Source organism: Neoarius graeffei, chromosome 20 (assembly GCF_027579695.1).
Source record: "Neoarius graeffei isolate fNeoGra1 chromosome 20, fNeoGra1.pri, whole genome shotgun sequence".
Classification (NCBI taxonomy): domain Eukaryota; kingdom Metazoa; phylum Chordata; class Actinopteri; order Siluriformes; family Ariidae; genus Neoarius; species Neoarius graeffei.
Window position 1 is genome coordinate 66424099 of NC_083588.1, and position 72089 is coordinate 66496187.

General features: G+C 44.5%; 3 protein-coding genes across 3 annotated transcripts in view; all 3 read right to left on the bottom strand.

Moving 5' to 3' along the window:
• Window positions 1–15968: 15968 nt before the first annotated feature.
• On the bottom strand, window positions 15969–52798 carry si:dkey-16l2.17 (serine protease 27). The gene is made up of 7 exons (XM_060902309.1): window positions 52733–52798; window positions 52544–52590; window positions 50784–50816; window positions 50485–50650; window positions 18637–18908; window positions 18097–18263; window positions 15969–16554 (listed from the first exon to the last, which is right to left on the bottom strand). Exons 1-7 carry the CDS (start codon window positions 52747–52749, stop codon window positions 16303–16305), a joined length of 954 nt encoding a protein of 317 aa, XP_060758292.1. The 5' UTR covers window positions 52750–52798; the 3' UTR covers window positions 15969–16302.
• Window positions 52799–53660: 862 nt separating this feature from the next.
• On the bottom strand, window positions 53661–67535 carry kat8 (K(lysine) acetyltransferase 8). Its single transcript, XM_060902310.1, has 11 exons — window positions 67156–67535; window positions 66861–66935; window positions 60273–60448; window positions 60089–60142; window positions 59790–59954; window positions 59227–59316; window positions 58002–58142; window positions 57789–57882; window positions 57486–57636; window positions 57235–57389; window positions 53661–53859 (listed from the first exon to the last, which is right to left on the bottom strand). The coding sequence occupies exons 1-11, from the start codon at window positions 67493–67495 to the stop codon at window positions 53795–53797; spliced, it is 1506 nt and encodes a 501-aa protein (XP_060758293.1). The 5' UTR covers window positions 67496–67535; the 3' UTR covers window positions 53661–53794.
• A 1757-nt stretch (window positions 67536–69292) lies between these two features.
• rnf25 (ring finger protein 25) overlaps window positions 69293–72089 on the bottom strand; it is an 8279-nt gene continuing 5482 nt past the window's right edge. The window contains exons 9-10 of the mRNA XM_060902311.1: window positions 70865–71002; window positions 69293–70204 (exon numbers count right to left, since the gene is read on the bottom strand). Of these exons, the coding sequence (XP_060758294.1) occupies window positions 69464–70204; window positions 70865–71002 (879 nt within the window). The 3' untranslated portion in view covers window positions 69293–69463. The remainder of the gene's footprint in view (window positions 70205–70864; window positions 71003–72089) is intronic.

The following is a 72089-nucleotide window of genomic DNA, read 5'->3' on the forward strand; positions in this document are numbered from 1 at the left end:
GAATGGTTGTCTGTGTCTATGTGTCAGCCCTGTGATGACCTGGCGACTTGTCCAGGGTGAACCCCGCCTTTCGCCCGTAGTCAGCTGGGATAGGATCCAGCTCGCCTGCGACCCTGTAGAACAGGATAAAGCGGCTACAGATAATGAGATGAGATGAAATATAACCATAGAAGGGAAAAAAACAAAAGTGTAATTGCAGTTTACCTCCTATAGGGGGCATCCCACCACCTCATTCAGATTTTGGAGCTTTACACTGATTACACTCGTTACGCCATGAGAAGTTCAGATTCCCACACGACGTTCAGAGAGAACACGACGTGAGCGCAACGGTCACACAAACCTGCTGGAACTGAAACCTTCATGCTGCAGAGGCATCGTTTTTATTTTCAGACCCGGTGTGAGTAAATGTATGTTCTGATCCTTGTCAGTACCGATACTGAAATGAAGAACCGACTGGGTATCAATCAGAGACGTGATGGAACATGGTATTTACCTCTGCTGATGTTTCTCTCTCATGTTTGTGCGATTATGCAACTCGACTCCGTCTGTTCGCAGTTAACTTGTGGCCCTTTTCCACTACCCTTTTTCAGCTCACTTCAGCCCGACACGGCTCGCGTTTCGACTACCAAAAACCAGCACGACTCAGCTCGCTTCAGCCCTGCTTAGCCCCTAAAACTCGCACCGTTCTGGAGTGGGGCTGAAGCGAGCCAAGCCGTGCCGAGTGAGGCTGGGGGCGTGAGCAGACACTCCCCTGTGCACTGATTGGTGAGGAGGAGTGTCCTCACATGCCCACACACGCCCCGCGAGCGCGCTGGGATCTGTAAACACCGCAAACCCGGAAGAAGGAGAAGAATTACGAATTACGAGAATTTCTGAAGCCTTATGCGCCTCGCCTCATCTATACGCTCTTGCCAGTATCTGTTGGCGTTGTCGGTGACAACAAGCCACAGCACCAAGACCAGCAACACTAACGACTCCATGTCCTCCATGTTTATTGTTTACTATTCGGGTCGTGAGACTACCGCTTAAAAGCTCACTGATGTCACTGTTTGCGCTGCTTAACGACATCACGTGACGTCCACCCACTTTCGCTAACTCCACCCAATGTGTCCACCCACTTCCAGCCAGCACGGTTCACCGCGGTTGTAGTCGAAATGCAACGCCAACAGCCCCGCTCAGCTCGACTCAGCACCGCACGGCTCAGCCCGACTCAGCCGCGTTTGTAGTGGAAAAGCGGCATTGGATCGAGTCGGATTTTATTCCGCTTCGGAAAAGGGTTTCTGTTCAACGTTTTTGTTCTCCTAGTGTCGAAATCCCGACAGTGTCTGACCATCCTGAACACAACGCTGGGTAAAAGCTGCTATTTTCACTCAGCTACCACCACATGGAGATATTTATTTTAACTCCTCGCTGCTGAGTTCATCTCATCTCATTATCTGTAGCCGCTTTATCCTGTTCTACAGGGTTGCAGGCGAGCTGGATCCTATCCCAGCTGACTACGGGCGAAAGGCGGGGTTCACCCTGGACAAGTCGCCAGGTCATCACAGGGCTGACACATAGACACAGACAACCATTCACACTCACATTCACACCTACGCTCAATTTAGAGTCACCAGTTAACCTAACCTGCATGTCTTTGGACTGTGGGGGAAACCGGAGCACCCGGAGGAAACCCACGCAGACACGGGGAGAACATGCAAACTCCGCACAGAAAGGCCCTCGCCAGCCACGGGGCTCGAACCCAGGACCTTCTTGCTGTGAGGCGACAGCACTAACCACTACACCACCGTGCCGCCCCCGCTGCTGAGTTTTATTTTAAAATGATCATTCACACGGTCGGAAGACACTGGAGTTCCTCCTCTCGATATTCTACATTGATCACTAATTACTCGCGTCATCTGCAGGGGCATAGTTGGGGGGGGGGTGTCCTGGGGTGCCCATGATCCCCCCCCTCCTTGTCGGACCATACATTTTTTCAATAGCTGCAGAAGAATATTAGAAAAGCGCCCACTAATTTTTCAAACTTTTTTTTTTTAAACTAGATTGTCACCTCAGCCTCATTAGAGTTTCTATAACCTTGTATGGACTTCCTGTGGTTTGGGCACGAAAACCCAGCTCTGCGCAAGCACAACACGATCGCACTAGAAAGCAGGGCCAGGCTGCCAGTGGAGCTGCAGGCTTTTTAGTTGCAAATTACGAGTATTTCCTTGTGTTAATGATTCGCCATCTCAAAACAAGCAAAACTTTCCTCCTTTCATCGTGAAGAGAGGTAAGCAATTTTTTTCCATCAAAGTTGCATTTTGTGGCTTCGAAGCTAAGTTTTAGTGCCACTTCTAGAACACAGCATCAAGAAAACGTGGAAGAAACAGCAATAATGGAAGAGCCGGTTTCTACGACCTAAAACCAGCAATGGTAATTTATTTTTTGTTCCATATTTTTTATAGTTCTATTCTTTTTAAGAATAATCAAACTAAGTCAATTTTTTATGATAAAACACTCAAAACAAGATGCATCATCGCCTTCGACAGACCAAGAAACACCGGCCCAAGCAGCAGTTGCCGGTGAGTGAGCTTGGTTTGCTTATGCTATGGTCGCTGTTGTTTGGTTTGATAGAATTATCCCAAAACATTAGTACGGTCAGGAAGCTCAACCGCTCTTTTTGGCCGATGTAGGCGTTCTTGATTTGCCAAATGAAATAATCTTGAAGATTCTGAAGCACCTAGCGCTCTCGGCAGTGTTCCATAGCTTGTCGGGTATCTGCAAAAGGCTGCTGCAGCTAAACATTTTGGCCGATGAGCAGTAAGACAACAAGAATAGAGAGATCTGTATCGGCTGACTCGGGTAAGATGTCAAGCCGCAATCCATACACTGCCGGATAAAGCCGATTTGGCCTAATCATTGTCCGACATCTCAACAGCTCGCAACAGGAGATGAAAGAATGATGCAAAGGCTGCGTTATTTTCTCAAATGTATTCAATATATTTTTTCATTTACAAACCTGTGGGTGTGTACTCAGGCTGACAGTCCGTGTGTGTGGACCCCCCCCGAAAAATCCTAGCTATGCCCCTGATTTGGTCGTTAGCGTGACAGCGTATCGGGTCTTTCTGATCAGAGTGTTCTCATCATTACCAGGGAATGAGTATAGTGTCGGACTGATCCCCAGGATCACTACTCTACATCTACATCTCTACACTTTTACACACACTCACGGGTTTGAACATTTCCAGTCCCCTGCTCTTTGCTGGCCTCCACTGTTACCAGGGAAACCACCATCACTTCCTCTTCCTTCTCCTCCAAACCCAGCTCTTCCCATTGGACCTGAACGCAGATTCAGGAGCACAGTGTTTGCTGTCCGGAGGAGCGTACACACTGTTCAGGATAAATGATGGACCTTTGATGAACAGGATGTGAGGAGTGTTGTTATATTTGCACTGCTACAGCACACTGAACAGCACGTGATGATTCTGAGGATTTCTTTAAAACAGAACTATGATGGGGGGCGGCAGGGTGGTGTAGTGGTTAGCGCTGTCGCCTCACAGCAAGAAGGTCCGGGTTCGAGCCCCGGGGCCGGCGAGGGCCTTTCTGTGCGGAGTTTGCATGTTCTCCCCGTGTCCGTGTGGGTTTCCTCCGGGTGCTCCGGTTTCCCCCACAGTCCAAAGACATGCAGGTTAGGTTAACTGGTGACTCTAAATTGAGCGTAGGTGTGAATGTGAGTGTGAATGGTTGTCTGTGTCTATGTGTCAGCCCTGTGATGACCTGGCGACTTGTCCAGGGTGAACCCCGCCTTTCGCCCGTAGTCAGCTGGGATAGGCTCCAGCTCGCCTGCGACCCTGTAGAAGGATAAAGCGGCTACAGATAATGAGATGATGAGAACTATGATGGAACGCTCACCTCCTCGGCCACGCCCTCCTCTCATACTGCCTCCTCCTCCTCCTCCTCGCCCAAAGTCCATCCGGCGAGTCGTAAACGACACCTTAATGGGGCTGCCGTTAAAATCCTTCCCTGTTAACATCCACAAGAGAAAGAACCCAGGAGAGTTCCCATGAGTCAACGGCACTGAATTCACTCCCTGTGGATCACACAGAACACCGTGTGCCATGTGGTCCGATTTCTCATGGGACATCTCTGAACTCTCCTTACGCACAAGAACACTCGTTCTCAAAATCTGAGCTTAAAAACAATCAACACTAATATTTCTTTCATAAATAACCATCATGCACTGTAAGGCAGGAGTTCATAAAGGTTTTGTTGTCAGGAAATATTGATTTCATGAATGTTTATTTCTTTAAATAATATTTTGCTGATTTATTCGAGCCAGAGAGCTTCCTATTCCAGAACTTTCCACCGACAAACACATAATGCCTCCACTCAGAGTGGGACGATATCACAAACAGAACACATCACGATATTATACGATGATACACCATACACATTATCACAATCTACAAGTTTACTGCCTGAAATTATCTTCGAAAATATTTATAGAATAAATACATATAGTACAACACTGAAAGGAGAAAACATTCATCCTTACATTTTATAATGCGTCAAAGACAAAATTTTACAAGTCAGGTGCTCCAAGAGTTAATTATTTAAAAAACAAAAACTATCAAATATTGTTTCAAAAAGGATGTAAAAGAAAATCTCAGAATGTCCTTAATATCTCAGAAAAGCGTACCGAGCCATCACTGATCATGATATCGATATTATTTCATCGCTCATTAAAAATAAACTGTTACTGCAGCTCACACTCTCTCCAGCAGGGGGCGATGGTGTATCCACAGTGTTTCCGGGTGACTGTGGAAGGAGCTGGATGAAAGGTCAGGTCCCCTGGAGTGTGAAGGTGAAACCAGGTAAAGATGAAAAGTAAAGTGTTGCCAGTGGTCACTTTAAGCCACAATTCTGTTTGAATGTTTAGATGATTTTGCACTTCATGGTCCTGTTTCAGGAGAATCTGAAAAATCCCACAGTTTGAACCTACAGCGCATGAAGTAGGGTGGAGAAAATCTGATTTCACTGCCTGTAAAGGGTGCCTGTTTAGGGAGTAGGATGGGAAAGATGGCGATTTACACTCACCGGCCACTTTATTAGGAACACCCCTACATCCCCCTGCTGTTTCCTGCAGTTCTGCAAAGCAAGCCAAGTTTATTTCTATAGCGCATTTCATACCCAGTGGCAGTTCAGTGTGCTTTACAGAGGAAAAGGCAAAACAGTAAACAATAGAAAATAAAATTATATAAAATAAAGGGGGAAGAAGAGAGAAAAAAAATAAGAATTAAACAATAGTAGAAATAAAATGAAGTAAAAGTTCAGTAAAAAACAGCAGAATAAAATAGAATAAAAGTTAAAGTTTAAAACATGTAAAGATGATATTTATCAGTTAGCAGAAAGCATCTGAGAACAGCTTGGTCTTTAGTCTAGATTTGAAGCTGCCAACAGCAGGAGCATTTTTGATGTCCTCTGGGAGTTGGTTCCATAGCTGTACTGCATAGTAGCTAAAAGCTGCTTCACCACACTTTGTTTTAACAACAGGTTTTAACAGTAAATTTTTCTGCTGCGATCTGGTAGATCTGATTGGGTTAGGCCGCTGCAACATATCAGAGAGGGAATTGGGCCCTGGACCATTTAGAGATTTGTACACCAGCAGCAATGCTTTAAAGTCAATTCTGTAGCTTACTGGAAGCCAGTGAAGGGACCTTAGAATTGGAGTAATGTGCTCTGTTCTTTTTGTTCGTGTGAGAACCCTCGCCGCTGCATTTTGAACCAGATGAAGTCGTTTGATGGTCTTTTTTGGCAGGCCTGTGAAAAGGCCATTGCAGTAATCAACCCTACTAGAGATGAAGGCATGTATCAGTTTTTCCAGATCATGTTTTGACATAAGTCCTCTTAGTTTGGAAATGTTTTTTAGGTGATAAAATGCCGATTTAGTGATTGCTTTCATGTGACTGTCAAAGTTTAGCTCGCTGTCAATGAAAACACCAAGATTTTTAACCATTTCTTTTGTTTTAATCCCCTTTGTGTCAAGAATAGTGGTAATCCTGAGTCTTTCATCTTTTTCCCCAAATAGAATTACTTCTGTTTTATCTGTGTTCAGCTGAAGAAAATTTTGTGACATCCAGTTGTTGATTTGGTCGATACACTGGTAGAGACATTCAAGGGGGGCGTAATCATTAGGTGATAGAGCAAAATAAATCAGCCGATCCCTCGACAGCAGCACGATGCATCAAATCCCACAGATACAAATCAGGAGCTTCAGTTAATGTTCACAATGTTCAAACATCAGAACGGGAAACACTGTGATCTCACAGCGTGACTTTCTCTCACTGTGGTCTGGGTGTTGGTTTGATCCAGATGGGCTGGTTTGAGTATTTCAGAAGCTGCTGATCTCCTGGGGTTTTCACACACAACAGTCTCTAGAGTTTACACAGAATGGCGCAGAAAACAAAAAACACTGAGTGACTGAGCGACAGTTCTGTGGGTGGAAACAAACGCCTTGTTGATCAGAGAGGGTCAGAGGGAAATGGACAGATTGGCTCGATTTTTTGCCAGGAAGGATATAGTAACTCATATAATCACTCTTTACAACCGTGGTGAGCAGAAAAGCATCTCAGCATGAAACAGCAGAAGAACACATTGGGTTCCACTCCTGCAGACAAGAACAGGGATCTTAGAACCAGCAACATGTTCCTATTAAAGTGGCCGGGGAGTGTATTTCACTGTAAATTATCCGGGTCAGCTCCAGTGTTGGAAAAACTCTAAGGTGTGTGTTTTTGTGGTTTCAGGTGGGTAGGAATCATGAGGTAATTTGTAATGTTGATGAAGCAGAGTGAGATGATAATTGAGGAGGCTGACTTTTTAAAAAATAATCCGAGTTTGTTTACGGGGCATTTACAGTTAAACAACAAAAACCCTGCAGCGTACAAACACAAAGCCAGTGAATAAAAACCCACCATCAAACCATTCAATGGCGGCTTTAGCAGACGGAGGATCAGAAGGACACCGTGGCCTCGCCTTTCAGCTTCCCCGTCTCTCTGTTCGTGTACAGGTTTATCATGGCCAAGCCTGTCTTCTTATTCACCTGGGAGGGAGAGAGGGAGGGAGAGAGGGAGAGAGGGAGGGAGGGAGGGAAGAGTCTCACAAAGTGCTGATGTGAAACTATAACAGTAAGCAGTGATTGGTGGGGCCCAAGCACAAAAGGTGCAGCGATATCTAAGTGATGAACCAGTATTAGCGTGTCAGTGTGACCACGCCCCATCACCAAACACACATTATCACTGTGGGCCACACTGCAGGATGTCCTGTGGAATTATCAAGTTTATCAAATCAAGTTTATTTGTATAGCGCTTTTAACAATAAACATTGTCGCAAAGCAGCTTTACAGAATTTGAACGACTTAAAACATGAGCTAATTTTATCCCTAATCTATCCCCAATGAGCAAGCCTGTGGCGACGGTGGCAAGGAAAAACTCCTTCAGACGACATGAGGAAGAAACCTCGAGAGGAACCAGACTCAAAAGGGAACCCATCCTCATTTGGGCAACAACAGACAGCCTGACTATAATATTAACAGTTTTAACAGGTATAACCCTCAACTGTCCTCATGGGGGCGTCCTTCACAGGAGCGGTGCGATAAAACTCCGACCAGACACAGGGCACCAGGATGGATCAAGCAGGTCCGAGGGGCAGAAGAGGCCAGCATCTCAATCCCAGGATCAACATGTAACTCAGAGGGACAGATGGGGGGGGGGGGGGGGGGGGGGGGAGAGAAAGAAAACACGTTGTTAGGTATGCCCTAAAAATGACAAGTATTAAATCTGTGTGGTAGGCTCGCAGAGACGAGAGTCTTTACATCAGGCATAACACACAACAATGGCATGTTAATATGGTAAAATATATCATGACCTGCTGTGGCTGGATGCTTGATTGGGTGATGGGAGCACACTCCTCAGCAATGATGAGATGCAGATGGGACCCTTAGGCCTGGCCAAGACAATTCAGTTACATTTCACCGGGTCTGGGACATGCGACAGAATGTCTGACGGCCGATTCCCTGCAGGCTACGATAGCCAGTTGAGGTCCCCACCGTCTCCACCAAAAGATTTCCTGTTGACTCCATGTAACTCAGAGGGACAGATTTAATTATGATACACTTCCTGTCTGATCATCATGTCAACTGATCACTGCACCAAGACGGTGATTTAAAAGAACAAACCCCTTCACAAGGGTGTCAATCGTCACTATTTCTGATGTTCATGTCATGTTTTGTGAGTTTTTGAACAATAAAAAGAATAAACAGGCCACAAACAGGACAAGACCTCAACCTTTTATATCATCACCACGTTATCGTTTCCATAGTAACGGCTCATTGACAGGGATGTGTACAGCAGGTGCCCCACTAATAAAACAGACTTAAAAAGGTTTTCTGACGTCTTCAGGACAGATTTATTCTTCCTTGAAGTTTCTCAGTAACATGTAATAAGCTTTGTGGGGGGGTTATTATTAATTTCAAGACAGAATAAAGACAGACTGGTGAGAGAACAACCGTTTATAGCTGCTATAATGTAAGTGATGACAGGAACGAACTCGTTTCAGTGAAGCTCCACAATATTAAATGTAACTACAAATGGATAAAAAGGACCATGTGCCATGCTTATTGAATACTGGGCAAACTGGTGTGGTATAAAAGGAATAAACCCGGGGCTGGGTATCGGCACTGGCACAGACGCCCGATTCGAGTCGATTCTGATTCACAAGCGAACGATTCGGTTCAGTCCAATGAAATACTTTACAGCAGGTTTCCATATTTAGATTAGATTAGATTAGATTAGATTAGATAAAACTTTATTGATCCCTTTGGGCGGGTTCCCTCAGGGAAATTACGATTCCAGCAGCATCATTACAGATAAACAGAGAATAGAAATAGAGAAAAACTTCTAGATAAATTAAATTAAGTATTTATATATACAAATATAAAAAAAGAATAAGATATGGGGAAAAAAAAGTCCAGCAGGAGAGGTATTGCACATTATATTGCACATTGTCCAGTACTGCTTTTTGTCAGGCTAGGCTATTTGGAGAGAGGTTCGAAAAGCTGGGACACAAATTCACAACAGATTGTGGAAGCCACTGAAGAAAAGGCCAACGTGAACCTCAAAACCTGTTTACCCACAAAAATTAATATCAGCGTAAAAGATGGATCTGTAAATCTTACAGCTCAATATCAAAGATTAACTGAAAAAACAATATTTTTGCACAACTGTAAATAAACCACTTGGGGACATGCTGGTGGAAGAAATTAATCAGCATCAGGGTGGAAACAGTAGCACTGCTTCATCACGCCACCCCATCCCAGACCCTGCACGAAGATGGTGGTGTTGTCGGAGTTTTCCTGCTCCTGCACTGCAAAAAAGAAAATCAATCAAGTCTCCATGTGTGATAAATAATTTAAGTGATGGTGTGTTTATGAGCCTGAAGACGTTCACTTACTGCTGGAGCCACTGGGTCTGTGATCACGAGGTCCTTTGGGGTAAAACAGTAACCATTAGTGCTGATGACAATCAAACACACACACACACGGATGATATGAACACTATTTGCGAAAAAAAATGATGCGCTCACACACACATTCAGAACCACAATGTTACATGAGATCACATGCAGGTTTAAAGGTTCTGCACATCTGAAAATGAGAAATCTTCTAAAATAATAAAAAAAACCCGACTATTTTGTTCTTTTTGTCCCCTCCAGAACTGTGACTCGTAAGCGTTTCTTGTACCTGAACATCTGAGGTTTCTGTTTGGTCAGCACCATGAGCATCACTGATGTTTCCCAACCAACCATCTGTCTCCATTTACATCATGAACCTCAAACTTCTACCATCATACCAGACACAAAGGGTTCCCTTTTTTCTCTCCTCACTTTTCATATAAACCCAGTTCTTACATCACCACTGGTGTCAGTCTGAGCATCTCTGCTGATATGTGCGTGTCCTTGTTTTCACGAGAACATGAAGTGCGTCACTGTACATCTCTGGCACAGCGTCCTCATCGTCAGGGGACGCTCCACAGTGCCACGTTTAACCATCACCCAACTCTCATTTCATTTACCGTCAGAAATAAGCTTCATCCTCCATCATGGTACCAGGAAACCATGGGAGGTAGGACCCTGTTTGACACAGCACACCCAGGATCCTTGCTGTTTTGCATCATCAATAACCACAAGAGTAAAACCCCACAGAGATTGTGACTGTTATTGTGAGACTCAAGACTCACACCATCCAAAAAACACTCATGTTTAAGCAGAGGACTGAGGATTGGTCCGAGATCGAACAGAAACAGGGTTTTCTTGCAGTGTACCAGCTCTCCGAGAGAAACGCTGGGGTAATACCGTGCTTCTTTTTCCATATTCACACACTTGTATTTTGATTATTCAAGAATGATGGTGGATAAAGTTCAGAATACAGACTGTCCACCAAATAAACCCACGTATGAGTTCATCTCAAACAATTAGAATATCATGAGAGTTCAATATTTTCCATCAGTTGTTTAAGAAAGTGAAAATTTTATATATTCTAGACTTATTACACAAAAACTAAAATATTTCAAGCATTTTTTCCAGTTTAATTTTGATAATTATGGTTTACAGCACAAAAAAACATTTTTTTAAATTTATAAGCGGTAGCCACATGGATCCATAGGGTACCTATTTTTTTTAAGGATACCTTCCTTCATATTCATCATAACTGCTACTGGGTGAGGTTTGTTTTGCCTGGCAACACTTGTTCGTTTTGAGTTTGAGTAAAACAGCATAAATCCCGTGTATCTCTTGGTCTAGTTCAGTCCACGCAAGCACAATCATGGGGAAGACTGCTGACTCAACAGTTGTCCAGAAAACGATCATCGACCCCCTCCACAAGGAGGGTAAGCCACAGAAGGTCACTGCTGAAAATGCTGGCTGGAAAAGGTGCACAAGCAACAGGGCTGAGTGCAGCCTTGAGAGGATCATCAAGAAAAGTTGATTTAAGAACTTGAGAGAGCTTCACAAGGAGTGGACTGAGGCTGGTGTCAGTGCATCAAGAGCCACCATGCACAGACATCTTCAAGAAAGGGGGTACAACTGTCACATTCCTAATATCAAGCCCCTCCTGAACCAGAGACAACGTCAGAAGTGTCTTATCTGGGCTAAGGAGAGAAAGAACTGGACTGTTGCTCAGTGGTCCAAAGTCCTCTTTTCAGATGAAAGTAAATTTTGAATTTCATTTGGAAATCAAGGTTCTAGAGTCTAGAGGAAAAGTGGAGAGGCTCAGAATCCAAGGGGTTTGAAGTTTCTGCAGTCTGTGATGATTTGGGGTGCCGTGTCATCTGCTGGTGTTGGTCCACAAGGTTTTATCAAGTCCAAAGTCAACGCAGCGTCTACCAGGAGATTTTAGAGCACTTCATGCTTCCATCTGCTGACAAGCTTTGTGAAGATGCCGATTTCCTTTTCCAGCAGGACTTAGCACCTACCCACAGTGCCAAAACTACTACCAAACGGTTTATGGACCCTGATATTACTGTGCTTGATTGGCCAGCCAACTCACCTGACCTTGTTCGTTCGTGTAATTTCCTTGGGAATTACACTGAGAGGTCAGCATTCTCCAGCCAGCTGACTGTGTCCACATCCAGTTTGATGAGACCGTCAGGCCCATGGGGTGGCCTGAAGACTGGGCACTCCTTAAGGATGTGGGGGATTGTCTGCGTGCGACTGCACTGGCAGGTGTCATCTTCACTAGCTATCGAGCTGAGAACCTCTACATGGTGATCCCTAGTAACGACCTCGGTCGGCTAATCTCAGCAACTCAATTTCCAGAAGGAAGCAATTTTGATCATCTGACCTGAACCCCAGAGAGAAGCTATGGGCTACTGTCAAGAGAAAGATGAGAAACACCTGACCCAAAAATACAGACGAGCTGAAGGCCACTCTCACAGCAACCCGGGCTTCAATAACATCTCAGCAGTGCCACAGGCTGATGGCCTCCATGCCACGCCCCATTGATGCAGTAATTCGTGATAAAGGAGCCCCAACCAAGTATTGAATGTAAAAGAACAGGCTTTTCAGAAGTGGGACATTTCTGTATTGTAAATCCTTTTTTTAAATTTATCTTAGAAATATTTTAATAAACTGCATCATAAACTGCATTTCTGATTTTCATGAGCTATAAGCTCATCTCATCTCATCTCATCTCATTATCTGTAGCCGCTTTATCCTGTTCTACAGGGTCGCAGGCGAGCTGGATCCTATCCCAGCTGACTACGGGCGAAAGGCGGGGTTCACCCTGGACAAGTCGCCAGGTCATCACAGGGCTGACACATAGACACAGACAACCATTCACACTCACATTCACACCTACGCTCAATTTAGAGTCACCAGTTAACCTAACCTGCATGTCTTTGGACTGTGGGGGAAACCGGAGCACCCGGAGGAAACCCACGCGGACACGGGGAGAACATGCAAACTCCACACAGAAAGGCCCTCGCCGGCCACGGGGCTCGAACCCGGACCTTCTTGCTGTGAGGCGACAGCGCTAACCACTACACCACCGTGCCGCCGAGCTATAAGCTATAATCATCAAAATTAAAACAAAAACTGTCTTGAAATATTTCACTTATGTTATTAAGATAGAATATATTCAAGTTTAGCTTTTTGAATTAAATTATGAAAAAAACTTTCCTGATGTTTGTTTGAGGTGCAAAAACATTTATAAAAAAAAAAAGATTTAATTAACCCGAGAGTGTTTTGTTCACGTTGTCTACTCTCTTTACACACATCATCCAACTCCTGAATGAATCCAATTCCAAAGATCCACTAATTTAAAATCCTTTCACTTCACACGCCCCAGTTTCTGATCAACGCAAAACGAGAAATCGAAACATTTCGAGTCACTGATGGAACGTGGTTCAATATTCCGGACGCTTTCTCTTCCGAAGCGTTTAGTGAGAAAGTGATTTGACTCTGAATCGACTCGCTGCAGGAAGTGAATCAGAGGTGGTGTGTGTTTTGGAGCCCAAGGACTGAGCTGTAGAAGTGTCAGGGGTTCCAGAGACTCTGGATGCAGCGCACACAATGTTATAAACTAGTTATTTAGATCATTATCCAATCGTTTATTTATCACTGCCTTTGTGTTCTCTGTGATCAGGTGGTTTTTTTGTGATTACACGCTTGGTAAAAGTTTGTTCACCTCGTTTCTTCTCCGTATTTCTGTCTCATGAGTGAAATGAGTTTTATGATGATGTTCTCAGCGCCACACACTTTTCGCTTAGTGCAGTGTGAAAGCAAACAATTTCACAAGATACATCCTCACACAACCACGCCTCAAAGCGTGCTTCAGAACACATCCATTCTGTAAAACCCTTCGTAGGGTGTCCTTTTGTCATTTCTGAACCAAACACAAATGACGTGAACCTGAAGGGAAACTCCATGAAGTTCCTAAGAGTTTGTCACTTACCACCAAACTTACTGAATCCTCCACGATCACCCGTTCTGATGGAAAGGGAAAGAGAAGCGAGAAGATGGATGAGGGCAGGGCCCCGTTTCACTCCATCACCCCATATTTAAAAAAAATAAATAAAAATAATAATAATTTAAACCCTTCTAGGACATGTTTAACCCTGCTGTTTCCTCAGGGCGACCTTTCTGTTCACCCATCACACTGCCCATGGGGTTTCTGTGTGTTTGGATTTTATTTCCTCTCATTATTTTATTAACTTGTTGTCTTTCTGTGACAATACACCCAAATTTCACCTTAAACCTCACCATTTTTTCACCAGTGGTCAACATGTGCTAACGAGAACTTTTTTTCCTTAACTGTTCATGTGTATTTCTCTCAAATCTTCTGTTAGCAGGTATAATGTTCACTTCAGGATTTGGAGTTTTCTTTCTTTTCGTTTTGTTTAAAAGCAGTTCAAAGACCAACTGATAACGTTCTCCCAGTCGTGCAGCTTTTTGTTGTTCTTGTTTATAAAGCCTTCTTATTCCTGTTTCTCTCCCATTGTTCAAAACGGAAAAAAAGGAGAACCTTGAACCAAAAGCCCAGGAAGGAGATTTATAGATTTTGTTTAAACATTTTCATCACACAGTCTCTTTCTTCCCCCTGATGGAAAGGATGAAGGACAGGAGTGATGTGGAGAGATCGGGTGAGCCACAAATGTCTTTCAACACGGCAATAATGAGTTTACTGATGAATTTTGTTGTTAAATAAACACTTTAAACAGGCCAATGATGCACACAAATACATTTAATCCATGTTACTTTACTGCTAATGCATCACACCCTATTATTGTAATTATCCATTCATCCATCATCCATAGCCGCTTTATCCTTCTACAGGGTCGCAGGCGAGCTGGATCCTATCCCAGCTGACTACGGGCGAAAGGCGGGGTTCACCCTGGACAAGTCGCCAGGTCATCACAGGGCTGACACATAGACACAGACAACCATTCACACTCACATTCACACCTACGCTCAATTTAGAGTCACCAGTTAACCTAACCTGCATGTCTTTGGACTGTGGGGGAAACCGGAGCACCCGGAGGAAACCCACGCGGACACGGGGAGAACATGCAAACTCCGCACAGAAAGGCCCTCGCCGGCCCCGGGGCTCGAACCCGGACCTTCTCGCTGTGAGGCGACAGTGCTAACCACTACACCACCGTGCCGCCCTGATTCACTTCTATGCCAATAAAAATAATAATAATAAGTGAGAATAAATCCTCCCTCAGCTGATTTGTTTCCATTGTACGGCTCGGCCCAGACAGACCAGCCCCGCCCTCTGTTTATACACCACCATTTCTTCTGTCATAACTGAATTAGTTTTATTTCTCTTAATTTATGGTTTGTTTTGGCTCACTTTATTTTTACATTTTGAATTAATGGCAATAAAATATTTGGTTTTCACTCAGTGTCCTGGATGGTGTTTTTAGTCCCTGATCTAGTGAACTAGCACAAGGATGAGTTTTTGATTGAGACTCTAAAGCTCTTCTAGAAGTCTCTCTGGATCAGGGCATCGGCTAAACGCTGCAAAGCTCCATGGTATATTCCAGACAGGAAAGTGCAGTAATCCATGCAGGTGATATCTGAAGATGATCTGAAGTCGATCAGGTTGAGCGGCACGGTGGTGTAGTGGTTAGCGCTGTCGCCTCACAGCAAGAAGGTTCTGGGTTTGAACCCAGCGGCCAGCGAGGGCCTTTCTGTGCGGAGTTTGCATGTTCTCCCCGTGGGTTTCCCCCACAGTCCAAAGACATGCAGGTTAGGTTAATATGGGACGGCCCCGGGCTGAGGTGCCCTTGAGTGCTGCACCGAACTCCCAACTGCTCCCTGTTAGCATGGCTGCCCACTGCTCTGTGTGTGTGTGTGTGTGTGTTCACTGCTTCAGATGGGTTAAATGCAGAGAGGAAATTCACAAGTGTGTGATGAATAAAGTTGTGCTTTCTTTTCTTTACACTGATTAGGCTTCTTATGTACAAATCTGCACACACTCAGGAGCACGCACAGGGTACGAATGTTTTTCAGAATAAATTTGTTCAGCTTGATAAATGAGCCCCATTATCCATCTATAAAAGTGTGTGTGTGTGTGTGTTAGACATAAATAAACGCGTGTTTGTAAAATATGAAGGTTATGAATGAGTTTTTTTCCCGGCTGTAAGAGAACTGATCATACGGATTATTTCTTGTCCATGTGAATTCAGGTGTCAGAAAATTAATCTGTTTACATTTTTCCTTTTCAATAAACTTCTGAAATGAGTAACTTTAACAGCTCCAGTGAGTAAATTACCAACAAACAAAGCAGCGGAGTCTGACGTCAGCCAGACGCCGTTATATTTCAGCAAATATGTCTCCTATCCATGAAACACAGTGGTGCTTAAAAACACAACGCAGTGCTAAACACTTATTTGAGGTAAATACACACGACACTGAAGTCATGATTTCATTCATTCTTTCAAAGTAAAAAAAATTATGCATTTTTTATTTATAAAAATAAAAGGTGATGATTTGTGTTATTACATAAATATCTGTTGATCTAATCATCTCTAATAGTGACTGACTCATCGAGCATGGCAGTGTAGGATGCTGATTGATGAATTAAATAGATCAGATCAGCTGTTTATCATCAAACATTGATTGTTGATTTGTTTCCAGTTTTAGCATTGCTGTTGCTTTCGGACTGAGAGATGTACAGCGTTCAGCGCGGCTCCAGACTGGGGGAGGGTGTAATTCACCGTGTCCATGCTGCAGGTCAGTGTGACCGCGTGGGTCCACTGGACACGGTCACGACCGACCCAACATCACCACCCCGAGACCCACACTGAGCACCACGAGGCCATGAGCTGCACGCTGACAGGCGTGGTCCAGCAGCTGGACGTCCGGCACCGTGGAGCGGATGAGGTCCGCGAAGCTCGACACTCTGGCGTACACGCCAGGTCTGTTCTTCTGAGCACATCCCAGTCCAAAACTCACAACGCCTGCCTGGATCCATGTATCGTTCCCGATGGAACAGACGAGGGGTCCGCCAGAGTCCCCCTGAGAGAGGAAACATCTTCAGTTTAACACAAGTTCAAAAGTGTCTCCACACCTGGAACAAAGTGGCCAAACTCTATCAGACTGCGTGATAACATTTCCTATTATATGATGAAGACCCTCAAATGATAAACCTTTGATTAAAGAACATGACAGAACATTCCCACCTTCTGCTTACATCAATCAGCGTGATCTGGAGATTCGCTCGTGAAAAAAATAATAATAAAAAAAATAGCAGGCTCACATAAACAAAAGCATTCTGACCGTGAGCTTGAGGTAATGAGAGAGATTTGTTCTGCCTGTTAGTTTCAGCATTGCCACCATCATTCGTGTAGCTGTGCTGAGAGTTCGCAGTCCTCCGATTGGTGGATTTTAGACGAGCATCAGAACAGCGCTCGCACGCTCTCACACGTCAGCCGTCTTTGGTCACAGGGGTATTAAACTGACCACCGGTAATGTCAGCATTATAGTAAAGCACATCACACGTTTGTTCTAAGACCAAACAAATAAGTTTAGGGTTTTTTTGTCTGTGACAGACACACTTTAGAAAATTTGGCGATACATGGGATCACGGGAATTTCTTTATTTTTGCCTTTTGTTCTAAATGTTCTGGTCTTTAAATAAACTCCGCCTCCATTTGAACCACAGCAATTAAGCCCTGTTTTCTTTCAGAAAAGTAAAATACACTCTCCGGCCACTTTAATAGGAACTTGTTGTTGATTCAAAGCCCCCTGGTTCTTGTCTGCAGGAGTGGAACCCAATGTGTTCTTCTGCTGCTTCATGCTGAGATGCTTTTCTGCTCACCACGGTTGTAAAGAGTGATTATATGAGTTACTATATCCTTCCTGGAAAAAAAGAAAATCTCGAGCCAATCTGTCCATTTCCCTCTGACCCTCTCTTATCAACACGGCGTTTGTTTCCACCCACAGAACTGTCGCTCAGTCACTCAGTGTTTTTTGTTTTCTGCACCATTCTGTGTAAACTCTAGAGACTGTTGTGTGTGAAAACCCCAGGAGATCAGCAGCTTCTGAAATACTCAAACCAGTCCATCTGGATCAAACCAACACCCATACCACAGTGAGAGAAAGCCACACTGTGAGATCACAGTGTTTCCCGTTCTGATGTTTGAACATTGTGAACATTAACTGAAGCTCCTGATTTGTATCTGTGGGATTTGATGCATCGTGCTGCTGTGGAGGGATCGGCTGATTACAGAACTGCAGAGAACAGCAGGGGATGTAGGGGTGTTCTAATAAAGTGGCCGGTGAGTTTAGTATGTGTTTACATGCACAGTAATAATGCAGTGAGTTGCTGATTTCTACAGTTACTAATAAAATCAGATCATCAGATTTTTGGGATTTTACCAGTAAAATAATAAATGTTCATCAACCAGTAACCTACAAACAAATGATAAATACACAGTGCTCCCAGTGCACTTGTAATTCTCCTCTCAGGCAGCAGAGGGCTCTGAACATTACCCGGCTCCTCGAACACTTTGTGGTAGTGCAAGTGTTTACAGGTGAGTGTTTGTGGTTCCTGCTATACCTGACACGCGTCCTTGCCCCCCTCTGGGTACCCAGCACAGATCATGTCTGACAGGATGTACACCGTGTCCACGTTATGGAAGCTGCTCTGGTACATGGAGTTGCAGGTTTCTTGGTCAATAATGGGCACGCTGACTTCCCGTAGCTTCCCGACTCCAGCCAGCGAGACTGCAGAGAGAACAGCGCTGTCCTGTCACACTTACAGCACTAAAGAGAATCATTATATTATTTTAGGATCATCGTATTCCTCCAGATCAGTGATATGATTCACGTTGGGCCACCAGAGACTTTTCAGAAGTTAAACACTTCACAGGTCTTTAAATAATCTCTTAAAGCTCTCAAATGACCCAAAACCCCACACCGCTGCGTTGGCGGTCACAGCTCAGTGATGTCTCAGCTAACTGGAGCAATGAGTTCATGTAACCCGACACCACGGATTATTTTTCTCGCTGAGCGGTCACCTTGCTGTGTCATGTCCTTCAGGTGAAGTGAAGTGCACTTCGCTGTACCTGTTCAGTCGAGCTTATATTTCTGCACTCACCTCCGACCTGCGTGTCCCCCCAGCCCGTGACATAGCACATGGTTCCACCGTAGAACAGGAAGTTGGCGTCAGGCAGACACACAGGCTGGATGTGGGTTGTCCAGGTGAGCGGCGAGCTCAGCTCTACGAGTGCCACGTCTCTACCCTCCTGAGGGGTCGTGTACCCTTGTGCCACCACCACCCTCTTCACTTCTCTCAACGTCTCAAACTGGTTAGTGCCGCTGAGCTGATAGCGACCCATGTAGAGACGGTACGAGGACACATTTGACGGGCTGAAGGAGAAAACAGTGGGGAGATAACCAAAGAGTCTAGGAGATGTGGAAAAAATATTGTAAAATGTTTTGACAGACAATGATGCGTGATCAGTATTTATAGCACCTCCTTATGTATCTAACTTTGTTCCAATTAATTGTGATGTCGTAAAATAGGATAATGAGACGCTAAATCAGGGAGCGATTACAGTATCTACAAGTCCACACAAGCAAAGGAAATATGCTGTATTTTATTGAGTATCTAAAAAATCCATCATGTACCTGTAAGGGGGAAAAGGGTACAATAAAACAACTGGTCCAAAGTGGAATTTAAACTCCAGCAAAGGAGCTGTTTAATGTGATAAAGGGACAAAAATACCTGCAATACTCTTTTTTTTCTTAAAAAAAAAAGTGTACTGCAATATAATTTATCACGAGATCAATGCCACACCATACCTACTGTTCTGATCATCTACAGTTCACTCGTTTATTCATCCTTCCTCAGTAAACGCTTTGTTCTTCTCAGGGTCATGGTGGATCCTGAGCCAATCCCAGGAATGCTGGGAGCAAAGTATGCCAGCTCCTCACAGAGCATACCACACACCCATTCACTCCGAGGGGCAATTTACTGTAACTAATCCGCCTACGTGCCTGTTTTGGGAGAGTGGACGGAAACTGAAGAACCTGGAAGAAGGCCACAGAAACATGGGCAGAACCCGTGGAACTCTGCACTGACCTCATGCACAGTTACTAAACCATAACTGTGGTGGCTCTGGTCCTTAGTTTATAAGGTCTTCAGTGTACACGCAACATCACGTCATCAGACATCATTACACACGAGAAAATATTTTCAGACTGTGACTATCATATTTTAAAATACGCAGCACTGTGGTGCAGTGGTCCTCACTGTCGCCTCACAGCAAAAAGGTTCAGAGTCTTTCTGTGTGGAGTTTGCATGTTCTCCCCGTGTCTGTGCTCCGGTTTCCCCCACAGTCCAAAAACGCGCAGATTCAGTAAAATACCCAGCCACTGGGGTTGTACAAGTCAGTGCATACCAAGTGGCAGTCCCAAGCCCAGATAGACTGGGGAGGGTTGCGTCAGGAAGGACATCCAGGGTAAAACCTACACCAAATCAAATATGTGGATCATGATGTGCTGTGGCGACCCCTAACGTACGGGAGCCGCCAAAAGAGGAAGATTGGCGTATTTTAAAATAAAACTGACTAAAAAGCTTAAAAAAAAAGTTTTGGGGGGGCGCTGTTGCGCTGGATGCGATGAGGACGTGAATCTTTTTAGCTCCCAACAGGTGTCCTTTTAATTTCATGAAAAGACCAATAAGCCTGTATATCTACTTTCTTTAATCATTTCGTTACGTTTACTAATCATCTAGAAGTTATCTATTTACGTGTTTGCAATGTCGGGATCAGGGAAAATGTCGAAGCCAAGTAAGCAGCAACGTGCCACTGCTTCCGCTAGTCAAGCCCATGCTGCTGACGAACAGGTAACAGCGACTATGCTACGTGAGATACTGGAATCATTTAAATCCGAAATATGTCATACAATTGAGTCTGCAGTTCAAGGACTTCAAGCAGACATGGTCGCTGTCAGGTCGGAACTGAGTACTACTACGGGGGCTATGCAGCAGACCATCAATCTCCAAGAGGAGAGGCTAGCTGCTGTTGAGGACTCAGCCACTAAAACTAGCGATACACTGGCAGAACTGGAAGCTACCGTGGCCGCTATGAAAGGTGAAATACAAAGGCTGCAAGATAAATGTGAGGATTTGGAAAACAGGTCGAGGAGGAACAATTTGCGAATAATTGGCATTGCTGAGGGAGAGGAGGGTAATACTCCGACAGAGTTCGTCTCCAACCTCCTTACGGACATCCTAGACCTCGATGAAAAGCCACTCATTGATCGAGCCCACCGATTAACCCTGTCCAGGCCGAAGCCCAGCTCACCCAGACCGCTCATTCTGAGGGTTCACTTCTTCCACGTCAAAGAACAAATATTTCGCCGGGTCCGGGAGAAGGGAGCCCTTCTGTACAAGGAACAAACCATATACATATCCGGGGACTTGACCGTTGCCGAAGCGAAAAAGAGGGCTGCGTTCAACAACGTCAGAAAGGTGCTCCAGAACATCCCTGATGCCCAGTTTGGCTTCAGGTATCCTGCTACCTTCAGAGTCACCCTGCGCAACAGAGATGAGCAACGTTTCACGGATCCAGGGAAGGCTATGAAATACGTCCAGTCAGCCTCAGAAACTCAGGTGCCTGGCGTGTGACGGTCATCTAAATACAGGTTGCCTTTTCATCCCTTTTCGTTCTTTCAGGGACGTTCACATATCGAATCAGCTCATCTCAGTCAAGTACAGTTTGATTGACATTAAAACTGACAGACTTCATCTTTAGAACGCAAAGCCAAGGTTAATTCTTAATATAGCCTCTCTTTTTTTCTTTCTTGTGGCTGACACATTATGAATACTTTATGGTTTTAGATAATACACGTAGCCTATTTTGGTGATTGGTTATGCTGCCTGAATTTGAATATTATTTGATGTCTAAACAGGCTAGCTATGCTTTTTGGTCTCGCAATCATTACAGTTATTCATGACACCTGACGGTATTGGTTTTTTTTTCTGCCTCCTCCTTCTTATGGTTTAAATACCGCTGTGGTTCCACGTCTTTGAAGCTGGGGTTAAAGCTTCATGTTGGGGTACAGAGCGAGTCTGCGCCCATGTTGGGGGGGTGCTTGGTTGGGTGGGAATAGTGGGTTGAATGTAGTTCTTTATTCTTGTATTTTCTGTATTGTTTTTATACGTTACTCCAACCCAATTTATGTTTTATGGCCACAATATACATTTGCTATGGAAAATAATCTAGCAGTATATTCGCTCTGGTGATATCATGGCTTGCATTAATTTTGCTAGCTGGAATGTCAAAGGACTAGGTCGACCCACTAAACTCAATAAGGTGTTGGCACATTTAAATACCCTGCATGTACAGATTGCATTTCTCCAAGAAACACATCTGTCTGTTTTTGAGCACATGAAATTGAGAAGGAGGTGGGTCTCACAGAGTTTTCACTCCCTTTTCAATAGTAGGGCCAGGGGGGCTGCCATCATTATACACAGAAATGTTATGTTTACTGCTTCAGATGTTATTGCTGATGGGGGGAGAGAGAGAGATATAATTGTGACTGGAACTTTATTCAATACTCCTGTAGTTCTGGCCAATGTGTATGCACCTAATTATGATGAAGGTTTTTTTGTTAAATTTCTGTCTTCTATCCCTAACCTTGACTCTCATCATCTGATAATTGGAGGCGACTTCAACACATGCTTAGACCCCATGCTGGACAGGTCATCCAATAGACAAATAACTACATCTAGGTCAGTAAAGATGATAAATAGTTTTCTCACAGATTATGCAGTTGTGGATGTGTGGCGCTCTCTTAACCCAACTATCAGGGCTTACTCTTTTTTTTCTAATGTTCACCAAACATTCTCCCGTATTGACTATTTTCTTTTAGACAAGAAGCTTCTCCCATTAGTCAGGGCTTGTACATATGAAGCAATTGTCATTTCGGATCACTCACCTCTCTTTCTTAAATTGAAATTTGATGATGTACCTATAACTCATCCATGCTGGAGATTTGATACGAGTATGCTTTCAGATAAATATATGGCCAGGGTTATTGCTGCTAACATTGAGATATACATACATACAAACTCTACTCCAGATGTGTCCCATAGCACAATCTGGGAAGCTCTTAAAGCCTTCATGAGGGGCCGGTTGATATCTACTGTATATCATCATTCCAGAAAAAAACAATGTACAGAGATAATAACTCGCCTGACTCATCAAATTCGTCAGATTGATAATCAGATAGCCAGTGACCCATCACCTGAACTTATTAAGGACCGTCTTCTTCTCAAGGCAGAATTTGACACGCTTACCGCAAAGGATATTGAAAAAATGCTACTTAAATCTAGGCATTCATACTATGAGTTTGGTGAGAGAGCGCATAGGCTTCTTGCTCACCAGCTCAGACAATCCTCTGCTTCTAATATTATTTCTGAACTTAAGACACTAGATGGGCTTACACGGGACTATTTAGAAATAAACAATGCTTTTAGAGACCATTACATATCATTATATTCTTCTGAACAAAATTGCACCCTCCTGGAGATGGAGCAGTTTTTTACAGATATTACTATTCCCCAGATTGATGAAGCCACTGTAGAATCCTTAGACAGTCCAATATCTCTTGAAGAGGTTAAGGCGGCTATATCTGCTTTACAAACCAACAAAAGTCCTGGACCTGACGGGTTCCCAGTGGAATTTTATAAAGCATTCTCTACTCAGTTGGAACCACTGTTATTAGATATGTATAACGAGTCATCTGAATTGGGACATCTGCCCCAAACATTATGTGAGGCATCTATCACATTGTTATTAAAGAAAAATAAAGACCCCCATCTCTGTGGCTCATATCGCCCTGTATCCCTCTTGCCAGTAGATTTTAAGATTTTAGCAAAGGTCCTGGCCACACGTCTAGAGTCCATACTTCCACATATTATCTCTCCAGACCAAACTGGATTTGTTAAAAACAGGTTCTCCTTTTTCAACATTATCTATCACCCGTCACAGTCTACTACACCTGAGGTGGTAATTTCATTAGATGCTGAAACTGCGTTTGACAGAATCGAATGGCGGTATTTGCTTTATACATTAGAAAGATTTGGGTTTGGACAAAACTTTATTTCATGGGTCAAATTATTGTATGCAGTTCCTATGTCTTCAATGAGGACAAATGGTGTTTCGTCTGAACTTTTCTCTGTGTCGCGTGGTACTCGACAGGGGTGTCCTTTGTCACCCCTGTTGTTTGCTATTGCAATTGAGCCATTAGCCTTGTCTTTACGCCAGACAACTCAACTCACAGGGATTTTCAGAGAGGGTCAAGAACATAGGGTCTCCCTCTATGCAGATGACCTATTATTATACCTCTCTGATTACTCTCATTCCCTTCCATCTGCATTAAATATAGTGGAAAGATTTGGTAAGCTCTCAGGATATAAAATGAACCTGTCCAAGAGTGAACTTTTCCCAGTAAATAATGTAGCATGTTCAATGTCATTCAACACATCCCCTTTCAAAGTAACTTCTAAATTTACGTACCTTGGAATCAATGTGCCAGACAAATTTTCCAAACTTTTTAAAGAGAATTTCCCCCCTCTTATGACAAAAGTTGAACAGCTCTTAAAACGTTGGACTCAACTCCCCCTGTCAGTAGCAGGATGAATTAATTCAATAAAAATGTCTATACTCCCCAAATTTACATATTTGTTTCAGAATATTCCTGTTTTTATTCCAAAGTCCTTTTTTCATAAATTTGATAGCATCCTCTCATCTTTCATCTGGAACTACAAATCTGCTAGAGCTAGAAAAAGTCTTCTGACACAGCCAAAGCGTTTGGGTGGTATGTCTCTTCCAGATTTTCAATCCTACTATTGGGCATGTAATATAAGACCTATGTTGCATTGGCTATATGAGGACCCTGGTGCTGATGCACTTTCTTGGCAGTATATTGAATCACAGTCATGTAAACCATCATCATTGGCAGCTCTTGTATATGCACCTCTTTCATCAAACACAAATCACACGACTAATTTGCTAGTGAAAACATCTCTGAAAATATGGGCGCAGATTAGGAGGCATTTTGGTTGGCACTCCATTTCATTTAGATCACCTGTTTATAGCAATCATTGTTTTAAACCATCTGTTATGGATAAGGCTTTCCTTGTATGGTACAATGCAGGCATTAAGCAGTTTCAGGATTTATATCACAATGGTACTTTTGTCTCTTTCCAGTATCTTCGTGACACGTATAATATCCCTAAACCTCATTTTTTTCGCTTTCTTCAAATCCGTAACTTCATTAGGAATACATCCCCAATATTTCCAATACAACCTCCTTGTGCTCCCTATGACCATGTATTAGGTAAGCCTGTGTCATTCAAGGGTATCATATCAACCTGTTATGGTAGGCTGATGGCACTTTCATCCTCCAACACCTCCGAGTTAAAATCTCAACGGGAAGGTGAATTTGGGAAATCAATTTGCGGAGAAACGTGGGAGGCAGCCCTGGACAGGGTTCATAGTTCGTCAATTTGTGCCAGACATGGGTTCCTACAATTCAAAGTTTTACACCGTTCCCACTGGACTAAACTGAGACTGTCTAAACGGTTTCCTAATGTTGACCCTTTATGTGATCGTTCTAAGTGTACTCCAGCATCACATACCCACATGTTCTGGTCCTGTACAAAACTAGCACAGTATTGGTCATCCATCTTTGACATAATATCAGGCTTCCTGGGACAACCAGTCTTGCCATGTCCTGTGGTTGGGATATTTGGGGTGGTACCTGATCACTTAGGTCTAACTAGAGCACAATCCCATAGTATTGCATTCCTAACACTTCTGGCCAGACGGTTGATTTTGATGAAATGGAAAGACTGCAAACCCCCAACAGTAACACATTGGGTCAAGGATGTTCTGTATTTCCTCAAGCTGGAAAAAATAAAATATTCTCTGAAGGCTTCAGCAAAGGGTTCAGCAAAAAACACTTACAAGAAAATATGGGGACCTTTTCTGGACTATATCAAGACACACACCACACTGACCATAGAATAGGCTAGAGCATAAGTATATTCTATAGCAAAGATTGTGATTAGTCATAACATATTTTGATGTGGCCTCTCTGTAATGTGTTTTCCTTTTTTTTTTTTTGTATTGTCTTTGTTGTAATTGTTTTTGCCCTGTATCTGATCTTTAAATTGTCCTTGGTCTTTTTTTTTTGTATTATTATTATTGTTGTTGTTGTTATTATTTTAAATTTTGTTGTTGTCATTATTATCTTGTTGGGGTTTTTGTAATTGTCAGTTACTACATTTAATGTTAAAACTCATTCAGATATGTTCATGATGTAATGTCCAAACTGAATTGAAATAAAAAGAATGTTAAAAAAAAAAGTTTCCTCATTCACTTTTTGAAGTTTCGCTGCTTGCCAGAGTTGTTGCCACGGTTACACAAAAAAAAAAAAAAAAGACACCCCCCCCTTACCTATGATGTGAAAAAAAAAAAAACACAAAGAACTGAAGTGTATTCACAATGGTTTTTGCTTTCTGCCTTGAAAAGAAAACTACTTGTGTACTAGAAAAAAATACCAATTCTTCTCAGAAAACAATAGTATTTATATTTATGTAAAGTCTTTATTTTCTTCACTTTTAAGTTGGGTATATGGAGATTTTGGGTTTGAAAGGTGAATGGAGGCCCAGATGGGTTTTTTTGGAGGATGGGAAAGAGTTCTGAGCGGGAAAGGAAGGAAGGGAGACGCAGTTGGAGAGCGGAGAACCAAACATGAGGAAAGAAGACTCTTCACGAGAAAAGATAACAGATTCTAAACACAGAGTATGAATGTTTATCTTCTTGTACCATTTTTTCCGGTTCATCACAAGATTTGTCCTTCAGTATCGTGTTTCCTCTCCTGCTAATAAAATGAGCTCCAACGGGCACCAGCGGAGGGTAGCTCCCTCGACTCCATGAAACCTGGGGATTTTTGGTTTTTTGACTGTATTTTTTTGGTGTAAGCTGTTAAATCTCATGAAAAATGAGTTGAGTTGAAATATGATTGAACTCTGGTGTTATAATCTGGTCCAATTGTGTTTAAAAACAAACCTGAGAAAAGATTAAAAAAAGGAGTATTAAGGGAAGAAGTGCTGGTGTCTCCAGTGTTGTGTATTAAATTGCTGTTGTTTTAACTTGTGCATTCAAGACTACAGTATGCTCGTCACTCAGTGGTGAAGGTGACATTTTTTTCCCTTTCTTTTCCCCACTTTAGAAGAGCGCTGTAGATGAGTGAACAGTGACGTGGAGGAAAATTACAGCAAGGTACTGGTGCGTGGAAGTCAGTAGCAGCTCATAGTGTGGAGCTGCTCTCTTTTACTGTAACCCTGAAGAGCCACTCCAGATACAGTCTGTGTTAAGTGCTTTCTTTCATTTTAAGATCCTACTGATGCTCCTCCCATACCAAATGGTCAAGAGGATAAACTAAGGCCCTGTCCACACGGCAACGGATTCAGGTGAATCCGACAAAATTGTTTATCGTTTCGGCCTGGCGTCCACACGGCACCGGCGTTTTGGGTGCCCCAAAACGAAATCTTTTGAGAACGGGTTCCAGAGTGGAAAGATCTGGCAATGGGGCCGTTGTGAAGTCGTCTGGATGAGTAGAACGGATTTGTTTACGATGACGTCACAACCACATGACTGTCAGTGCTTCATGCCGGGTAGAAGTGTAACGAACTCGATGCGAGTTGTCAACAAATCCTATAACTTGGTTCATGAAACGCGCTTACAAAATATTTTCACTGTGAATATTTATTGTGTAATGGTGCAAAGAGAGAGAGAGACTCTGCCTTAACCCGCCAGCAAAAATAGAGAAAAAAAGGAGCGATCTCACCTCTTCAGATGTTGGTTTATGTCCTACAACACATTCCTCAAAAAGGGCGTAGAAGAACAAATTAATCCATCAACGTGTAGCATTCAATTTATTCCGGACCATTAAAGACGCCGCCTTCCGCGTAGAATCATACGTCATCCTCGCCGCCATATTGGATGGGTCAAAGTGGAGAATAAAGATGCCTCATTCATGTGCTGCGTTTAACTGTACCAACAGGTTTACCGTCCAAACGAGATCACATGGGATTACCTTTCACAGGTGAGACTGGAAAAATACTTTTCATTGTATTTGGTCATTATAACGTAATTTTACGAACAGATTTTTCTGACTTTGTGGCTAATATGAAGTCTCGCGCATAATAGTTTATGCGCATGCGTCCTTACTTCTTCTATTGTTCTGGTGTCTCCGAAGGGACCGTCTTACAACGCCCCTAGAGGTGTGGCATGTGTATTGCATAGTTTTCAGCAAGCGTTGCGTTGCCATATGGACCTGATATTTTACTGATCCGTTGCCCATGTGGACGCGATTTTTTTTTAATAACATCTCGTTGCCATGTGGATGTAGCCTAAGTTGCAAGTACACCCCAGTAGCTTAGCAGAGTTCCCAGATGGAGAGCTACATGTGCACATCATCTAATACTATTACAGGACAAGAGAATACCTAATAATCTCCTCTCTCTCGCTCTCTCTGCTGCTCCTGAGAGATCAGTGATCCTGATGCATTCTGCTCTCCAGACCTGCCTGATGGCCTACTTCTGGTTGGACTTCTCCTGGAAATCACCCACTGTCACTGAAGATGGCCCTGCATGGACAGCCTGAAGCTCACCGTGAGATTCCTGTGGATGGTTTCACGAAGGATGGTTTCACTCTTGAAGTGGACTAATAGAAAAGTGATTGTTCTTTTTGTGTTTATATTGTGAGCTCATTTGACAGATGATTCAGTTCTCTTCCAGGTCCACTTCAGCTCTGATGGGGCTTCAGTCCACACTAAAGTTCCTCTGGAGCTCTCAGATCTTTACTCCTTTGGGTTATTGGTAACTTTCACTGGGAACGAGTGCAATAGCATGTGATCTCTCTATTAGAGATGAAAGTGGAGCAAAGAAAAAAAAAGAAACCCTGAACTTTTGAAAGTCAAACTGGGGGGGGACGTCCCCCGAAAATATTTTAATAACATAACACGCAAAACCCTGCATTCTAGTGCTTATTTTCACTAAAACAAGTTATAACTTTTAAGCCTTTTTCTTTCATGTACATTAATGATTAACATGTCAAAAATATCTAATTTAATTCCCCGAGTTAATGAGTAATTTTCAGGAGTGCGTTTAGAAAACGCGGTGATTTTCCTGCTACACAGTTCATTACTTTGAAAAAAAATCAGACAGTTGAAGGTAAACTTAGCAAAATCCCAAAACAGTGCTGTTAAACAGTAAAGGTCTGTTAGAGTTTCTAAAGCTTTCAGGTTTCAATGTTGGGGACGTTGAGCCTCGTTTATCAATGTTTTAGTAGAGTTGTGCGTTTGCAGAAGCTAAAGTGAACTAAACATTTCCAATTCAGATTTATGTGAGTTGAAGCCAATTGTTTACATTAGTTCGTATTGTCTGTAAATTTAAACACGCCAATGAATACCAAATTTCTCATCAGGGTGTCTATAGGTTTGTCCAAGTTAAATTTAAGACTTTTTAAGACCATGTTCCAAAAAAAATTAAGACCAAATCTAAAGTCACGCAAAAACGTACTCTTTTGAAAAAAAAAAAACTATATAAATTTAATGTAACTTATTGTTCTTGTAAACATTCACCAGAAAACACTATTCTAGTAGAAGTACTTCATTTCTTTTCCTTGACAGGCGTTCACACACTCAGAACACAATATAAGGATAAACTTGTAACTATGTGACAATCAGAATGCAGTCACAACGTTTGAATCCAAGGCCATTCTTAAAAAAAAAAAAAATCCGTTTCCTGTCCACCGGGTGAGCAAAAAAAATTTCAGTAGGGAGGGAGGGATTTTTTTTTAATGGATGGATAAGAAATCGTAATGCTGTGTTGGCTTTTTCTTTCAGTACTTTTTTATTACAAAAGCAGACACATTTAATAAAATGACAGTTTAATCAACTGAAACTTGTACAAAAACTTTAAGTTAGCATTTTAAATGCTGACTGCAACATTTGCAAAACTTTTACAAAAGGTACTTAAAATGTTCGACACACGGACTTTTTGTAGTTCTAAATCGAGCGTTAGGCCGAGTTCGGATGAAATTACACTATTAAAATGATCACTGAATGATTTGTTTTTCTGAATCTTTACTATTTTGTTGTTCGCTAGAATACCATTTTGTGATTTCACACTTAAGCAAATGTTTGAAAACTCCGGATCTCCTTCCTTCATGGTGGCTGCCATTTTTTTGTGCCGCACGGCGCATGCGCAGAGCTGATTCGACAGGGCTTTCCACAAGCGCCGGCTGCCGGCCATACAGCCGACTACACAATCAAGTCCAGCCGGCTACTTTAATGACTGTTATTTTTGTAGCCCACAGGCTCGAAATATTAATTTTCGATTTTAATAAAATTAAATGTTTATCTAACGGACTGACAATAATGTCAAACTGAACGGCACTCATTTAAGTTGTGATTCGCGCTGTTTGTACCGATAATAACCACAAAGTCCCTGCCAACTTCATTGATCAAGGGAGAGTAACTCATCCGCGGCCCCGACATGCGGTGTGCGCGTGCACACTCGGCGGAGGCAGTAGTGTGTCGGGGCCGTCGGAGGGAACAGAAGCAGAGATGACGCTTATTTTGTCTCCGGTAAACCAGTCTTCTCTCGTTCAATTACGTGCTGGCATCAAAAGACACCGTTGGTTGTAAATGAAACCAAACGGAGTGGTTGGAGTGTATTTTCATACACAAATGGAGAAATGTTGGCTGAGTGTGTAATTGTGTCGCCCCACTGCAGACCGTTGTCGTTGTTAATTCATAGCATGCTCAGCTGCGTGAATGTGTCATGCACCGAAAATAAGAGATTTACAAGCCAGGAACGCCTCATGATGCAATACGCAAGAAAAGAAAGATGATTTACTGCCATTTTACTTTGTATTTGAGTAAAGTGAACAAATAAATGGTCTGTGGAAAATACATTTAATCCTGGGAACTGCGTGCACAGGAGCTTATTATTAGTGATGCAGTGCTATGTATTGCAAACTACTGACTCCCATATAGGGAGCAAAGCACAGCAAACTCTTGTTCTTCCGTTTTTCATCTTCTGTACAAATTTCGATTTCGAATAACCCAATAACCGTACATCGCACACAGACAAACAATGCATCAAAACGTGCGGCTCGATCAGACTCACTATGCTATTACTTTGTTCAGCAGTCTATGATTTTTTTCGCGACATAGTCGCGAAAAAAAAAAATCACACAAAATTTCCCATTCATTTTCTATGGAATTAATTGAAAAAAATCGCACATTTTCAATGTTTTTCAAACATCCGCTGCTCTGGCATGCTTTCACCTAGAGACATGATTCAAACTTTAAAACGGAGACAAACTTCTCCTGTGTGGATCTGCCATTCAACTTTTTTGCTAGGTTCTATACTTTTTGATCAGTCACAGATCAAACACCATGAGCAAATCTAGAGAAATTCAAACTTTATAATGGGTGTCTATTGCGTTACACACCAGTGGAGCTCAGGAGTTTAGAGAGTTTGAAATAAAAGCTCTAACTTTCTCATTTAAACTGTGTTTTCAGCCACAATTTTCACTCTACACACATAATTTTCTCAAAAGTTGTAGTCACACTTGTCTTGATTCACACAATGTGTCTCCCTGAGCGATAGGATTTACAGTTTTTGAATGAGAAGCCTGAAAGTAAGGACAGGACAGCCGCGCTGCCCCATAGACTCGCATTATAAACCTGGCAGCGCTTTTACTGCAAAATCAGAAAAGTCACTTGTTTTTAACTCGCTCTAGTGGCCACATTTTTTACACTAGGGACAAAAAAACTTACATCAATGTGTTCATGGGAGCCTTGTAGCGCTCAATGTGAAAGAATTTTGTGAATAGCTCCTTTCGTTTCCGTGTAAATCAGTGTTGTTCGAGGAGAGGGAACTCTGAGAGAAAAAGCGCTCTTTGCTGGTCATATTGTGTCTCTTCCCTGCACCTGCACCGTTACCAAGGCGACGAGCTCCACTCAGGGAGCAGAGAGGGGAGGGGCTCCACTCAGGGAGCAGAGAGGGGCGGGGCTGCTCTCTCTCTCACACGATAGGACTTACACAACAGATCAGGCACTGAGTGGTTGTCAAGCGCGCGCGTCTAGCAACCGGTGGATTCGGAGCCTGCGCGGTATAACTGTGAGCATCAAAAATGATTAAACTTTTTCCCCAGCCAAAGTGTACCACATTTTAACGATATGACTGAGTAAAATCTCCATAAATTTAAGATTGAAAATTTAAGACCACGGGGTTTGAAATTTAAGACAATTTAAGACTTTTTAATGGCCTTATTTTAGGAAAATTAAATTTAAGACTTTTTAAGACTTTTCAAGGACCCGCGGCCACCCTGCTCATGTAAATCAGGGGCGTGGCTAGGATTTTTCGGGGGTGTCACACACTGACTGGCAGCCTGAGTGCATTATGGAACAAAAAATAATTACCATTGCTAGTTTTAGGCAGCTTAGAAACCGGCTCTTCCATTATTGCCGTTTCTTCCTCGTTTTCTTGAAAAGGCACTAAAACTTAGCTTCGAAACCACAAAATGCAACTTTGATGGAAAAAAATATACAATAAATTGCTTACCTCTCTTCACATCGAAAGAAGGAGGAAAGTTTTGCTTGTTTTGACATGGTGAATTATTAACACAAGAGAAAATACTTGTAATTTGCAACTAAAAAGATCGCAGCTACACTGGCAGCTTGAACATGCTTTCTAGTGCGATCGTGTTGCGCAGAACGGAGTCAGTCCTGCGTGCCTAACAAGCTCCGGCACGCGCGCCGTTAACAAAGAACACCTGTCTTTAATCAATGAACTATGTTTGGGCTATTTAAGGACCGCGCCCATGCAAGGACGATGCGAAGTATTACACCGCGTCTAGGAACGTGAAAAATCCGAAAAATACATTTCTCCATTCGGAAAACCAGAGATTTTCGAGAGTTTTGTTAAATATCCGGATTTCCGGGTAAATCCGGAAGACTTTCATCCCTGCTCTATGAAAAGCCTAGAGCAGGGTTTCTCAAACTTTTTCAGACCAAGGACCACTTTGTCCCAAAAAAAATTTTCAGGGACCACCTGTCAGCACCCACCCCCGCCCCACACAACACACCATACAGAGATGTGTACTATTAGGTGTTTTTAATTGAAAAAATTATGGTTAACTAAATACATTAAAGGCGGGAGGGAGAGAAGATGGCGGCGTGAGTGGTCACATGGTTAGCCAGCTCCCCCCAGTCAGAAGGAAAAAGACATAAATATACAACTTGATAGCCTAAAGGCAAACTATGAGTAAAGGAACCGTAACAAGAAGTTGCAAGAGTAAAAATCACAAGGAGAAGAAACATGAAACAACCTCTAAAGAAGCCAAAGCGGACTACCCCGAGGACATTAAAATGGCAAATCTCACAGAGGAGCTAAGAGATGGGCTCGCAGACATCAAAAAAGAAATAAAGGAGCTAAAAAGTGAGTTCCACAAAGACCTAACCTCGTTCAAAAGCAAGATAAAGAATGAGATCAGAACCATACGGGAAGAAATGAACCGCAAGCACTCTGAAAACCGACAGGAACTACAAACACAGGGCGCTAGCATTGAAGATGCGCAGGCCCGTATCGCTGAACTTGAAGAGTGGCAGGCGGACTCGTGTGCTCTTATGAGGGAGATGTCCCAACAGACACACCATCTACAAGAGAAGTTAACCGATTTAGAAGGCAGATCACGGAGGAATAATCTACGTATTTATGGAGTACCGGAAGACTCAGAAAGAGACTTTGAATCGGTAAACAAATATGTGGAGCACCTGCTAATCACTGAACTCGGTCTACCAGAAAGAACGGAGCTCCACATCCAACGCTGCCACCGAGCCCTCACGAAAAAACCTGGCCCAGACGTGACGCCCCGGTCTATTGTCGTCAATTTCTTGCAATTCGAGACTAAGGAAATGATCCTGCAAAAGGTATGGGGCAAAGAAAAGAAAGCAATAATTATAGGAAACAAAAAAGTTTTCTTTGACCATGATTACACGACTGAAGTTGTGCAGAAACGGAAAACTTATGCGAGCCTCAAAAAAAGACTGAAACAAGAAGGAATCAGATTTCAAACTCCGCTCGCAAAAATGAGAATATTCTGGGATGATGGCGTGAAAACATACGAAGATGCTAAAGAGGCAGCGCGAGCGATGAGGGCAAAGGGCTACGCGGTAGAAGAACCAGACGAGGAGAGGGACCTGACGGCTGCAGGGGAGAGCAGCAGTGCATCAGCTCCGGAGCGGGGCAGAACTCGGGACCGAGGTGAAGTGGATACAGCGGGATGGCAACGAGCTGGTGACAGGAGGACGCGACAAAAGGCAACACAACGCTTTAAGGAGAGGTTACAAGAATTTAAGAGAATGTGAAACTTACTTCATTTGCAATAGTGAAATCATTGATAACACTTAAAATCTCTTGGAATAGCCTTTACAACGATGTCCGATGGGGGGCGGGGGGTTGACGATGTGAATGGAGTTGGACATGTCTAGACTAAATAGCCATAGTGGTACTAAGTCTAGGGAGAGGCCCTCTAACCAGAGGACTTCCTCTCCACCCAGTAACAGGGGCACTGGGATAAAGAGAAAACCGCCCCGCAGGTTGAAACCCTCTTTGTTTTTGGGTTTTATTTTTGTTAGTGCGTTATATGTACATAGTTACCTAGTTCATATTTGTTGGGGTACACTTGAGAATACAACTGTGACGGTAATATGACTAACAACATCAAGATAATGTCGATGAATGTAAACGGTTTGAGTACGCCAGCAAAAAGAGGGAGGGTTATGACAAAACTAAGAAAGGAAAAGCCAGAAATTGTGTTCTTGCAAGAGACCCATTTATCACAGTTAGAGCATGAAAAACTCAGAACATTTGGCTACAAAACCCTATATTACAGTACATACAGGCAAGGGCGTAAAAGAGGGGTGATAATACTGCTGGTGAACTCAATCCAACTGGAATGTGAAAGAGAATACAAAGATAAAGAGGGGAGATTTGTTATTGTAAGGGGAACGCTAATGAATGAACCAATAACATTGATTAATGTGTATGCACCTCCAGGAAGCAATAAGCATTTTTTAAAGTATCTATTCAATACCATCGCTGTGGAAGCAAAAAAGGTATTATAATCTGTGGGGGTGACATAAATGTAGCATTATGCCATAAAAACGATACAACAAGTCTTAAAAGAAGCAAAAAGCGAATATCAAAATTTGTTAATATGTTATAGACCCCTTTCACTGACGTCACCCGAAACCGGAAGTAAACAGACCCTGCGCCATTTTGGAAGACCAACAAACTCGTGATTAGGGGGAAATAACAGCAGCGGTACGTGAACCCACGAGAATAAAGTGGAGTGGCAAACGACTTAAACAAACAAATCTGAGCTGTTTTATTTATGATTTATTGGCCCAACAGTAGACTTGAAAGAAACCTGTGTGAGACTTGGCAAAAAACTGTGGATATAATGGATAAGTCTGTGCATGATCTGCGGACACTTTGAGGTAAGCAAACACAAGAAATTCAGATTTAAAACATGCTAAAGTGGCCCCAAGTTGATAACTGTATGAGGAGCAAGCCTCCCAGACTTCTACAATTTAATAATAATAATAATAATAATAATAATAATTTAGGATGGTTTGGGGCTTGCTCGCTGCTGCCAGGTTGGTTGTTGAGTAGCCTGACTGTTTTTTTTTTCCTTGCGTGTGGTATCATTGTTGACGCGAGGTTGTTTTTTGAACATGCCAATGCGGACACGATTTCCCCTGATGAGTTATGACTTCAGACGCGATGCGTGTGTGGAGGTGTGGAGTCCGCGTGATGTGCGTAAGATAGGCTTCTCATGTGTTTGGAGATCCGCGCTCCGAGACAAGCGCAAGGCTTCTTATGTGTTTGGAGATCCGCGCTCCGAGACAAGCGCAAGGCTTCTTATGTGTTTGGAGATCCGCGCTCCGAGACAAGCGCAAGCGCCCCCCCCCAAGGGAAAAAAGGGACCCCCCGAAAATATCGGCATAGTTCGAACACTGAGTGTAGGCACTGGGTGTAAACAACAAATAGTTTACAATGTCTGGGTAGCAAACAGATGGCAGAATTGGTGTCCGGTCCTCCTTATGTTTCCATTCTCCCTTGCCGCGAGTCTTATCATATGGGTCAAACCCATCAATCACAGCCAGTTTCTCCACATACCGTGCCCTTTCTGCAGCTGGTAATGTACTCACATAACCCGAATTATCATCCATCGTGTCACTTCACTCTCGCTCGTAGTTTGTTTTATATTATGAGTGCATGTACTTGGTCTTCCAATATGGCGCCTAACAAAATCTCGCGGCGCGGTGACGTCATGTGAAAGGGGTCTATTGGAGGAGATGGGCCTGATCGATGTGTGGAGAATCTTAGGCTACGTTTACATTAGACCGTATCTGTCTCGTTTTCTTCGCGGATGCACTGTCCGTTTACATTAAACCACCTGGAAAAGCTGGGAAACGGGAATCCGCCAGCGTCCACGTATTCAATCTAGATCGTATCTGGTCCGGTGCTGTGTAAACATTGAGATACGCGAATACGCTGTGCTGAGCTCTAGCTGGCGTCCTCATTGGACAACGTCACTGTGACATCCACCTTCCTGATTCGCTGGCGTTGGTCATGTGACGCGACTGCTGAAAAACGGCGCGGACTTCCGCCTTGTATCACCTTTCATTAAAGAGTATAAAAGTATGAAAATACTGCAAATACTGATGCAAATACTGCCCTTTGTGTAGTTATGATTGTCTTTAGGCTTGCCATCCTTCCACTTGCAAGTAGTAAGTGATATGCGCTGGGATCACACACACAGCGGCTCAGTCCCGAATCGTGGCTTGTGCACTTCACTCGCGCGCTGTGTGAGCTGCGCAGGGCCGGAGTGCGCACCCTCCAGAGGGCACTCGCTGTTCAGGGCGGAGTGATTTGGAGCGCAGGATGCCTGCGGAGCCGAGCGTATCCGTGTATTGGTGTTGCTGTGTGCACGGCTAACGGTTTTAGTGTAAACGTGAATCGTTTTAAGAACGTTAATCTGATGATCCACTGATTCGACGTAATGTAAACGTAGCCTTACATCCACTAGGGAGAGAATATACACACTACTCGGCTACCCATAATGTGCATTCAAGGTTAGACTACTTTTTTATGAGTGTTGGGGACTGTCATCTAGTGGAGGAATGCAGTATCGGAGGGGCAGGTGTGTCGGACCACAATCCACTTTATTTAAAAATTGGTTTAAATAAAAGAAAACAACAAACAGTATGGAGACTGAACACAGGTTTGCTGAATAATAAACAGAGACAGGAAAGGATTAAAGGAGAAATCAAAACATATGTTGAGGAAAATAACAAATGGTGAAGTGGACCCAACAGTACTCTGGGATGCCATGAAAGCTGTCATTAGGGGGAAATTAATAGCGGAAGCTGCACTAATCAAAAAGACTAGAACAGAAACATACAAAAAGAGCATGAAGAAATTAAGGGAATTAGAAATAGACTTTCAAAAAACCAAAAAATATACCAAGAAATCAAGAACTTAAAGGCTAAAATAAATGACGTGTTAATGGACGAGGTTGAGAAAAAGCAACAGTATTTGAAACAGAGTTACTATGAAACCGGACCACGAGCTACAAAATTATTGGCAAAGCGCATAAGAAAACAGCAAACAATTAATAATATATACAAAATAAGAGATCCCCACACTCAGATGCAAGCAAGTTCACCAGAGGCTATAGAGAAGGTCTTTCAGCGATATTATAGTGAATTATATGCACAACCAACATCAGCAAGTGAGGAAGAAATGGAGGTGGTCTTGAGTTCCCTGGACCTACCCTCAATTGGCCTTGAACAGAACAAAATACTGACAGCTGAAATAACAATGGAGGAAGTGCTGGATACAATTAATAAGCTAAAAAAATAAAAAGAGCCCAGGCAGTGACGGCTATCCTGCTGAGTGGTATAAGGTATTTAAAGACGAATTGGCACCACTGCTTCTGGCATCCTTTAACTGGACCCTGAAGGAAAATAAAATCCCACCCTCTTGGGATGAAGCAATAATTACTATACTTCCAAAACCTGGCAAGGATAAAGAACAATGTGGAAATTATAGACCAATTTCATTATTAAATGTAGACTATAAGATTTATACATCTATTATTTCGAATAGATTGAACACATTTTTAGAAGACATAATAGACGAGGATCAAACAGGATTCATTAAAAACCGGCAAACGCAAGATAACATCAGGAGAACTTTGCATATAGTAGATAAAGCTCAAAGAGACAAACAGGACACTCTACTAATAAGTGTCGATGCAGAGAAAGCCTTTGATTCGGTTAATTGGAGATTCCTATACAAGTTTTAGAAAGATTTGGGTTCGATAGTGAATCAGTGCAATGTATAAAGACACTATCACCAACCTAATGCCAGAATCAAAGTTAATGGCAGCCTGACAAATAAAATAGACCTTCAAAGATCAACTAGACAAGTCTGCTGCCTGTTGCCAGCACTATTCGCCCTATTTATAGAGCCGTTGGCCCAAACAGTCCGACAGAATGACAAAATTAAAGGCATAATGATGAACGGCACAGAACACAAGATAGGGCTTTTTGCAGATGACATCATAGCCTACCTCACACGGCCAGATGAATCGCTCCCCGAGTTGATAAAAGTGTTTGAAGCATATGGGTATCTCTCAGGATATAAGATAAACATATCAAAAACACAAATACTAACATTGCATTATACCCCTTCAAGGCAGATACAAGAAGCATTTAATTTTAATTGGAAACAAAAAAAAATCAAATATTTGGGGGTCCAAATCACTAAAAAATTGACTAAATTATATAAGGCAAACTATAATAATATGACTCAGGACATCCAAAAAGATATTGAAAGGTGGTCCACACTACCATTAGACTTAAGTTCACGTGTTGAGACTATCAGAATGAATATACTACCCAGGCTCTTGTACATGTTCCAGGCCCTACCTGTAGATATCCCCCGGGCTCAGTTTGTGCACTGGGACAGAATAATTTCAAGATACATCTGGGGGGGTAAAAGGCCTAGGGTGAGATATGAAACTCTCCAGCTACCAAAAGATAGGGGCGGATTGGGCCTTCCAAAACTGAAGGAGTACTACCATGCAGCCCAATTTAGATATATTGTTTGCTGGTGTAAACCAGACTATATAGCAAAATGGAAAACCATGGAAAGAGAATTCAATGGATACCCAACCCTGAGTATCATTGGAGATAAAGAAATTTACAAGAAAATTCAGGACAAAATAGATCCAATTACTGCTTTCACTTTGGAATTATGGTTCAAAGTAGTAAAAACACATAAAACAATTAAAGTGGGTGGCATTTGATGAAAATTTCAAACCAAATACATGTCTGTGAATATTCTCAGTCATCCAGGTCATAGTAACTATGGGTGGTAAAAGAGAGCAACTGGACTTGCTTGAAAATTCTTGAAGACGTTTCACCTCTCATCCGAAAGGCTTCTTCAGTTCTGTCTGACTGGTAGGGAGTATCAGGTATTTATCCTCTCATGGATGAAAAGCTCATCTAAGGTGTCGTTGAGTCATCCTGTTGGCGTGGGTCACTGGGGGCTGAATGTGAATGGCCTCGAGAGTCGTTAGGGTGATCAATGGATTGCCCGTTAAGGTGATCAATGGAATGCTGATTCTCTCTGTCCTCCTGTGAGCCACTGAAAACAGCTGGGTTTTGGTGTGCATTCAGTTGTCTGGGAAGTGTGCCAAGGACTGCATTGTAGGTGGCTGATAAATTATGTCTTAGACCCCCACCTCTGTTCAGTGATGGCCGTTCCAGGTTGACAAAAATGGCTTCTTTAACTCCTCGCTCATACCAACGATCCTCTCTGGCTAAAATGCGTACGTTGGAATCCTGAAATGAGTGTCCTTTGTTGTTAAGATGAAGGTAGACCGCAGAGTCCTGGCCTGAGGAACTGGCTCTCCTGTGTTGAGCCATACGCCTGTGAAGCAAGGGTTAGGGTTAGACCATACGCTTCACAGGCGTATGGCTCAACACAGGAGAGCCAGTTCCTCAGGCCAGGACTCTGCGGTCTACCTTCATCTTAACAACAAAGGACACTCATTTCAGGATTCCAACGTACGCATTTTAGCCAGAGAGGATCGTTGGTATGAGCGAGGAGTTAAAGAAGCCATTTTTGTCAACCTGGAACGGCCATCACTGAACAGAGGTGGGGGTCTAAGACATAATTTATCAGCCACCTACAATGCAGTCCTTGGCACACTTCCCAGACAACTGAATGCACACCAAAACCCAGCTGTTTTCAGTGGCTCACAGGAGGACAGAGAGAATCAGCATTCCATTGATCACCTTAACGGGCAATCCATTGATCACCCTAACGACTCTCGAGGCCATTCACATTCAGCCCCCAGTGACCCACGCCAACAGGATGACTCAACGACACCTTAGATGAGCTTTTCATCCATGAGAGGATAAATACCTGATACTCCCTACCAGTCAGACAGAACTGAAGAAGCCTTTCGGATGAGAGGTGAAACGTCTTCAAGAATTTTCAAGCAAGTCCAGTTGCTCTCTTTTACCACCCATAAACCAAATACATACGATAAAGAGTTCAAGTCATGGATAGATAGGGGAATAACAGCATGGTGCACCTTGGAAGTGAAAGGGGAGCTGGAGAGTTTTCAAAACATGATGAACAGGTATGGCCTGGAGAAATGTGATTTTCATAGATATTTACAACTAAGGGACTATTATAAGAAGGAAATTAAAAGAGACCCCTACATAGAAGTGAGTGGTGTAATTCAAATTTTAAACAAATCATACTCAGGAAAACTAATCAGAAGTGTGTCTGTAATATATCAAGCATTGACAGCAAATACAAATTCAACTGATTATGTAAAAGAGAAATGGAAATCAGAACTTGGCGTAGAAATCACAGATGAAGATTGGCAAAATATGTGGATTACACACCAAACATCCACCAACTCGCGGACATGGAGGGAGTTCTCTTGGAAAAACTTGATAAGATACTTCATCACTCCCATGATAAAGAACGAGGGTTATGTATATAACCGCGGTTCTATGAGTTTCGGATGACCGCCAGAGGCGGTGCTTTCAGCACATGGATATCCATCACACGAACGTGCAGGTCGAGTAATAGTAACAACAAAGTCACGTGTGACCTGGGTGACGTCACCCCGTGACCCCGGCATAAAAGACCGGTAAACCCAGGAAGTGACCTCTTGGCAAATCTTCTCGTGTACACTCCGAGTGACTGCCAAGCTCTGGCGGTCATCCGAAACTCATAGAACCGCGGTTATATACATAACCCTCGTTCTATTTCGTTTCTACTGACCGCCAGAGGCGGTGCTTTCAGCACATGGATGACTAATACCAACCAGGTCATGAGGAGTGCCTACCCGTACCCAGTGCTGCTGCGACGGGCCTGGAATGACAGCCGTCGCCACAGGATTATGTGGGACGACATTAAGACGGTAAAACCTGGTGAAGGTGCAGCTGGAAGCCCAGGAGGCTGCGCTGCATATGTCTGAAAGGGGCACGCCCTTCAGTGATGCCCATGAGGCTACCACGCCCCGTGCAGAGTGCGCCCTGGCAGCCGGAGGAATCGGGAAGCCACTGTGCCTGTAGGCATGTAATATGGCCTCGACTATCCACTTGGATAGCCTCTGCTTAGAGAGCGCCAGACCCCTCGACGGTCCTGTGTGGCACAGAAACAGGGCGTCACTCCTACGGAAGCCCTCTGTACGCGACACGTACACCCTGAGGGCGCGAACTGGGCACAAAAGTTCCGACCTCTCACCATGGCCCGCCTCGAACGCCGCAAGGCTAAGGGGCTGGTTGACGAAGGTAGCAGAGAGGGTCTTTGGGAGGAAAGAGGGGTTAGGCCACAGGGTGACCCCACTGTCGCCGGAGTGCCACTGCAGGCACTCCCCACTGACTGACAGCGCGTGTAGTTCCCCGACGCGCCTCGTCGATGTAATAGCCAGAAGAAAAGCAGTCTTCAGGGAGAGCCATGAAATGTCTGCCGTGAGCAGGGGCTCAGAACGGTGCGTCGCAGAGAGCCTGCAGCACCAATGAAGGTCCCATGTGGGTACCCGGCTCCGTCGGGGGGGGTCTCAACCGGAGAGCACCCTTCAAGAAACGTGCCACCAAGGCGTGGGACCCCACGGTCCTTCCCCCAACTCTGGCATGCTGAGCAGAGATGGCAGCTGCATAGACCTTGATGGTGGCAGGGGTAAGACCCTTATCAAAAGCAGAGACTGGCGGAACAGTCAAATGGTCGGCAGGGGGCAGCATGTAGGCTCCTCCCCCCGAGTTAAGCACCAGTTGGAGAAAAGCCTCCATCTGTTGGCATAGAGGGCATTGGTGGGGGGTGCCCGAGAGCTTGCAATGGTATTGACCACTGCCGGCTCACAAGGACCTCGCAGGGGGTCCGGCCCTTCAGCGGCCATACCCAGAGCTGCAGACGGGCTGGATCCGGGTGCCAGATCTGCCCTCCCAGCTGTGATAGCAGGTCAGTCCTCACTGGCAGGCACCAGGGGTCGCCGTTCAGAAGTTGCAGCAACTTGGGAACCACACTCCGCCCGGCCACCGGGGGGGCGACAAGCAGCAGCCCGTGGTGGTCCATCGCAACCCTGTGTAGGGTTGGCATGATCAGCAGCAGAGGGGGGGAGGCATACAGCAGTTGCCTCGGCCAAGCATGCGCCAGCGCATCCTGGCCCAGGGGACTGGGCCGTGGGGGCTGAACCACAGAGGGCAGTGTGTCGACTCCCGGCAGGCAAAGAGGTCCACCTCTGCCCTGCCAAAATGTTCCCAGATGGCGAGAACCACCGCTGGGTTGAGTCTCCATTCCCCGGGATCGGGGTCCTGGCGGGACAGCAGATCTGCTGCCCTGTTGGCAGTGCCTGGCAAGTACATGGCACGCAGGCTCAAGAGATGTCGATGGGCCCACCGCAGAAGTTGGCCAGCCACTTCCAAGCACTGGAGGGACTTTGTGCCTCCCTGGTGGTTGATGTAGTACACTACCGTAGCGTTGTCCGTCCGCACCAGAACGTGTCTGCCGGTCAGACCTAGGAGGAAGTGCTGTAGGCCGAGGAACAGCCCGTAGCTCCAGCACGTTGATGTGCTGCGCCCGTGCAGCACCGGGTGGAGGTGGAGACCGTTGAACCACCTCTGAAGCGGCATAAGTCCAGAAGTCCCAGCGGGACCAGAGAGGAGGCTGCCGTAAGCATGCCCAGCAGGCGCTGAAAGGTCTTCAGGGCGAGTGACCTACCCCGTCCGAAGAGGCCAAGCAGTAGGCGGATGTTGTGGATCCTTGTCTGGGAGGGAGTTACCATCAACGACCTCGAATCCAGGTGCACGCCCAAGAAAGTCGTCCCCGGCTGGGCACCAGCGAGCTCTTCTTGTAATTCACCCTGAGCCCCAGCTCTACGACATGCGAGAGCATAGTCGCGATGTTGGTGCGGGCCTGAGCTGCTGACCGTGAACAGACAAGCCAGTCGTCCAGGTAGGGCAGGACACGCAAACCCCTTGCCTGAAGTAGTGCCGATGCCGCTGCCGCACACCCGGTGAACACACGGGGTGCCAGCGATATCCCAAAGGGCAGAACATTGAACTCGAAAGCCTGGCCCTCGAAGGCAAACCGCAGGAACTGCCTGTGGTGTGGCACAATGGGAACATGGAAGTAGGCGTCTTTCAGGCCAAGGTGACAACCAGTCGCCCGCCTGGATGTGGTGTAAGACATCCACTGTACGCAGCATGCGGAATCTCATGGTCCTCAAGTGGGAATTGAGGGACCTCAGGTCGAGGATCGGGCGGATACCGCCGTCCTTCGGAACCAGAAAATACCTGGAGTAGAACCCACCTTGCTGTCTCTGCCTGTCGACGGGAGAGACTGCTCCTTTCTCCAGGAGGGTGGCGATTTCCTGCCGGGGGACGAGGGACTTCCCCGGATGGCTCACGGTGGTGTTTGACCCCATGAAACGTGGTGGACGGCGGCAGAACTGGATGCGGTAACCCTCGGTGAGGGTCACCAGCACCCAGGGGTCAACGCTCTCCAGCTTTGGAGCTGTTCGCTGGAAAAGCGGCCGACCGCCGGCGCGCTGATGTCAGCGCCGTCCAGAGCGCCCCCGTCGGTCACCATGGGGGCGACAAGGAGTGGACTGGGTGTAGGGGGCGGCACCGCGGGTCCGGGAGGTGGTGGGGTGGCGAAAGTCATCAACCCGTCTGGTCTCCTGGCGGGTGCGTGGCCGAGACAGAGTCGGTGTGGGCCCCCTGAAGGACTGGGCAGCATTGCCATGGTGGTGGGCCTGGCGGGGGCCAGCGAACTGCTGTTACGCCTAGATGACCTGGGCACTCCGATCCAGGGCTTGCTGAGTGGCTTCGCCAAACGGCTCCCCGGGGACAACAGGGAGAGAGTGCAGCACACGCCGGTCGGGCTCGGCCAGAGGGGACTGTGCCCGCCATATCTGCTGGCGGCCGAGGGTGAGATACGACATCAGCCGGCCCAGTTCCCGCGACGAGTAGGCAAAGGCCTGGAGCCGCGTCACACAGCTCCCGTGATGCCGCGCTCGTCCCCTCCAGCGTCTGGGGGTCTATGACACCTGGCTGGCAGAAGGGAACTTAAATAGGGCGAGAACGCTCCAAGTAAGTAGCCCAAAATAAACTATCAGGCGGAAATAAAAAATAAACGACCGGGCGAACACACCCGTGGTCGGGAATATTAACAAGGATGGCGCCGTGCGCTACAGAACTGATAAACAGCGGCGAGAAACACCGCTTTAATTTAAATGAATGAAGACCGCTTACCTGAGCGACAACAAACCGGCCTCCAGCAGCGAGGACACGCCTCGGAGGGCTAGTCAGCTAACTCCACCGAGCGAGAGCGCTCAGCTTAACGGAGTAACAACCAATACGAATATAACACACAAGACAGCCGGCCCGTGAGCAGGCCGGAGACAAGACTACACAAAACAAGCGGTTGATAATATTAACAAGGATAGGCACTGTGCGCCACAGAACTGATAAACAGCGGTGAGAAACACCGCTTTAATTTAAATGAATGAAGACCGCTTACCTGAGCGACAACAAACCGGCCTCCAGCAGCGAGGACACGCCTCGGAGGGCTAGTCAGCTAACTCCACCGAGCGAGAGCGCTCAGCTTAACGGAGTAACAACCAATACGAATATAACACACAAGACAGCCGGCCCGTGAGCAGGCCGGAGACAAGACTACACAAAACAAGCGGTTGATAATATTAACAAGGATAGGCACTGTGCGCCACAGAACTGATAAACAGCGGTGAGAAACACCGCTTTAATTTAAATGAATGAAAGCCGCTTCTCAATGTTGGGCATCTGCAGGAGGCCATAGGTAGGGGTGTCCTGCATTGCCGCCAGGGCCCTGCAGTCACTAGGGAGGTGGGAAGGCATCTAGGGTCCGCCCAACACCTCTGTAACTCCTCGATGTATGAGGCCGAGGGCGGAACAGACAACGAGGAAGGCTATGTGGGACCTCTGAAGAAAGCGCTCTGATGCTGGGCCACCGGGGCGTGTCCAACCCCAGACGGGCCAATGCAGCCCTCAGCGTTGGCTGGATGCTCAGGCACATGCAGTCTGCGCAGGCCATGTCCGTCAGCCCCTGCCGCAGGTGATCAATACCCAGGCATGAGGGGCACTCGCGGTGGCCGTCCTCCGGTTCGAGGGGGACCGGCAGTTGGCGCAGCGAGAGAAGAGGTCCATGACGCCTGGCTGGCAGAAGGGAACTTAAAAAATAGGGCGAGAACACCCCAAGTAAGCAGCCCAAAATAAACAATCAGGCGGTAATGAAAAACGACCGGGCGAACACACCCGTGGTCGGGAATATTAACAAGGATAGGCGCCGTGCGCCACAGCACTGATAAGCAGCGGCGAGAAACACCGTTTTAATTTAGATGAATGAAAACCGCTTACCTGGGCGACAACAAGCCAGCCTCCAGCGGCGAGGACACCGCCCCGGAGGGCTAGTCAGCTAACTCCACCGAGCGAGAGCGCTCAGCTTAACGGAGTAACAATATGAATACAACCCACAAGACCGCCGGCCTGTGAGCAGGCCGGAGACAAGGCTACACAAAATAAGGCGGTTAATAATATTAACAAAGATAGGCGCAGTGCGCCACAGAACTGATAAACAGCGGCGAGGAACACCGCTTTAAATTAAATAAATGAAAACCGCTTACCTGAATGAGGACAAGCCAGCCTCCAGCGGCGAGGACACCGCCCCGGAGGACTAATCAGCTAACTCCACCGAGCGAGAGCACTCAGCTTAACGGAGTAACAAACAATACAACACAAGACCGCCGGCCTGTGAGCAGGCCGGAGACAAGGCTACACAAAATAAGGCGGTTAATAATATTAACAAAGATAGGCGCAGTGCGCCACAGAACTGATAAACAGCGGCGAGAACCACCGCTTTAAATTAAATAAATGAAAACCGCTTACCTGAATGAGGACAAGCCAGCCTCCAGCGGCGAGGACACCGCCCCGGAGGACTAATCAGCTAACTCCACCGAGCGGGAGCACTCAGCTTAACGGAGTAATAAACAATACAACACAAGACCGCCGGCCTGTGAGCAGGCCGGAGACAAGGCTACACAAAATAAGGCGGTTAATAATATTAACAAAGATAGGCGCAGTGCGCCACAGAACTGATAAACAGCGGCGAGAACCACCGCTTAAAATTAAATGAAATGAAAACCGCTTACCTGAATGAAGACAAGCCGGCCTCCAGCGGTGAGGACACCGCCCCGGAGGACTAATCAGCTAACTCCACCGAGCGAGAGCGCTCAGCTTAACGGAGTAATAAATCAATACGAATACAACACACAAGACAGCCGGCCTGTGAACAGGCCGGCGGCGAGGCTACACAAAACAAGGTGGTTAATAATATTAACAAGGATAGGCGCCGAGCGCCGCAGAACTGATAAACAGCGGCGAGAGGAACGCCGCTTTAATTTAAATAATGAAACCCGCTTACCTGAAGCGAAAACAAGCCGGCCTCCAGCGGTGAGGACACCGCCCCGGAGGGCTAATCAGCTAACTCCACCGAGCGAGAGCGCTCAGCTTACGGAGTAATAAATCAATATAACGACAAGAAGAAAAGAGTTGGTGGACTTAGCGCAGTTTCTTGGAGGGTGCATAAGCACAGCCCCAACCCTACGGGTAACGAAACTACCACAGCGCTTTGTCCAAATTTCAATCCAACTCGCAACCTGCAAACGCGAGAAGATGTAAGAGGTCACTTCCTGGGTTTACCGGTCTTTTATGCCGGGGTCACGGGGTGACGTCACCCAGGTCACACGTGACTTTGTTGTTACTATTACTCGACCTGCACGTTCGTGTGATGGATATCCATGTGCTGAAAGCACCGCCTCTGGCGGTCAGTAGAAACGAAATAGAACAAATACTCCAACACAAATTGCACATGTTGGAGAGAATGTGGTGAATTACAAGCAGACCATGCTCATATCTTTTGGAATTGTCATAAGATATCTGTGTTCTGGGGAATGGTTCATAATACTCTACAAACAATACTGGGATATGATGTTCCTATGAACAGTAAGACACTTTACTTGTGTAATCTAATGGAGGGAAATATCCAAAATGAAGATAAGTATTTAGTTAAAGTTCTGCTAACAGCTAGTAAAAAAGCTATAACCAAAAACTGGTGTAAATACATTAAAGGCCTATCCATTCCATATCCTCCGTGGTTTTTAAAGGCAAAAGTATGGAGGTTTAAAATTCAACAAACAGTTAATCAGAATATTTCATATCAATAGTTCAAAATTAGGAGGAACATGAATGAACTGAAGTGAACAAAACAAATTTTAGATTTAACAGATTACACTTACTTGTCTTCTGCTCAAAACTGACTCTTTTTTCTTAATGGGAGGAGTGGTGCTGATGCATACTAAGCATCAATGATTTAATATCTGGTTCCAAGCTGGACAGCTTTAATCTGAGATCGGGGGCCACATTGACTCGGTTTCGCTTTTTAGTTTTCAACCCAACCAGTGCTGAAAACCCAACCTCGCATCTGTATGTGGATGAAAATGGCAGGAGTGTTTTTAATGCAGACTCAGCAAGTTTGGGGTGTTGTGGCTGCACATGAACCCAGAAATCTGTTAGTGATTTTTCACTAAATGCCATCTTTAGGGAGCCATCTGCTGAAAAATCCCAACTTTAGATATTCATTGTGGTATTTTCTTTTCACCTTTGCCGTTAGTTTAGTCTGCCGAGCTTGTTTTTCTTGTTCTTCCTGTGTTGGGGACTCAGTGCTAACTGAATCTTCTTTTCACAAATTAGAGAGGTATGGTATCAGAGGGGTGGGTTTGGACTGGGTAAGGAGCTACTTAAGCAACAGGCAGCAATTTGTAAAAATTGGAGATCACACATCTGATTATTTGCCCATAACATGTGGAGTACCGCAAGGGTCTGTCTTAGGACCTAAACTGTTTATATTGTACATTAATGATTTATGTAATGCATCATGTATAATGAAATGCATTTTATTTGCCGATGATACAAACATCTTTTACGCCGGGGACAATGTACAACAGCTTATGGAAACAATCACAACCGAAATGAATAAATTAAAAAGGTGGTTTAACGTAAACAAATTGTCATTGAATTTGAGTAAAACAAAGATTATGTTATTTGGAAAATATAAGTCAAACCCTCAAGTTGAATTGAAAATTGATAACATAACCATAGAAAAAGAGTTTATGAAATAAAATTTCTGGGTGTGATTGTTGATCATAAAATCTGCTGGAAACCACATATTAATCATGTTAAAGCAAAAATAGCAAAGATTACTGCAATTTTGGGGAAATCAAGACACATTCTGGACTATAAATCACTACATACTCTGTATAATGCACTCATACTTCCATATCTGAGCTACTGTGTGGAGATATGGGGTAATACCTACAAATCTAACCTGCAGCCGTTATGCACATTACAAAAAAGAGCAATAAGAATCGTCAATAATACGGGATATCTTGAGCATACAAACACATTATTCGTAAAAGCACACACTCTGAAATTCACTGGTCTGGTTAAACACAAGACTGCACAAATTATGTATAAAGCAAGACATAACCTTCTTCCGGGTGAGGTACAAAATACGTTTATGGAAAGGCAGGGTGGGTCTAACCTGAGAGGGGAAATGAATTTTAAGAGAGTAAATGTTAGAACTCTGAAAAGTATGTGCATAACAGCCTGTGGGGTGAAATTGTGGAATGGTCTGGATAATGAACTCAAAAATAGCACCAACATAAAACTGTTTAAAAAATGATATAAAAACATGTTGATAAAAATATATGAGAATGAGGACAGGCAGACTATATAGGTGATGATGAAATTGAGAGTAAGTCTGTGACTGGTCTTCTTGTATTTAGTGTATAGTTATAGGTATATGTATGTACTGTATATATGTATTGTATGTGTGTATATATGCATAACATAAGTATCTGTATATATGATTTGATTTGGTCGATATTATACCATGTCGGTATGTTTTGGTATGTTGGTATGTTTTCTTTTTTGTTTATTGCTTTTGTTTTCTTTTGTATATATAGTTTATTATGGTGGAAAGTGACATTTGATTAGCGGTGGTATAGAGGGTTAGGATTGGATAAGTTATTACTTCTTCCTAATCCTTTCTGAACATGATGTTATTGCCTTGTGGCTACGCTATTCTGTTTGTTTATGACGATGTTTTGATTATTGCATTTTTTATTTAAATTTTTTATTTTTATATCTTTCTTCTTTATTGTTCAGAATAAAGTAATCAATCAATCAATCAATCAATCAATCAATCAATTTTCTTTGCATTTTCTCCTTATTGATGCTTGTGTCGGTAGTGTCAGGTTTCTTCCTCTTAACTGAACCTGTCAGCCACTTCTCCATCCTTGTTGTTTCACTTTCAGTAAATTAAAAAAAATCGCCACGAACACGAGCTAGTTAGGATTAGCCTATTATATGTTCAGAATTTTCGTTTGCTTGTTTTCAGGTCTGCCTGCCTGTTTGCCTGTGAGGCAGAGATTTGTGAGGTGACTGTTGCCTAGAGACGAGAGGCAGAATAAGAGCACGTGCACACTACAAGTTTTATGTGGTGCAAATTCAGATGCAGGACGCTTTTTAAATAATAATAATGATGAAATTACAGGCCCGTTTGATTGCCGTTAAAAACAAGACTGGATAAATTTAACTTCCTAATAATGTTACAAAGCATACGCTAGCTTATCTTGAAAACGCTGACTACATTTGTAGATCACCTCGCGCACCACTTGAGGTCTCTTGTCCGCGGACCACACTTTGCGAAACACTGGCCTAGAGGGCTAAAATACAATGCCAAAATCAGATGGGATTGGCTCCAGCCCACCCAGGACTCTCAATGGGTAAGCAGTATAGAAAATGAATGAATGAATGAATGAATGAATGAATTGTGTAGGTGGAACAACAGCTTCAGTGTAACTCAAGCAGCTATAGACCATTATAATGAGGTTCTCCCCTCCCCCCAAGTTTTGGCTGGGCACCGCCCCAACTGATAACCACACCATTAATTTTTCTTCGGCTAATCAGACACAAGATACGCCACCGCTCTTACTGGAGCAGCTGGGGGTTGGGTGCGTTGCTCAAGGGCACTTCAGGCATTCCTGCTGGTCCAGGGAATCAAACCAGTGACCTTTTGGTCCCAAAGCTGCTTCTCTAACCATTAGGCCATTACTTCCCCTATAGACAATTAAAACCAAGGGCTTACTCAGTAAAACAGTGTGCCGCAGACAGAACCCAGTCTCTGGAAATGACGGATCCTCCACAAACATGGCCGCTTGTTCCCAGCTGGATGTCCACTTGCCATGGCCACGCCCCGTTTTGCGCCTCACTGCCTCCTACAATGCGAGTTTCCACAAAAGGTCTTCCACATTCTGCAGATCAGTCAACACGTGTGTATCAGTTTTCAGTCAGTCAATAGGGGCATTTTTTTCTGAGTTCTCAGAGCTGATAGAGGTGGAAACACTAATCTACACTTTGTGGTGAGAGAAAAGAGAATAAAATTACCTTGAGCGTCACATGTTGGGATGAGCCACACACCTGTATGATTCAGAGAACTACTGTGAGAACCAGAGGAACACAAACCATACGCTAAAAACTTTTGCACAATGTACAGATGTAGAAAACTAACAGAAATTATACCTTTTTTAAATTGGTTTATAGGACATCACAGCATTCAAGTAAACTAGAGTGCGTCCAAAGTCAGGAACCAATGAGTATTGTTGAGCAAAATCCACAAGACTGAGTAAACGTGAACATGTGGAGCATGTTGTAAATAATAATAATATTATTATTATTATTATTATTAATAAATCCACTACTAAATGAAGGATATGTAATTTTACTGTCACTGGTTCCTAATGTTACAGACACACTGCAGACTGATGCAGTATGTACTGGATTTATCACAGGATCTTTGGCAAAAACTACCAAAATAAAGTTTTCCCCATCCACTGGTGTACATCAAACAGATATGTGAAAAAAAAAGTTTGCATCTCTTGTGTTTTCTGAGGAAAAAACTAAATGTGTGTGTGTTTTTCAAACAACACAATGACAACACCATGACATTACAACAGAGGATCCAAAAGCTATTTGGAGAAAATAAAAAACACAAGAGAGAGAACATTGATCATTTTATATCATTGCTGCAGGAAAAATGGTGTCAGGAGGAAACATTCAGAAATATTATTTTGATCCAGGGCTTAACTCTGCTTATTAAAAATAAAAAAAAATCCATCTCAGGTCCAGCGAGTGCAGTTTTATAAGGAAATGAGCTGTAGGTTTTACTGAACGTCTTACAGAACCAGCCACAGTTCTTCTGGACACTTTGTCACACTCACATCTTCATTTTGTACCAAAAGCCAGTAGTCTTCATTATGTTTTCTTTTTTTCATCTGAAAAGTGCTCTTTACAAATAATATTGTAATAATAATAATAATAATAATATTGGCTGGCTTTTTTTTTTGTAGTCTATCAGATATATTCCATTCCGCTAGCATGATGCTGAACGAGTTGAAAACAAGTAGCTGAATGGAATATATCTGATAGACCACGAAAAATAAGCCAGTCAATATGATTATTATTAAACATTCCTTCTGGTGTTCAATGTGTCTCTCTTTCAAAATTCTCCGAAATCTTCCGTATTTAACGAAGCAGCCCTGGCGGCCATGTTTGTTTAGAGTAGACTGTCCCAGTCGCTCGCTAGTGTGGAACTTTTACGTCTCCGACGTGTGACGTCATGTTGTCCTGACAACCATGCAATATCGTAACCCATATTCAACGCTCATTCTTCATTGCGTGGAGTGACGTAATACACGTAGGATAAGCGATATTGCATGCTATCAAACCATATGAATGAAAGCTGCTGGAAGGGAACAGAACACGTGCTTTTATTCCATGGGAAAATCTCCTGTATGGATAATAATATGCTGCTCAGATATTAAAAAAATAATAAAATAAATAAATTCCTGTAACATTTAATTTTGTGCTGGAAAACAAACGTTTGGAACTCTGAAATGTTTCTGTAATGTTCTGACTCGATCATGTCCGAGTCCTGAAACAGAACTGTACCGAACCCTCCTGCACAGCACGGCCCGGCCCGGCAGGTTTATATATCTACAGATGGAAAACTTCCTCCTCTCTGTACTGCGGAGTTCATGGCTTCAGAGAGAGGCTGTGTAAACATTTGCTCTCAGGCTTTTATTCATTTCTGCTCCTCAGCTAAAGTTCAGTAATGCGCTGCTGTGTTCGTGCAGTAACTCACTGACCGCAGGTGAGCACGGCGCTGAGCAGCTTCCTCACAACACTCCGCATTCTGGGGAGGAAATACAGCGCTGTGTAAAAACCTGCCACGGAAACTACTTAAGACATTTCCCAGTTACACCACAGTCATTTAAAATTAGATTTAATGAAGATTAATATTTAAAAACCGCGAATAAAGGAACCCACACTGTTACCTCAGGCTGTGTAGCATCAGGCTAACACCGGTCCCTGGCTGGGCGGAGCGCGCGCGCGGGGACTCGCTCCTGGGGGTGGGGATCTGAATCGGCGGCTCCTCGCGCGCCTCTAAACTCAACCTCCATGTCCCCGCCCCTTCTCGCCCCTCCCCCTCTCGCCCCTCCCCCCGGGCTGCAAACCGCCAGACTGCTTTGAACGTTGACTCGCGCGAGGGGGCGGGAACACACGGGCGCGTGCAGCCAGCAGAGATTTCTGCACGGCACCTGGCTGGCTGCACCTGTCCGCCTCGGCCAATCAGAGCTCGCCACGTCACTCAGCTCCCAACGGCACTCTTCTTCTCTTATCGCTGTCTGGATAAAACATCAAAGGAGCATTGTTGAGGGAGCCGCCCCCCTCCCCCAGGTGGAGGGCGTCACACCTTCTCGGGTCCAGCATTCATCATCATCATGGTTTCCCGAGTGCGGCCGCACAACAGCCTCAGGGCGCTCTGCTTTAAAACGGTTTTCGAGGAATCGCAAGAAATCGTTCTTCTTCATCATCATCCTTCTGGCCTGCTGTTTGTCGATGTGAAGAGCACGCTGGACCTGTTCCACAGTCTGCCCTGCGTGTCTCCAAACAGCATTTGCTTTTGATACGAGTCATTGTCCATTCTACACCTCACCTGTGAAATCATCATTTTACCCCACAATAAAACGCGAATACGATTTTGTACCCTACTGATGATCATCTTGCTCAGTATATTTTCTGGAGAACATCAAAACAGCAGCTTGCGCTCCAGCTGGACGCGTCCCGTTACACACAGCATTCACACACCTGAGCGCCAGGTAATTCCATACACCCACATCAATTATTCATTCACTTCGATTTCACGCTGGACACTAAACCGAACATCGTCCTCAGCAATAAAATCAAACAGCACAAGCCTCATTTATTTATTCATTTTATTTTTATTTTATGAAAAAGCAAAATGTACAATATTACAGCGTCCCTCTTTAACAAAACACTTTTCAACAGAACGTGAAGTTTATTGATCAGCATCCCAGCATCTGTTTCCACATCCCTCACTTCTTAGAGAACTTCGCCTGCTTGTGTTTGGGTGGAGCCCATTTCAGACACAACGTGTCCACTGTGGAGAGAACACAACAAATACGGGTGAGATCACTGAAGGACTGTCTGCGAGAGACACACAGAGGAGAAACTGAAGCTGTACAAACCAAAACAGGAGAGGATCTTGGATATACATCAAAACACTTTAGGACAAAGAGTCAAATTTCAGATGACCCTGTGTGATGAAGGAAATGTTCCCACCCCGTAGTTGATTATTTTCTTATAACAGCACGTCCCTAAGTGTTCTATTCCCCTTACACCACAGCAATGTACCAACAACTTTTTTTTTTAAATAAACTTATAAAGTTATACAACCCCGATTCCAAAAAAGTTGGGACAAACTACAAATTGTAAATAACAGAATGCAATAATTTACAAATCTCAAAAACTAATATTGTATTCACAATAGAACAGACAACATATCAAATGTCAAAAGTGAGACATTTTGAAATTTCATGCCAAATATTGGCTCATTTGAAATTTCATGACAGCAACACATCTCAAAAAAGTTGGGACAGGGGCAATAAGAGGCTGGAAAAGTTAAAGGTCCAAAAAAGGAACAGCTGGAGGACCAAATTGCAACTCATTAGGTCAATTGGCAATAGGTCATTAACATGACTGGGTATAAAAAGAGCATCTTGGAGTGGCAGCGGCTCTCAGAAGTAAAGATGGGAAGAGGATCACCAATCCCCCTAATTCTGCACCGACAAATAGTGGAGCAATATCAGAAAGGAGTTCGACAGTGTAAAATTGCAAAGAGTTTGAACATATCATCATCTACAGTGCATAATATCATCAAAAGACCCAGAGAATCTGGAAGAATCTCTGTGCGTAAGGGTCAAGGCCGGAAAACCATACCGGGTGCCCGTGATCTTCGGGCCCTTAGACGGCACTGCATCACATACAGGCATGCTTCTGTATTGGAAATCACAAAATGGGCTCAGGAATATTTCCAGAGAACATTATCTGTGAACACAATTCACCGTGCCATCCGCCGTTACCAGCTAAAACTCTATAGTTCAAAGAAGAAGCCGTATCTAAACACGATCCAGAAGCGCAGACGTCTTCTCTGGGCCAAGGCTCATTTAAAATGGACTGTGGCAAAGTGGAAAACTGTTCTGTGGTCAGACGAATCAAAATGTGAAGTTCTTTATGGAAATCAGGGACGCCGTGTCATTCGGACTAAAGAGGAGAAGGACGACCCGAGTTGTTCTCAGCGCTCAGTTCAGAAGCCTGCATCTCTGATGGTACGGGGTTGCATTAGTGCGTGTGGCATGGGCAGCTTACACATCTGGAAAGACACCATCAATGCTGAAAGGTATATCCAGGTTCTAGAGCAACATATGCTCCCATCCAGACGACGTCTCTTTCAGGGAAGACCTTGCATTTTCCAACATGACAATGCCAAACCACATACTGCATCAATTACAGCATCATGGCTGCGTAGAAGAAGGGTCCGGGTACTGAACTGGCCAGCCTGCAGTCCAGATCTTTCACCCATAGAAAACATTTGGCGCATCATAAAACGGAAGATACGACAAAAAAGACCTAAGACAGTTGAGCAACTAGAATCCTACATTAGACAAGAATGGGTTAACATTCCTATCCCTAAACTTGAGCAACTTGTCTCCTCAGTCCCCAGACGTTTACGGACTGTTGTAAAGAGAAAAGGGGATGTCTCACAGTGGGAAACATGGCCTTGTCCCAACTTTTTTGAGATGTGTTGTTGTCATGAAATTTAAAAAAAATCACCTAATTTTTCTCTTTAAATGATACATTTTCTCAGTTTAAACATTTGATATGTCATCTATGTTCTATTCTGAATAAAATATGGAATTTTGAAACTTCCACATCATTGCATTCCGTTTTTATTTACAATTTGTACTTTGTCCCAACTTTTTTGGAATCGGGGTTGTACTTTATTTATCATGACATACAATAATGTGGAACATCTGTGAAACAAGTTGTCACTTCTGTTTTAGCAAAAATCTTACAGAAAAGTTCACTGTATTAACAAGGACATCTTTCAATCTGTTTATTATTAACGGAGTGTCTGCTGTGGACGTCCCTGTGAACGATTCAGTTACTATTCAGCATGTAACAATATATCACACAATAATACACTACCGTTCAAAAGTTTGGGGTCACCCAGACAATGTTGTGTTTTCCATGAAAAGTCACACTTTTATTTCCCACCATAAGTTGTAAAATGAATAGAAAATATAGTCGAGACATTTTTCTGGCCATTTTGAGCATTTAATCGACCCCACAAATGTGATGCTCCAGAAACTCAATCTGCTCAAAGGAAGGTCAGTTTTATAGCTTCTCTAAAGAGCTCAACTGTTTTCAGCTGTGCTAACATGATTGTACAAGGGTTTTCTAATCATCCATTAGCCTTCTGAGGCAATGAGCAAACACATTGTACCATTAGAACACTGGAGTGAGAGTTGCTGGAAATGGGCCTCTATACACCTATGGAGATATTGCACCAAAAACCACACATTTGCAGCTAGAATAGTCATTTACCACATTAGCAATGTATAGAGTGGATTTCTGATTAGTTTAAAGTGATCTTCATTGAAAAGAACAGTGCTTTTCTTTCAAAAATAAGGACATTTCAAAGTGACCCCAAACTTTTGAACGGTAGTGTAAATCGCGATATAAATTTACAACGATTCAAACCGTGATCATCAGCAGCCTGCATCATTTTAGTTTTTCCCAAACTGTAACTGCACTGTTTAGACAACAGACAAAAACACACGATAGTGAGAGTGTACAAGACTTCACCATACATGGAAGTAACACAGCTCTAATGCCACAAAACGTGTGATTGACTACAAATTGATTTAATGACAAATCAGAGCTCTCTCTCTTTTTACAGACTGCTGAAAGATAAAGGAGAAGCAAATGGAGGGAGAACAAATATTCATAAGCTTATTAAGAAAAGAAATATCCGTTATTAACTTTAATTTTTAAGGAGTATATTTTACTCCAAATTTTACAAAATATGGGGAAATTATTAAGACAATGAAGAAAGTTTTTTTTTTTTTAATTTAACAAAATAAAAAAATAATCAGGAAATACATGTTGCATTCTTTGTGTAATAATTCTCTTTTTTCAAAAGCATCATGGGAAAATTGAATCGTGAACCCACTATCACGAATTGGGCAAATCATGACATGCATGGCTACTATAGAAACCGCAACATTGGAACGAGTGCATTAATGATAAATAAAGCAGTGATGTGCAGCTGCACCACCGTCATAGCTGCTGATCTGGAGAATTAATCACCACCTCGTGTCGTGTTTGCGGTATGAGGGGAAGGAAGCATCTGACCGTCTGCACAAACCCAGGAAGTGGTGGTGATGAAGTGAGAGGACGGTGCTGATCGTACCTGTGATGGGAGGTTTCTTGTACTGAGCGCTCTTCAGGTGTTCCTCCACCAGTTTGGGCGTGACACAGATGACGTGTTGACCCTTCCAGTACTTGACCATGTTGAGAGACTGCAGCGTGCTGATGATGTCACTCTGCGTGATGCTGGTCATTTGGCTGTGGACGGAACAGAAGCTTCCTGTGATCCGTGTTTTAAACATGATGATGAAGGTTGCGTGTTATCGCTCCGCCCCCATAGGTGTGCTGAAGTACCTGAGGTCTTTAATGGACAAGGTTCCTCTGAAGTCTCGCAGGATCTCCAGCAGAACCCACGACCAGTAGCTCCTATAGCTCAGCTTGCCCAGATCAGACAGCGGTTTCTCTGGAGAACCCACGGTGCTCTCGAGCTTAGACAACTCGTAACCTGAGAGAGAAGCACGCACACCTGAGTGACAGCACCCCAATGAGGCCACAGAAAGTCACTGCATGATGATATTCAGCACAACAGACGTAAAACATCCTGAACATAAATAATAACCACATCAAATGCATAAACAGTCCGGAGCTGAAACGTACTGAATGCGATGAGAAATTTGCCGTATCCTCTGCGCTGGTACGGAGGAAGTGTGAGGATGCACGCGACATTATTCCCATCCGGAGACTCCTTCTCCTGGTTTTATTTTCATTATAAAAAAAAAAGAGGAAGATGAAACTCACAAGCAACAAATCGCACGTGCTCACTCGCGCGCTCTCTCTGGAAAAAAAAGCCACACCTCTCAGTGTCCTGACCTTGGAGAAGTAGCCGACGATGTGCGCCCCCTGCCTGTTCACCTCGGTGAGGATGTAGAAGATAAAGGGCTCCACGTCGAAGTACAGCGTCTTGTGATCCAGGAAGAGCTTGGCGAGCAGACACAGGTTCTGACAGTAAATCTACAACCAGAGCAAAGATCAGAAAACTCCTCAACTTCTACAGCTTCAGAAAAAACTACTGCTGCTCAAATGAACACGGACACATCAGCTGCTCGGAGGAAAAACACGGACTGCAGGTTTATTTAAAAGTACATCATGGAGAGTTCAAGCTTGGCTTTTACAGATCATCTTTTTTTGTTATTTGATAGTTCATCAATTATTTTAATGAACTTATTATATAATGTATCATTAATTATATTGAGGAATAAATTTAAAATTCACAGCTTTCTTTTCTTTGGATCACATTTATTTCCCCTTTTTAAAAAGCAAGTCTTTATTTTCCATCCTGTGCTCAGATGTGTGTACGATGCCAAGCAAATCCAGTTATTTATCGTTCACAGAAACAGATTAGCCCTGCGACGTAGCGGTTATTACCGTGAGAGCAGACACTGAATAATAATCACTTCCAGCTGCTCCCATTATGGGTCGCCACAGCAGATCATCATAATCCACATACGTGATTTGGTGTTGGTTTTGTACCAGACGCATTTCCTGACAAAACCCTCCCTGGTCTATCTGGGCTTGGGACCGGGAATAAGTATTTAGCAAACCTGCATGTCTGAACTGTGGAGAAAACCAGAGCACCTAGAGGAAACCTACACAGGCACGGAGCAAACCCCACACAGAAAGACCCCCGTCAGCCATGAGGTTCGAACCCAGAACCTTCTTACTGTGAAGCGACAGTGCTAACTAACCACTACACCATTGTGCCACGCCCAGAGCAAATATAGAAGTTAGAGTTACTTAAAAATATCAAATAAATCTAATTTTAATCTCTTTATATTTCTCTTTCACCTAGTTTGCAGAAACAAACCAAGAAAATAACTTTTTTTTTGGTTTACAATGCAGTTTGAGTTTATTCACTACTGTTAAATTAATATTTTAATGATTTAAAAAAAAAAGAGAGCATTAGGAACAATATGCACATCTCTAAAAACATGAGGGCTTTTTTTTCCCTCTACAAGCTTCACAGAACAGACACAGCCATGAGTTTGGGGTGAACAGAGTGTTTGGTTGTTCAGGTGAAAGGCGGGTCAGAGCTCACCTTATGGTCTCGCCCGTCCACCTCGTACACGGAGATGTTCCCTCTGCGGTAAATCTCCTTCCCTGGAGGCTGCCGCCACTGACACTGAGTCTGAGACACGACGAGGGACAAAAACACGTTACACACACACACACAGTGTGGAGAAACCAACGAACAAAAACTGCAACAAAAATCTAAATCAGTGATGAAAATTACTCAAATAACTGACTGTTATTGGAAGAGGGAATCATTTCCCTAAATCAAAAAATATACATTTAAATTAATTATTATGTACTTATAAAACTAAAAAACTACACTATTTACACACAAGTGAAAAAAACAAAAAACCCATTAAATTACTTTGATACTGGAAAAAAGTACTGCAATTAGAATTGAGAACTGTTAATTAAAAAAAACTTGAATGACTACAAAAGAAAATAATGAGCAGGTTCACTGAAGACAAAAATCAAAAGCTGGTTTATTTGCTGCTGAATGTGTTGCTCTGCTGCTGAATGACGGTGCACTGCGCCCCCTTGTGGTGAATAAACCAAACTAACACGTTACACACTCCGGTGTGAACTGACCAGGTGATATCTGAAGGTCTTCTCATACTTCATGTACTTGAGACAGTATTCACAGATCCACAGCTTGGGCTGCTTCCCGTAATCATCAGGGAACGGAGAGAAGTACCAGGCATCGATCTCAAAATTCCCGATCTGGATCTTATCCACGTATTTCACTTTGGTGATCTGGAGGGACGGAAGATTCAACACAGACTGAGAGGAACATCACGATTTAACAAAGAAAATTTCACATAACTCTCACAGGCTACTCCGGATTACTGAACTACAGCGAAACAAAAACCCAACAGTTTCTCGCTCACCGCTTCGTGCTCCTTCTCCAGCGCCGCTGTGGTCGGGTCCATCTCCGCATACGTCTGAAACACGGAATGTAACGACATGAGATTAGATAGAAAAAACACAGCGCGGATAAAACACTGCTAAAAAGGAGCCAAAGAAATAAACGCTGTGAATAAAAACGTGAACCAGAGCTCGGTGTTCCAGTACCTTCTGAACGTGGTTAATCTCGTCGTGTTTGCGTTTCTGGTTGCGAGTGATCTTCCTCTCCGGCTGATCCCCGAGCTCTCCTCCTCCTTCCTCCACACTCTTCCTCACCGCATCCTTCACCGTTTTGGTCAGCGCTAGGCGACCCTTTCCAACCCACTCATCCAGACGCCGGTTAACTGCACCAAGTGAAAAAGAAATAACACATTAAAAAAATAAAAATCTATTTTTTTCATCACTTTTCAGATTGTGCCTGATTTATTTGCACTCATCACTAAAAATACAAATTTCCTCCTAAAAGCGTAGTGAAGTTCCCCCTCCCTGACTTTCAGCTCCGTCAGTGAAGGCTGCGGACTGGATAATCAAAAGTCAAAGAAAATCAGCTCTGATGCGTCGAGCCTCACACTTTTCCCTCAGACAGACAGACAGACAGACAGACAATCATACTCACAGGGGTAAAACTAAAACCCTGCCTTTGAGGGTGGTGCAATACAACCAAAAATATATCACAATGCTTGAATTCTATGATACACAATACACATCGCGATATTTAGGCTTGTTAAATTCTCAGCAACATTTCATTTAAAAAAAAAACAAAACAAACCCCATGCTAAATAAGAGCTCAATAATTATTTAACCTCCACAACAAAAGATTACTCAAAAAAAGTGCAATTTTTTTTTAAATATATAAACAGATACTACAATATGTCCAAAATAAGTCAGTAATATTATTTCCTGGAAGGACTCATGAGGATCTTATCCGCTCATTAACGTCAGTGTGTTGCGACACAAGCGATCACAATATCACGATTATATCGTCATATCACTCCAGACTCAGAGAAGCTGTTTCTCTCAGAATCACAGGAAAAACAAGCTCAATATTCTGTTCTTCATTCAAGGGTTTGTTCAACACTCTCGTTACTTTCACTGTAATACTCAATAACGAGCTTAAAAGCTGTACGGCCTTTCGATTTCATAAACTCGGTGAAATTTAGTTCCGTCTGAAATGTGGTGATTGTGATGTATGTTTATTTCTGTAATATCTCACAAAATATCAGGCCATTCTGTGGCTGGGAAGTTATTTAATTTGAGGGGATTAAAGCAAATAATGTGCCTGAAATGAAATCGTTCGCTTCGCGCAGTCAAGCAGACAGAGGAAGTCCGTGTGCGCATGCGCAGGTTTACCTTCTTCTTCTTTTGGGTTTTACGGCAGCTGGCATCCACAGTGTTGCATTACTGCCATCTACAGGTTTCCCTTTGAGCGTGCACTGACAGTTCCATCATTCTGTCGCTAAACGAACAGCTGATCACACCGAGGTGCTCGCTGAGCGCCCATATTTATTAGTTTGGTCCTGCGTTTCCTTTCCTTCGTATAGAACATAATGTCTTTTCTTCTCTCTTTCTTTCCATTACTGTAGTCGCTCTTTCACGTTTCATTTGCACACTCACGTCCTCCATTTTTCTCTCCTGTTTCAAATTTGTATCCCACAATGCCTTGCGTGAACGGGGAAAGCCCACCACGTGATGTGATGCATGACGCAGTATCTTGAATTGGGTCATGGTGAAGCAGGAAAAAATAGTGGAGAATTTAAGGACACGTGGAGATAAATTCATTAATTATTCTATTAAAAAAACTAATAAAATTGGAAGTCTGTGATTCGAATTCAGGTGTCGGGAAAATTCTTTTTATGACCTACACTTGAGAAATCTGAAAGGCCGTCCAGCTTTAAGGATGAACAGTAAACTGAGACTTAGACATTAAAGGGGAACGGAAGTCATTTTTAAGCTTGCTTTCTTTATGTGTTATTCAATTACGTTTTTGGTTTTATTAACCTTATACTGTGACTCATATTGGCATGTGTTACACTTGATTCAGATTCAGAATATTTATTGTCGTTACAAAAAAAAGAACAACGGAATTTCGTTTGGAGCATCCGCACAGCAGAGTTGATAGAGTGCAAACCCAGAAATAAATAAATAAATAAATAAATAAATAAATACCCCCCCCTAAGTAACCCAGTGTAAGCATTTGACCCAGTATTACATCAGTACAACAAATAGCAGCATAAGTTCATCAATGTTGATAAAGTGCAGAGCAGGGACATTCAGACAGATACCGGAGTATTCGGACATTGTATAAACAGCAAAAACCAGATCAGTGCCATTATAATGTTATAACGTTATTGTCTGTGTGTGTGTGTGGGGGGGGGGGGGGGGGGGGGGGGGGGGGGGGGGGGGTCAGGGGAGAGAGAGTAGTGACAACTGCAACAATGCAAACCAGTTCAATGATATTAATTGGTGGATGTGGCAGAGTTCAGTAGCCTCACAGCTTGTGGATACAGGCTATTGGCCAGTCTGGATGTTCTGGCCTGTACGGACCTGTATCTTCTCCCTGAGGGCAGCAGGTGGAAGAGGTGATGAGCAGGGTGGTGCTGATCCCGCAGGATGTTGCGCACTCTTCTCAGACAGCGAGTGGAGTAGATGGTGCTGATCTCTGGGAGAGCCGTTCCAATGATTCTCCCGGCAGCTTTCACCACCCGCTGAAGTGCCTGCTGGTCGGCCTCAGTGCAGCTGGAGAACCACACTAGAAATCCATGTGTCAGCACACTACTGATGGCGCAGTTGTAAAAGTTCACCATCAGAGGTCTGGGGATATTAGCGCTCCTCAGCTAATAGAGCCGCTGTTGTGCTTTTCCCACGGCTGTGGAAATGTGAGTGCCCCGGGACAGGTCCTCAGTCACTGTTACCCCCAGGAACTTGAAACTCCTCACCCTCTCTACCACATCGCTGCCTATGGAGAGAGGTAGGTATAATGTGTCCTTTCCTGCAAAAGTCCACAACTATCTCCTTGGTCTTCTCAGTGTTTAAGGCCAAGTTATTGTTGTGGCACCACGACTCCAGGTGTTGAACCTCTCTCCTGTAGTTTGTCTCATCGTCGTTAGTAATAAGTCCGAGAACCGTGGTGTCGTCAGCGAACTGGACGATGAGATTGGACGAGGAGGAGGTGGAGCAGTCATGTGTAAGCAGAGTGTAGAGCAAAGGGCTCAGCACACACCCTTGAGGGGCCCCGGTGTTAATGACAAGGGTGGAGGAGGTGTTCTTGCCCACTCTAACACTCTGTGTGCGATTTGTTAGAAAGTCCACAATCCAGTTGCACAGGGTGGTGTTGAGTCCCAGCTGGTGGAGTTTGGACGGCCGGATGGTATTAAAAGCCGAACTATAGTCCACAAACAGGAGCCGTGCATAGGTGTTCTTATGCTCCAGCAGCGTGTGCAGCACCGTGGCCATGGCGTCCTCAGTTGACCGGTTCTCTCTGTAGGCAAATTGGTGTGGATCCAGTGTTGGTGGTAAGGCGGCTTTGATGTGTTTAATGACCAGTCTCTCCAGGCATTTGGCGGGAATGGAGGCGAGTGCCACAGGTCTGTAGTCGTTAAGAAATGTGACATTGGACTGTTTTGGGAGGGGGACAATGGTGGCTGCTTTGAAACAGGCTGGAACCAGAGAACAGGACAGCGAGGTGTTAAAGATGGAGGTGAAGACGTCCGCCAGCTCCGCAGCACAGTCTTTAAGCACCCGGCCCAGCACTCCATCTGGTCCGGCCGCCTTCCTGGTGTTAATGCTGCGGAACACACATCTCACCTCATGCGTGCTCAGGACTGGAGCAGGGTCGGTCGAGGGGAGGGGGGGGCAGGACAGGATCGGTGTTGTCCCTATCAAAACAGGCATAAAAGAGGTTTAAATCCTCAGCCAAGGTGGGACTGTCAGGTGAGGGTGGTGGTGTTTTCCTCTTATAGTCCGTGATGGCCCTGATGCCCTCCCAGACCTGCCTTGGGTTTGTGGTGGTGTCAAACCTGGCCTCAATACGCCTCCTGTGATGGTGTTTGGCAGTACTGATGCCTCTCTTCAGGCTGGCCCTGGCAGCACTGTACGCCTCCTGGTCCCCAGAGTGAAATGCAGAGTCTCTAGCTCGGATAAGCTGTTTTACTCCACGTGTCATCCATGGTGGTGTATTAGGGAACACACGGAATTGCCTCCAGCAGGTGACATTGTCCACACAGAAGCAGATGTAATCTAAAACAGTGGAGGTGTAATTGTCCAGTGAAACACGATTGTCAGTGTCCTGCTCTTTGAATACATCCCAGTCTGTGTGGTGGAAACAATCCTGGAGCATAGGAACTGCGTCCACCGGCCATGTTCTCGCAGTTTTGGTTGTGATCCCAGCGCTCTTGATCTTAGGTGTATGCCGTGGGTGTAGGAGAAGAGAGAGGTGGTCTGACAGACCCAGGTGGGGGTAGGCCTGGGCCTTGTATGCGTCTGCTACATTAGTATACACCTGGTCCAAAGTTCTATCTAGTGTAGTTGTCTGCCTTTTCGGTTTTTAGCCATGCTGAATGTAGTTCGTTTGGTCCACGGCAGGCGTCGCTTATCCGCGCGATCTTCACGAGACTTGTGCGAGACTTCAAACATGAAGTGTCAGCGCCGCCATTTTGCAAACTGTTTACACAGCGGCCAGATCGCCATCTCATTCCAATTTAGATTCATTTTGAGATTTGCCAGCTTCATCAGTGATGGAGATTATTCCACACGACTTCGAACCAACGTGGAGTCGAGTAGAGTAGAAAAGACGACAGGATAAGGACGAGTCCGTCGCGCTGGTATTTACGTCATTACTGTCGCACAATTAAAAGGTGCCAGATCAGGCAGCTGGTGGGTTTTCAAAATAAATACATGCGTGTATTTTTGTGATAAATCCATATTATACTGGGCGCGTTTCCCACATAATCCTCACTAAGGTTTCGGACAGCACTACAAAATGGCGTCCCCACTATACACTGCCCTATATAGAGAGTAGGGAGCGATTTCGGACGCAGGGAAAACTTCCGGCTGGATTACATCAGCATTCGAAAGAGGGCGCGCGCGTCTTTTGACAACGTTGGCAGATGTTGGTCACTTTGATTTCCGCTGTACGTTTTACTTCCGCCCTACGATGTCTCGCACAGGTCTCAGCGAATCTCGTTTACGGCCATTGCTTTGACATGTGGACTGATAGATTACAGAGCAGATTTCAAACACTCCGAACTTGCTATAGCAGCGATCAAACATGCATTCCAATATTTAATAAAATATAAGATGAGAATTTTGATTAAAAAAAAAAATTTGCCTTCAGTTCCCCTTTAAAGGACTGCAGCTCAAAACTAAAAAAGGAAACAGAAAATTGAACGTGAGTCTCAGCTGACTGACGAGATCAGGAATAAAGCGAACAATGAGTGTTTGTCAAACCATACATTTAAATCTGGGGAATCTAGACTTGGACAACCTTTACTGTCATTCAGTCTGCAACAAGTGGACACCGAACAAAACTTCGTTGCAATTTGGCTCAGCACAGAAATAACTATGAAGTGCATTAAATTAAATTATGCAGCAGTAAAAATATTATAAAGTGCAATAGTATAAAGTGACCTGTGGAATTTGGAATGTTCAAGTTATAAATTGAAGTTCAGAGTTTGGAGTTCAGCAGTCTGGTGGCCCGGGGGGAAAAGCTGTTCCAGAACCTGGTGGTCCTGCACCGAATGCTGCGGAACCTCTTTCCAGAGGCCAGAGGGGAGAACAGCCCATAGTGAGGGTGTGAGGGGTCACTGATGATGTTTCTGGCTCGAGACATGCAGCGCCTTGGTGCAATGTCCTGAATGGAGGGAAGAGAAGTCCCAATGAGTTTCTCTGCTGTTCTCACCGCTCTCCTCACAGTCTTCCAGTCAGAGGCGCTGCAGCCTCCACACCGCACAGAGATGCAGCTGGTCAGAGCGCTCTCTATGGTGCTTCTGTAGAATGTCGTGAGGATGGGTGGGGGCAGGTGGGCTCTTCTCATCCTACGCAGGAAGTGCAGACACTGCTGTGCCTTCTTGATCAGTGACATGGTGTTCACAGACCAGGTGAAGGTGTCTGTGATTGCACCCCCAGGAACTTGGTGCTATTGACCACCTCCATAGCCGTGTTGTTGATGAGAAGTGGAGCGTGGCTGGGCTGGTTTTTCCTGAAGTCAACAACAATCTCTTTAGTTTTGTCCACGTTCAAGATCAGGTTGTTTTCCCTGCACCAGCTGCTCCACCTCCTCTCTGTAGGCCAGGTCGTTATCGTCCCTGACGAGGCCCACCACTGTTGTGCAGTCCGCAAACTTCACAATGTGCTTGCTGGTAGCCCTGGGGACGCAGTCGTGTGTCATCAGAGTCAACAGCAGAGGGCTCAGGACACGGCCCTGAGGGGAGCCTGTGCCGAGGGTGAGGACACTGGAGGTGTTCTGTCTGACCCGCACTGACTGTGGTCTTTGAGGGAGGAAGTCCAGCAGCCAGTTGCGCAGGGGGGGTGCTGGAGCCCAGGGGACCCAGTTTGCTCACCGCATGCTGTGGGACGATCGTATCGAACGCTGAACTGAAGTCCAGGAACAGCATCCGCACGAGTGTCCTCCTCCAGGTGTGCAAGGCTCAGGTGAAGAGCGGAGGAGGATGTTAAATGCTTTAAAGTCACCAGCTCATCAGGACCAAGTTAAAAACTGCACAACTTCAGTTGTAATGAATATTTAATCAGCTCACTTACAGCCAACATAATGGACATAGAACTCCTCTCTGCCCTCCTGCTCATTCAGCCGGGACTGGATCACTTCTGCTGAGTCTGGGGGACAGACAGACAGACAGACATGGCCGGGGGGGATAGATAAAGAGACAGATGGAGAGAGAGAGAGAGATTCAGTGAATTAAATGGAGAGATTGAGGGATGTATTGTAACAGACCTACAACCCCAAAATGTGTGATGATTAATAAAATCATAACTAATCTACAGTAATGGGAACTTAAAAGCACTAAGGTTTTATAATTCAATATTTCTAACTCACGCCATGTTTTATCTGCGCGCTGACACAGGTAAGTCTCTCCGATTTCCACCGACACCTCCTGCTCCCTGCCGCCGCCCAGCGACGCTCCTTCCCCGGCGCGCGGATTACTCGAGCCCGCGGCTTCCCTCCGCCGCTCCGCGGCCTCCGCCTCGTCCTCCTCCCCGCCGCTGCCGTTGGTTGAAAAAGCCGCTCGGCTGCCCGTCTCGACGTCTCCCCGGTCTGTGGCGGGGTGCCCGGGCTCCAGCTCCATCTCCATCCGCTCTCCTGGCCCGCGAGTGCTCGGTGTGTTCGGGGAATCGATCAGAGCTCCGCCGGCCGCGCCGCGCTCCCTCCTGGACATCAGAGCCGATTTGAAAACATTGCGTAGCGCCCAGAAGTTCTGAGCATGCGCAGTGCGGCGGTGGGCGGCGCAAAGAAGGCACTCGCACCACCAGACCTTTTAGTTGAACTTGAGAATCGATTCCGGTACCGACTCCCCCAGAATCGACTCCGGTACCGACTCCCCCAGCCCGCGCAGCTTTTAGAAAAATGTCCTCCTGCGAATTCGCGCTCAGTCCCGCGCAGTCCCCCCGCGCAGTCCCCCCGCATCACCCACTGTCCCGGCCACACCGCAAACAAAGCGCGGAGCCCTTTGGGAACCTGAAGAGCCGACTCTTCCCGGTGAGCCGAGTCCCGGAAACCGACTCCCTCCCCGTCCTGCTGCCAGGGCACTTCGCACACAGACTCCAACAGGGCTTTGTTTTGTTTTCTCATGAAAGCAGATCCTTAAAAACTTTTAAAGATCTGGGGGAGTCGGTACCAGACATCAATGTCCTTGACCTGTGGTGTCCCCCAGGGGTCGATCCTTGGACCATTACTATTCAACCTTTATATGCTCCCACTTGGACAAATTATCAAGAACAACTCAATTTTGTATCACTGCTATGCAGATGACACCCAAATTTATTTTGCTCTATCACCTAATGATTATGCCCCCCTTGAATGTCTCTACCAGTGTATCGACCAAATCAACAACTGGATGTCACAAAATTTTCTTCAGCTGAACACAGATAAAACAGAAGTAATTCTATTTGGGAAAAAAGATGAAAGACTCAGGATTACCACTATTCTTGACACAAAGGGGATTAAAACTAAAGAAATGGTTAAAAATCTTGGTGTTTTCATTGACAGCGAGCTAAACTTTGACAGTCACATGAAAGCAATCACTAAATCGGCATTTTATCACCTAAAAAACATTTCCAAACTAAGAGGACTTATGTCAAAAAATGATCTGGAAAAACTGATACATGCCTTCATCTCTAGTAGGGTTGATTACTGCAATGGCCTTTTCACAGGCCTGCCAAAAAAGACCATCAAACGACTTCAGCTGGTTCAAAATGCAGCGGCGAGGGTTCTCACACGAACAAAAAGAACAGAGCACATTACTCCAATTCTAAGGTCCCTTCACTGGCTTCCAGTAAGCTACAGAATTGACTTTAAAGCATTGCTGCTGGTGTACAAATCTCTAAATGGTCCAGGGCCCAATTCCCTCTCTGATATGTTGCAGCGGCCTAACCCAATCAGATCTACCAGATCGCAGCAGAAAAATTTACTGTTAAAACCTGTTGTTAAAACAAAGTGTGGTGAAGCAGCTTTTAGCTACTATGCAGTACAGCTATGGAACCAACTGCCAGAGGACATCAAAAATGCTCCTGCTGTTGGCAGCTTCAAATCTAGACTAAAGACCAAGCTGTTCTCAGATGCTTTCTGCTAACTGATAAATATCATCTTTACATGTTTTAAACTTTACTTAACTTTTATTCTATTTTATTCTGCTGTTTTTACTGAACTTTTACTTCATTTTATTTCTACTATTGTTTAATTCTTATTTTTCTCTCTTCTTCCCCCTTTATTTTATATAATTTTATTTTCTATTGTTTACTGTTTTGCCTTTTCCTCTGTAAAGCACATTGAACTGCCACTGGGTATGAAATGCGCTATAGAAATAAACTTGGCTTATGATAATTTTCACAAACTGATTTATGAAAAGAAACCTCATTGTTTTAACAATATTCTGTATTTTTATACTTTTACACCTTTAAAAAACAGTAAGAATAACTTTACAGAACACACAGGCATAGGAAACAAGGCTGAAGGGTTTTTTTGTGCATGTGCGTTTTATTTTGTGCTGAGGAGAAATAAACACACCGTTCACTATCGCACAGGTGTTGAGTTTTATTACAACAGTGTTGATGCAGGTAGAGGTGAGAGAGGTGAGCGAGGTGGGAGGGAAGCTGGTCAGTGTGTGCGCTCCTCCCTCCTCCCACTGTCAGAGAACTCCTTCCTTCCTTAACTCGCTCTCGGTTCTCTGATACAGGCTTTTCCCGTTTCCTCTATGATGACCCGCCCGGGGTGCTCTTGCTCCTCTGTGATGGTGACGGTAGTGATGGACGTTCCCGCTATTATCCCACTGAGGGTTTCTCTCATGCCAGTGGCTGTACAATGGCCCACGTGGTCCATGCCTCCTTCCCCCAGCTCGTTCCTCCCTCGTTCCTCGTTCTCTCGCGCCAGTTTGAGCTCCATCTGATGTGACATCCTGTTCATGTTTCGACTCTGGTGTCTCCTGATGGCTGGTTTCAACGCTCTTGTCTCCTAAAGCCCGTCTCGGCTGCTCTTTGACTTCGACTAAATGTCTGTCTCGGTGTTCACTGGTGGCCTGCAGTGCTCCACCGTTCCTGCTGCTTTCTGCTGCAGACACACTGAGCTTAGCCAGGGTGTTCTCCAGCACAGGAAGAGGAACCACACGAGCTGCATGTCCTCCTCGTCCACCACCTCCTTTTCCCCGGTCTCTCCTGCCTCCTCTAAACTCCACATGCTGTTTCCTGCCATAAGGAGCACGAGGAGTGTGAGGAGCTCGGCGATGGGACAGGCATGAGGTGTTCTCCGCTCGAGGAGCACGAGGGCTCTCATTAGAGCACTCAGGAGGGAGAGGAGGAGGAGGAGGCAGAGGTTGGGCAGAGTCAGGATCTGGCACGTCAGTGCAGGCGGGGTCTGAGGAGTCATTCGGAGCCTTGGAGATGATTAAAAATAAAGTTACAGATAATAGGCCAAGTCAACATGTTCCACTGTGTTAGCTAATGTTTGTGACAGAGGGATACCAGTTGTCATGGTAACATTAAGTTCAAAGTATTTAACTAAATGATTACTGAAGCTGGCTATATAAGATTTTTCCTAATTTGCATATTCACTCCTGTTCAATTATTCCATTCTTATTCCTATGAGCTAAATGTTTTAGGTTTTCCTAATTTGCATATTCAAAGCAGCTGTGCTAGTGCTACTTGTGAATTTAGCTTGTTACTTAATTTGCATATTCATTGACATTTCATTGTTTTAGCTCACAGTGATTGAGAGATGCCAGTTGTCATGGTAACAATATATTCTGTCAGATAACCATACAAATAAACAAGCAGCAAAATACACTTTAACTAATGTAAAGACACTTCAAAGCATTTCACCTAAATGTTACGAATGTTTCCTCAGTCAGGACAATTTCAGATGTTCCCTAATTTGCATATTCAGTGGGATTAGTGCTTTTAGATTATTACAGCTGTTTTCTGGTGAAATCGGAATGTGAAGCGAATGTGAGCGTGAAGTCTCCTGCGAGCTGTAGAGAGAAAAAGAAAAACGTGTGTAGAGACTGGAGGCACGTGATGTTCACTTTAACACTTACATGGTTAATGTGAATGAGGAAGCGATTTGACTCTGCCTCGGGGTCGATGACTCCGCCTTTCTCTCTCTGATGGTCCAAAATCTTCTGTAGCTCCGCCCACTTTCTTTTAAACTCAGCAGTGACAGCTTCATCCTCTTGCTGAGAGAGAGAGAGATGGGATGTGTGTCAGATGAGCACGAATTCAAGCACAGCATGAGACGCAGGACGAGATTTCGCAGTAGGTTACTGAACAAACATTATACACATGAAACAAAAACCCAACAACTCACAATGGTTCAGTGTTAGCACAGAGAACAACACTGACTCTGTCCAGTCCATCACTGACACAAGATGAGACGTGTGTGAGAGAGAGAGTGAGTGTGTGAGAGTGCGTGTGAGAGTGCGAGAGAGTGTGTGAGAGTGCGAGAGAGTGTGTGTGAGAGTGCGAGAGAGTGTGTGTGAGAGTGCGAGAGAGTGTGTGTGAGAGTGCGAGAGAGTGTGTGTGAGAGTGCGAGAGAGTGTGTGTGAGAGTGCGAGAGAGTGTGTGTGAGAGAGTGTGTGTGAGAGTGCGAGAGAGTGTGTGTGAGAGTGCGAGAGAGTGTGTGTGAGAGTGCGAGAGAGTGTGTGTGAGAGTGCGAGAGAGTGTGTGTGAGAGTGCGAGAGAGTGTGTGTGAGAGTGAGTGCGAGAGAGTGAGTGTGTGACAGAGTGTGCGAGAGAGCGCGAGCGCGAGTGAGAGCGCGAGTGAGAGCGCGAGTGAGAGCGCGAGTGAGAGCGCGAGTGAGAGCGCGAGTGAGAGCGCGAGTGAGAGCGCGTGTGTGTGAGAGAGCGCGTGTGTGTGAGAGAGCGCGTGTGTGTGAGAGAGCGCGTGAGAGAGAGTGAGTGTGTGAGTGAGTGTGAGCGAGAGAGAGAGAGTGTGTGTGTGTGTGAGAGAGTGTGAGTGAGTGAGTGTGAGCGAGAGAGAGAGAGAGAGAGTGTGTGTGAGAGAGAGTGAGTGAGTGTGTGTGAGAGAGAGAGAGAGAGAGAGAGTGTGTGTGAGAGAGAGTGAGTGAGTGTGTGTGAGAGAGAGAGAGAGAGAGAGAGAGTGTGTGTGAGAGAGAGTGAGTGAGTGTGTGAGCGAGAGAGAGAGAGAGAGAGAGAGAGAGTGTGTGTGTGAGAGAGAGTGAGTGAGTGTGTGTGAGCGAGAGAGAGAGACTGTGTGTGTGAGAGAGAGTGTGAGTGAGTGAGTTTGTGTGAGCGAGAGAGAGA

Bases quoted from the DNA above. Each gene is read 5' to 3' on its own strand.
- si:dkey-16l2.17 (XM_060902309.1), bottom strand. The intron at 50,651-50,783 runs GTAATTTTATTC...ACTGATCTGCAG, and splicing joins CCCAACATGTGACGCTCAAG to AATGTGGAAGACCTTTTGTG. The intron at 18,264-18,636 runs GTGAGTGCAGAA...TTCTCTCTGCAG, and splicing joins GGGGGACACGCAGGTCGGAG to TCTCGCTGGCTGGAGTCGGG.
- kat8 (XM_060902310.1), bottom strand. From the start codon at position 67,495: ATGTCCAGGAGGGAGCGCGGCGCGGCCGGCGGAGCTCTGATCGATTCC. The intron at 57,883-58,001 runs GTCAGGACACTG...AAATAAAACCAG, and splicing joins TCGTCGGCTACTTCTCCAAG to GAGAAGGAGTCTCCGGATGG. The intron at 57,637-57,788 runs GTACGTTTCAGC...CTTCTCTCTCAG, and splicing joins CAAATTTCTCATCGCATTCA to GTTACGAGTTGTCTAAGCTC.